At 44.8% G+C, this 70132-nt stretch overlaps 4 protein-coding genes across 16 annotated transcripts in view; 3 read left to right on the forward strand and 1 right to left on the reverse strand.

Annotated features, from left to right (window-relative positions):
* The first annotated feature begins 1494 nt into the window (after nucleotides 1-1494).
* BTK (Bruton tyrosine kinase) lies at nucleotides 1495-36674 on the forward strand. 2 transcript variants are annotated; one of them, XM_027837216.1, is made up of 19 exons: nucleotides 1495-1684; nucleotides 12355-12542; nucleotides 13138-13236; nucleotides 14547-14615; nucleotides 17060-17141; nucleotides 19508-19636; nucleotides 19766-19833; nucleotides 21016-21203; nucleotides 24407-24469; nucleotides 25064-25118; nucleotides 25340-25419; nucleotides 26266-26393; nucleotides 31239-31313; nucleotides 31819-31990; nucleotides 32522-32738; nucleotides 33846-33910; nucleotides 34531-34649; nucleotides 35470-35627; nucleotides 36475-36674. In XM_027837216.1, coding segments are annotated over exons 1-19 (2028 nt in total). In that variant the 5' UTR covers nucleotides 1495-1683; the 3' UTR covers nucleotides 36547-36674. The 2 variants fall into 2 exon arrangements, with proteins under 2 accessions (XP_027693017.1, XP_027693027.1); XM_027837226.1 differs by having other exon boundaries at nucleotides 1495-1640.
* Nucleotides 36675-42194: 5520 nt separating this feature from the next.
* On the forward strand, nucleotides 42195-44657 carry TIMM8A (translocase of inner mitochondrial membrane 8A). The gene is made up of 2 exons (XM_027837268.1): nucleotides 42195-42390; nucleotides 43612-44657. The coding sequence occupies exons 1-2, from the start codon at nucleotides 42265-42267 to the stop codon at nucleotides 43771-43773; spliced, it is 288 nt and encodes a 95-aa protein (XP_027693069.1). The 5' UTR covers nucleotides 42195-42264; the 3' UTR covers nucleotides 43774-44657.
* Nucleotides 44658-46267: 1610 nt separating this feature from the next.
* Nucleotides 46268-58327, reverse strand: LOC114024354 (magnesium transporter NIPA2-like). Its single transcript, XM_027837369.1, has 8 exons — nucleotides 58225-58327; nucleotides 56168-56195; nucleotides 55340-55396; nucleotides 53608-53732; nucleotides 53264-53354; nucleotides 52506-52666; nucleotides 47471-48590; nucleotides 46268-46418 (listed from the first exon to the last, which is right to left on the reverse strand). Exons 1-7 carry the CDS (start codon nucleotides 58325-58327, stop codon nucleotides 48088-48090), a joined length of 1068 nt encoding a protein of 355 aa, XP_027693170.1. The 3' UTR covers nucleotides 46268-46418; nucleotides 47471-48087.
* A 592-nt stretch (nucleotides 58328-58919) lies between these two features.
* Nucleotides 58920-70132, forward strand: part of TAF7L (TATA-box binding protein associated factor 7 like) — a 29285-nt gene continuing 18072 nt past the window's right edge. For 6 of the 12 annotated variants that reach the window (XR_003566869.1, XM_027837028.1, XM_027837072.1 and 3 more), the window contains exons 1-6: nucleotides 58920-59020; nucleotides 61593-61702; nucleotides 62922-62995; nucleotides 64202-64280; nucleotides 65598-65731; nucleotides 69996-70122. Coding sequence is in view for 11 of the 12 variants with exons in the window: in XM_027837028.1 (XP_027692829.1) it covers nucleotides 62930-62995; nucleotides 64202-64280; nucleotides 65598-65731; nucleotides 69996-70122 (406 nt within the window). In the remaining variant the exon portion in view is untranslated. Of the gene's footprint in view, nucleotides 59021-60668; nucleotides 60686-61592; nucleotides 61703-62921; nucleotides 62996-64201; nucleotides 64281-65597; nucleotides 66145-66762; nucleotides 68937-69995; nucleotides 70123-70132 lie in introns of those variants that run through there. The other 6 variants (XM_027837040.1, XM_027837048.1, XM_027837055.1 and 3 more) reach the window with 6 other exon arrangements.

The following is a 70132-nucleotide window of genomic DNA, read 5'->3' on the forward strand; positions in this document are numbered from 1 at the left end:
GCACAACCAAGAGTTAGTTAGTCAGTCAGTAGACATTAGAACTCAGATCAGTCCAGCGACCAGTCTTGGCTCCCAAGGCCTAAGGCTGGCAAAACACTTCACTTCCTTTGATCCTCACAACGGTCCTGAAAGGTAGATGCTATTATCATCCCCATGGTAGATAGAGCTAAGGAAACCAAAGTGACTTGCTAAGGGTCACATGACTGGTAAGTGAGGCAGATTTGGAACCCAGTGAAACAGACTTCTGTCCTCTTAGCAGAGAGGTGGTAGTTTATGGATGTAGAACGAGGCATATGTTGTGAGACATGGTCGATGTCTATTATTTCACTCAGCTATCTGGAGGTCTGGAGAGAAGTTGGGGCATGGGGGAAGGCCATAGGTGACAGCAATGTAAATAAAGGCATCAATGAGACATTTAAACATTTTAAATAATCTTAATAATTTGATAACTTGCAATGGAACCTAGGAAGGTCATCTGCATGAGGCACCTGAGACTGAGTTCGGGCAACTAAGGGTGTGCTGGTGGGGTGAGGATGGCAAGTATTGTAGTGGGACGCCCGAAGCTTGATGTCCTCACCATCTGTGGCCCGGTGCTATAATTCCTGAGATAACATGTGCCAACACAAACTGTATTTCCTGGGAGAATCTGTGGGAGAAATGTGCTTCCTGGACTGACTAAAGGAAGTCATTCCTTTTCACACTGAGTGGGAGAACAGCAGGCCAGCGGTAGCAGTGGGGCTCAGCCCCAGAGCCAGTTGGCAATAACACCCTGGTTTTTTCCTGAGTGGCCCGGAGGAGGCGTGCTTTCCAGGATTAGAGAGTCCCAGATAATTAAAGACATGGTCTCCTAGTAAGGGTCTTAAATGGAAAAAAAAAATCAACATTCCTGGAAAATAGGAAAGAGTACAAGTTTGTGCCTTCGCTCATGTTCTGACATTTTTATCTGCAGAAAAAAAAATTTTTCTTAGAAAATTACTCAACAGAGGAAGTCTTCCTATCTCTAGCTCTGTCATTTTCTGGAAACTGGGGTTCTATGGAGAAACTATCCCCTTTGCCCCACACCTCCCTTTAATTCTAGTTGTCTCACTTCCAAACCCCTGTCCCTTAGAGGGCCAAAGGTTTTCTAATACAACTCTTCTTCATCAAGCGCTTGACCTGTCTGTCTCCCTCTCCCTGCCATGCCCCCCATTTCTGTGTTTCTCTTTCCTCTCTAGCTTTGCTCCCTGTGTCCTGCCCATTCCTGCCACCTTTAAGCCAAGGTTGTCTTCTACCTTTATGACCTGACTGCTTGGGCTAGGCTCCATGGCCTGAGTCTCAGCGCCACCAAAGTAGGTGGAGAGGGCTTTTTCTGAGCCCAACTCATGGTGGCAGTGTTGGGGGTTCCAAGCAGATGGAAGGGGAAATAAGATATCATGCCTCTGAGAAGGGAGAAGAAAAAAAAAGACATTGGTTTAAGTCAGGAAACAAAAAAAGGGGAACTGAGTGGCTGTGAAAGGGTGGGGTTTTGCTCACTCTGTCCTTCCTCTCTGGACTGTAAGAATATGTCTCCAGAGCCGGTGTCTGTGCTGATCGAATCCCACCTTCCACGTCTGGGCAGCTTAATGCATCTGGGAAGCCGCCAGCATTGAGTCAGGACTGAGGTGGGTGGTCAATGAATTGGAGCAACAATGACTGGGTAGTGACAGTGAGTACCTTCCCCGCTCAGGGCCATATGGGAGGGCAGGGAGAAAACATGGCTGGTGTCAGAGATGGCCACAGGAGGTAGATGATGGTGGGGTGGGGGGCTCAAAAGCACCACATTCTGACAGTTAGCGTTAGATGACCAAGAGGGGCCAAGGTTGTGGCCTAAGGAAATAAGGACAATGGAAGGAAGGACTAAAGAGGAGCCCCAGAATTAGGCACAGGTAACTGAGAAGCATGAGCACTGTCTCAAATCAAAGCGTTCCTTCTTCGTAGCCTTTGCGTGTTTGTAGAGTGCACTATGAGGGCCCTTCTGGCCGTGGTGAGACCCCTTTACAAATTTTACTTTCATATTCAACTGAGCCTTAGAAGGCAGCAGCGTGGTGGGGTGATTTGGAGGCAAAAAGCAGAGGCCTGAATCGAAGCTGTGTGATCATGGAATCAGCGAATGGCAGAGTCCGCCTACCACATTTCCTTCAATTAGCTATCCAGCCTTTGTTTCATGGCCTCCAGAAAGGGGCGGCCCGCCACCTTCCAAGGCAGTCACTTCAACTTCCAGCTCTAAATCCACCATTATGGAATCCAAGATTTCAAGCTGAAAGGTACTGGGGAAGTCATCTGGTCCAGATATTGGGCAAGCTAGTTCATCCTTCTGGACCTCAGTTTCCCTCTGTGTAAAATGAGAGGATTCCATTAGGGAACCTTTGGATCTTTCTAGCATTCAATCCTGAGGTCTTGAAGTCCTCTGTAAATGAGCTGAAAGTCCCACCTGAGGATGATCAGGAGACCACAAGTAGCTGAGTAAAGTTAGAAGATGCGGGATACCTACCGAGGGTCCCATGATGCCAAACATTAGGTTCCATTACAATCTCGTATAAGGCATAAGTACATAGAGTCAGAGTCAACCTAATGCTCACATTTGATTTTTTTTAAAAAATCCAATTCTTCGGCTTCAGACGCGTAACACTTAGCTGTGTGACCCTGGGCAAGTCACTTAACCTCATTGCCTAGCCAAAATTTAAAATAAAGAAATAAAGAAATAAGTAAAGAAATCCAATTCTTTAGGTTAAGGAAAGGCAGCCAGTGTCACTAGCAGAGTTGTTAGGTGGGCCCTCTGGGCATCACTAGAAACCTTTTCTCTCCCATTCTTCTTTTTGTGCCTCTTCATTCTCCCCCTCCTTTCCTCATGTTCTACTTCTCTTTCTTCCTCTTTTTCATGCTCTCTCTCCTGTTCCCGCTTCCTTTTCTCCTCCCCTTGGCTCTGACGGGCATTGCTGAGCTAGCGCCACTTATCACTGTTGCTGATCCTAATCAGGGCCCCTCGATCTAGTGAGGAACAGGAAATTTGAATTCTAAGGCCTGAGGCCTGGGATCAAATGTTGGCTCTGCCACTCACTACTTGGCTCACTGTGGCCTCACCTCTGAGGAGACCTGCCTACGTATGCAGCTGTCTCTTTGGTCCATACCCTGCCTCTCCTTCACCCATGGCTGCCTGCCATCTTCCTGGCCTGGTGCCATATACTTGAGAGAATTGGACTTGATGACTGCCAAGATCCCTACCCTCTCTAAACCCAGGTGTGTGTGTGTATGTTTCGGCACACATGTACATGTATGTGCATGTGGCTATGTGTATTTCTATATATATATATATACATGCATGCATTGTGGCTGTGTGTATGTTTCTGTATGTATGTACATGCATACATGTATGGCTATGTGTATTTCTCTGTACATGTGTGGCTGTGTGTTTCTGTGTCTACATGCATACATGTGTGGCTGTGTGTATTTCATTGTGGATGCACATACATTGTGTGGCTGTGTGTGTTTCTGGATGTATGTACATGTGTGGCTATGAGGCGGGGGGTCCGTCATTAGGAGAGAAGCCAGCTCCCTCCAGCCCCTCTCAGGGCTGACAGAGTATGCTAGAATCTCACCACAGGTCTCCAGCCCATGCTGACTCCCCTCCTAGCAGGGCTGCAGCTGGCTGTATCCTGAGGCTTGGGCCCTGCAGGGCAAGGAAGCTTGTCCCAGATGCCTTGTTCTTGCCTACCAGGCCACTCAAGCAAGAGCGAGTGGCCACTCTCTAGATCCCTTTGGAACTCAGAGGGGAGAGGACGAGGGGGAGGGACTGCCCCTGTGCTTTCATTGGTACAGGGAACTCCCTTGGTCAATCCCATCAGCACCTTCTCTACGGCCTGGGTCACTAAGACGGAAAGTGACTTGACCAGACTCACACAGCCAGGATACAGCAGAGGTGGTACTTGAATCTGGGTCATCCTGGCTTGAAGGTGATCTATACCACACTCCCTGTCTTCAGGACTCAGAGGGACTAGAAAAGGAGGATGTGACCATGGAAGGGAAGGAATGGAAAACTGATGTTCCTCCCTAGGGCTGCGACTAGAAAAGCAGAAAAGCAGCGCGAGAAATGCCGGGCCCAGGGCCCAGGCCACATGGTGCCCGGGGCTTTGTTTCCCTACTGTGTTCCTTCACTCTTCTGGGCTCCCGCTTTTCTTTGACCAAAAGGAAGCAGGAAACAAGGGGCAGTTGAGGGAGGAGAAAATGATCACACACCAGGCCCCCTAGGACTCTCTGGCCTCCTGGGCCTTGCTTTGGCTTTGCCAATATGCCTGTAGGTGAGGATCCCACTGCTGCCACCCGTGAGCTATGTAGCCCTGGCCAAATCCCCGGGCCACTCTGAGCCTCAGTTTCCTCAACTGTAAAATAAGAATAATCTTGCCTATGGAACTCTGTTCACTGGGTTGTTGGGAAGATCAAAGGAAAACAATGTCCACTGGATAGCTTAAAGTCAGGCCAAAGAAGCTTAAGGGGGTCAGAGGAGGTGGGAAATGGTTTTCTGCGGTGCCATAGTATCAAGACTGAGCATTATTAGAATGTTCTAAGCGAAATTTGGAAAATGACTTAATTATTCCTGTTCTCTGTGCTGCAGATATGAAGGGAGGAAAGAACTGGGGAGAGAGAGGCTAGGGCACCAGTTAGAAGGTTTGGCAAAATAATATTGACTATCTGACTGACATGTAACCTGGTGAGATGCAGATATGGGGTGTCATGCACAGACTGGCTGTGTGACTGTGTCCAAGTCATTTCACCTCTCAGTTCCCCAAACAACTCTCTTCAGACTAAGTTATAGGTGAGTTGTTGGACTACCAAATAAGGAAAATATTGTGTCTGAAACTGCTTTATTTGGAGGCACAACCCCACCCCCCCACGAGAGAGGGAGATCTGCTTGAAGTTGTCTGACTCTTTCCACTAAGTGTATAGCTTTGCCTCTATTTCCCTTTTGTGGATCCTCTAAGCTCTTAGTGAACATTTGAATCCCATAGAAAGGGTTTGCCTTCTAATCTCCCTGTTATATTTAAAAGTCCTATTTCTGGGTCTTGGAGACTGTCCATGCTGTTCTTTTGTTATTCTTTATAAATTCTTGGTGGCACCAGGCTTATCATTCTGTCCTTCTCCAGGGGTATCAAAGTCCCTTAAAGAATCGTGGGCCTCATTTGGGAGATCCGTAAGAATGTATGTCTTCAAGCAGGTCTTTTTTTAAAAAAATGAAGTCTCCCTATACCAGGAAGAGACTTAGGTGGAAGGGACAATGTTGCTCATACAAGCCAGCGTCTGGGTGGTTCCCCAGAGGATATAGCTCCAAGCTGCTCCCGAGCTCTGAGCTGGGAAGGAGAAGGCCAGAGAATGAAGACTTTCAGTGAGTCATCCCTGAGGGAGAGGTTTCAGGAGATAGCTAACCAACCTGACACATGTCCTGGGGAGGCCTCTCAGTTATGCAAATGAAGTTGCTGAAGGATTCAGCCAGAACCAAGATACCACTGGGCCCCATGGGGCTTTCAGTTTCAGTGAGGCTGAAAATGCAGTGAAGGGGGGAAGAAGGAAGGAAGGCATTCAAAGAGCAGAGCTTGGAGCCTTCAGACCTACGCCTTCCTCCTGGCATGTGCTGTCCCAGATGCCCAGGACCCTGACAGGAGCCAGTGATGGCTCAGCTTGGTCACACTGCATGCTCCCAGAAACAAAGTGAACTATAATGCGTGAGGTCATCCCCAGCCCCGATGCCTAAAATTTTAGCTAGAAAAGAGTATGAGTATCAGGCAAGTTGGAGGTTAGAATGGCTGCAAACCCAGACAAATGGCCCAGTGGAATGAATGGTAGAGAGAGAGAGAGAGAGAGACGTGCCAGACACGGAACAGTCAATTCACAACAACAAGCATGTATTAAGTTCCAGCTGTGTGCAGAGCACCCAGGTGGGAGCTAGGAGCAACACAATGTTTAGATAAGACAAGATCCCTACCCTCTTAGAATTACCAGTTCAGTGGGAAGATACAACCCCAAAGCTAAGAAGAATAGCCTACATTTTATGCTGCCTTGTACTCCACAATGCAAATTAATACAGGACGACAGGGAAAGATCAATGAGATCTCCAGTCCGAAGATCCTAGCTCTACTGCTTACTGACCATGTGACTTTGAGAAGGTCGCTTAAGCTCTTGGAGATTCCATTTCCTCTTCTGAGAGAATCTCTTAGATTTCTCTGGTTCCTTCTCACTTTAAATCCTGAGCCTAGAAATACTTTTCAAGAGGTGGAACAAAGTGCTGTGAGACAGGAGGGGGAGAAAGGCTTCATGGAAATGGCATTTGAACTGAGTGGAGTTGACCAATTCAACAGGTGAAGAGCAGGATGGAAGACATTCCAAAGAACAGCTTAAACAAAGCCAGTGAGGCAAGAAAATACAGGAAGAATTCCAAATAGAATTTAATCCAACAAATCAAGCTCTGATCTAGCTCTTACTCTATGTCAAACAGCATGCGAGACACACCAGGGTACAAAGACAAAAAAAATAATCCCTCCCTTCAAGGAGGTCACATCTCCTGGATAGAGAAGAGTCCAGTTCAGCTGGAGTATAGAGTAGGTGGAGCATGATAGTAGGGTAGAGAGTAGAGTAGGTAGTAATATGAGAAAGCATGAGAAAGGTCCTTGGTACCAGCTGGTCAAGGGCCTTGAATGATGAGCAGAGGAGTTTGAGCTTTATTTGTAGGCCCCACGGAACCAGTGGCCACTTAGGGGTCTTGAACAGAGGATCTATGCTTGAGGAGGCTTATTCAGGCCGTGATATGAAGGATGGATTGGAGCAGGGAAAGAGTAGAAGACCTGGATGTAAGGAGCCTATTGCAGTTGTTTGGGTGAGTGGTAATGAGGGCCTGTACTAAGGTGCAGACAGTGGAAACGAAAGGAGAAGACTGGACCAAAAGACACCGTGGAAATGGGATCTACAGGGATTGTATATGAAAGGTGAGGGACAGAGAAGGGTCAAAGAAGACACCAATGGGAATTGACCAAGTTCAGCACTGGAGATTTCTCAGGAGAATCCCTCTTGTGTCCCCATCCAGTGTTTCCCCTGCATTTTCGAATTTGGCTCAGGGCTTGGAATCCTCCAAAAGGAAAGGGGCCTCAGCTCTTGGGCAAAAGTCAGAGGAGTCCTTCGGTTCTTCTGCCACCACCGTTGTTGCTGTGGCACATGTTCCTCTAGCTCCCCGATGTGTCCACCAAACTGAATGTTGGCCGTGCCGGCAGGACATCCCGCTAGAGATCTCCTGGAGGCAGTGGGAATTGGGACTCTGGAGCTCCAGAAAGAGAGGGTAAGAGCAGGGCTGTGCTCGAGCCAGCTTGAACTGGCTTGTGAGAGCAAATGCCATAAATCAGGGCTTGGTTTATTGTTCTGTTGATTGTCTGGACGTAAAATATGTATGATGCGGATTCAATTTTAAAATGTGCCATGGGTACTTTTTTCAGAGAGCTGGTTGCTAAACATTTATTGGCACTTCCCAGGTTAGAAGTCAGCTATTTAGAGGTGGCAATTGAAGCCATGGGAGTAAATGAGTTTATGAAGAAGCGGAAAGAGAGAGAAAAGAGAAGAAAGAGGGTCAAAGGCAAAATCTTTGAGAACATCCAAATCAAGGTGTTGGAAAAAAGGATGAAGAATCAGGGAAGGAGGCCTAGATGGAATGGTTACAGAGATAGGAAGTAAACCAGAAAAACGTGATCTCTCTGAAGCCAGAAAAGAAAAGCTAGAAAGAGATAGACACGGGGTGGGGTGTTGGGTGGAGAAGTGGCAGGAGGATAAAGGGAACACATTTTTTAGGGCCTGGCAAACCTGAACGTGTTTATAAGCAAATGGGAAGGAGCCAGTGGAGAAAGAGAGACTGAAGAGAAAGAATGAGAGTGAAAACAGTGGAGAAACACCGAGACGTGATGCAAAAGATGGGCAGGTACAAGAGGCCCAGGAGGAAGCCAGGCACACTAAAGTAGAATGAAGAGCCACATGGTCCCACCAAAATGGAGCCAGAAAAACCTAGAGCCTGAGTGCCACACCAGGGCAGAGAGGGGCATACAGTTTTAGGTTCAAGAGTACCTAAACCCCTCTGCTGCCATATGCAAAACTGACAAATTAGCTACCTGGCAGTGCTCTCACCACACTGTAGGAGCCCATCCACCCAAGCAAGGTAGGGGAAAGGAAGCTCCCCAGTGGTCGAGAAGCTACCAAAGCCACAAAAGAAACCTGTGAAACATTGCTAACCATGGAGCAGCAGCCCCAAGACCTTCAGGAATTGGCACTGCATCACATGAGCCCTAACGTGGCCTCTGGAATGCCAGAGAACTGCTCTTGGTCAGAGTCAGACCCCAAATTTGAGGAAGCTTTAGGGGCAGCACTGAGGCCTTCCTTCCATCACTAGCTTTGTCCTTAACTCTTCATCCTGGCTGGGCTTTAGTGGAGCTGTATTTGGCCTTCTTGCAAGCCCACCAAGCCTAGGTGAATTGAGTAGCCACCACAGAGTCCCTGCAGAGCCCCCTGCCTGTTCTCCAGGTTATAAGGTCAAGGAATCCCCAAACTTGATCTCAGGAGTTTCTCCCGGGAGCTGATTGGAAATCATTTCAGACCCACCTTAGTCCATCAGCTACCTTCTCTACCCCTGATCAGGCAGTTCTAGAAATCTATTAATCTTCACAATGGAGCATCAGGAAGGGCAAGACCCTGGAAGAGAACAAAAAAGAACAAGGTTTCCCTTGCTGCAACCTGTGAGCACAGCTAGTGTTGAACATTTTGTCTGCCAACTGAGCATTTATTCTGGGACTGTGGAAATGCATTCAAGCAAAGAGTCGCATTAGGAAGGCACAAAAGACACAGGCTAGAGGGGAGTCGATGTCCCTTTCAAAGCCTCTCCATTCACAATGATGGCAACAGAAGATAGCAACCCCCCTTTGGGGGCTGGGAACAATCTTCAGGTTGGAAAACCCAGGGCAAGCTTCACCTTGATCTGAGAAGCAGCTCGAAGTCAGCACGTATATTGTCGAGCTAAGGAATGATGTTGTAAAAGGGCTACTTTAAAGGAGACGCACAGTGCCATGAAGGATTGTTTGGAAGAGAGACCAGAGGTAGGGAGACCAGTTAAAAGGTTATGTAGGTCATCTAGAGGTCATTAGAACAATTCTCAAGTTTTGACTCAGCATAAAGAAAAACTTAACAATTAGAGCCATCCCCAGAAGGAATTGACTGCTTTTTGACGTACTGAATTCCCAATCACTGGAGCTCTGGCTGAAGGGGCCATTTGTAAGGGACCTTGAAGATGGAATTCCTGCTTCAGGTAGAGGTTGGACTAACTGTCTGAGGTCCCATCCAACCCTGACATGCTGGGTTTCTTTTGCTGAACATGGTTGGATTGCCCATATTTCATGGGTTGCCGTGGTCAGAGAATTTATTTCCAAATTGTCCCTCTCCATTTGGGATGGGCCTTATTGTACTTAGCTTGGCTGGTCCTCAGAAAACAAACATCACCTGTGACCAGGTCCAACATGGTAGAACCTGCCAGAGCTTACCGCTCCACTGACGTTGCTTTTGAGGACCATCCCACTAAGGTCACATCAGTGCCATGAGGCATCGGGATATATCATAGTAAAGCTGAAAAGGAACAGATCATAGGGTCGTAGATTTGGGGCTAGATAGGATCTTAGAGGCCAGTCCCCTTATTTTACAGATGAGGAAACTGAGGTCCAGAGAATGAAGTGTCTTGCCCAAGGTCACCTGGATAAAAAGTGGCAGAACCAGGATTTCAATATATGTCCTTGGACTCTAATTTCAGTGTTCTTTCTACCACCCACACAATCTCAGGGCTGTATTAGAGCCTGCTGTTTTGAACGGTCTCCTTGTCTTTGTTCCCTTAGGTAAATCATAGGTTGCCATGGAGCCCGTAGGTTACTATGTGAGCATCTCAAGGCCTCACCCAGCAGCTATTCCCCTTTGTCTTCCAGGTCTAGCTGTGGCAGGTTCTGCCTACTCATGAGGCCATAGGAAAAATCGAGGTAATCAGCAGAAAGAAGGGAAAAAAGCAGTAAGATTTGTTCCAGAACAACTGTATCTAAAGAGTGCTGATTATTGGATGGATGTCAACCTGGAAAAAAGTCTCTAGCAATGTGCCATAGGACTATGTTCTGGTTAGCCCTGTTCTGTTTGATATTTTTTTTTCTTTTAAAAATATTTTAATGCTTTCATTAATATTTCCCAAATACATTTTTAAAAATTTTAACATTCATTTGTAAACATTTTGATTTCCAAATTCTCTCCCTCTCTGCCACCCCACCCTCACCCCTTGAGAAGGCAAGTAATACACTTGCTATTTTTTAAATCAACAGCTTGATTAAAGATCCAAGTGACCTGCATATGTGATGTGCAGGGACATGAAGCTGGAAGGATAGCTAAATTAATTAGGTGGCTGAATCGGGATCCGAGAAGATCCACACAGGTTGGAATGAGGGGCCAACTCTAATGAGACCAGATGTCGGAGGCAGTGTGGCCCAGTGGGAGGAATCCCAGTGAGTTGGAATCTCAGCTCTACCACCTATTCTATATGCTGTCTTGGGCAACTTACTTGAACTCCTGGGGCCTGTTTCCTCCTCTGTAAAGTGAGAAGATTGGACTAGGTGGTCCTTTCTGCCCCTACAGGGAGAGAGGTGATTAAAAAAGCCAACCAATTTCTAGCACTTATTTACTATTCCCATGATGCTTTTCTCCTTCACCTTTCTAATGGAAACTTTAGTATTTTGGAGTCAATAATAGAGCATTTCTTGTAAGTGCCAATGCGAGTGACAGATAAAAAGTATTGCTTTGTGAAAAGAACAAAAGATATAATGTCTAGTCTTGGCCCCTGAGAAGAACAAATTAAAATACCTCCTTCCTTTTATGGAGAGGTTGGGGCCTATGGATGCATAAGGTTGAATGCACTTTTGCTGTGCTGGTTCTGCTTAAAGGTTTTCCTTTGGTAAGTGGGAAGGCTTAACTGTGAGAGATGGAAAGGGCTACATCTAGAAATGACGGCAATGTAAAAACAAAAGGCATCCTTCAATCTTAAAAAAATACCTTTTGAAAAAGCATTGTTTTGTTCCTGGACCTGAGGGCCAACTCACTTTTCACCTTTTGTCACCTTTCTCTGTCTCAGTTCATTTCTCCAAAAGAGTAGTGAGTAAGATTATCGGCCATGCCTCCCTCACTAGGGTATCACGAGAATCACTAAGTTACTTCCTGGTCATACACGGCTCAGACATCTGAGATGGAAGATAGGATCAGAGCAGAGAGTTACCACCACATTGGGGCAGTCATGTGATCTTACATTTTGGAATCAGCGTGCTATTATTGCTCTTGTTACTGCTAAAATTGGTCACTATGTATAGCTCCAAGAATAAGGATGTCACATCCTGATCCCCAGGAAAATCCCAGAGCTCGCATTTTCTTTCCTTCAGCTCAGGCGGGATCAGTGTGGTGACGTTGTTCAGTCGTTTCGGTCCTGTCCAACTCTCTGTGACCCCATTTGGGATTTGGGGTTTTCTTGGCAAAGATATCAGAGTGGTTTGCCATTTCCTTCTCCAGCTCATTTTACAGATGAGGAAACTGAGGCAAACAGGGTGAAGTGACTTGCCCAGGGTCACACAGCTAGTACGTATCTGAGGTTGAATTTGAACTCAGGTCTTCTTGACTCCAGGCTGGCATTCTATCCAGTATAGCGCCACCTTACTGCCCAGGATCAGTGTGGAGGCAGTTAATTGTACCTCCTATCCATAGGTGTGTTCCCTCACCCTCCCCAGATCCTACTGGGCTATAGACCCCAACAGGATGCCACCACATGAAAACAATTAAATACACTATCCAGGCAATAGAACTTAAATTCCTGTGTTAAATTCCTGATCTCTTGGTGGTGGTGGGAGGGGAGGGGATTGGTGAGAGAGGCGACCATTAGGATCAATAGCTACACACAATTATCTTTGTTCACAGGCTACATATAAAACGAGCCTTGACGGTGTCGATGTAGGTCTGCTTCTCTGGTATCTGGAGAGCAGACAAGTGGATTCAGTATCCAGGATAATCAATCGACTTCTACAATGACCCAGGGTAACAGAGCCTCCTGATGGTAGGGAAGTTTACCCTGAAACTTCCTTTGCCCGGGAGTTGCCCCAGTAGGCGCTATAGCAAGAGAGGAATCAGTGAAAGCACCTGGCTAGCTGCCCATGGTGGTTTTACTGTTGAAAATGGGGCCCCTTGAGGTGGGCCAAGGATGAAGGGAGGCCAGTTGGTAGTCGGCTGGGTGCTTCACCAGTTCTCTGTTTCTAGTGCCCACAGGTGAGGAGTACTGGGGAAAGGAGAGGAGAGGAGAAGACATGGCTGCAGTAATCCTAGAAAGCATCTTCCTGAAGCGATCACAGCAGAAAAAGAAGACCTCCCCTCTGAACTTCAAGAAACGACTCTTTCTCTTGACCGTTCAGAAACTCTCGTATTATGAGTATGACTTTGAGCGTGGGGTGAGTCGGCCAAGGCGGGTCTGTTCAAGTTTGCAAAACACTTTCCATCCATTTAGCTCACTTGAGCCTCCCTTTCACCTGGTGAGAAGAGGCTGCAAGTATTATTGCCTCATTTTACAGAGGAGGAAACCAAGGCTTACAAACATGTGACTTGCCCATAGTCACATACTAACTGTGTATCAGGAGCAGGATTCGAATCCTGTCTTCTAACTGCAGCTTCAGCAATCTGACCACTACTCCCAACTGCCTCTTAGTGGGTGTTTCCTAAGTGTTATTGATGATCCCAATGGCCAGGAGCTGGATCTGCTGTCTTTTCCTGTTAGAGTGAGGGCTGGCTTGCTCTTTTTTCTACAGACCTCTGGCATCTTGCAGATGATTTTGCACATAGTTGGTGCCTTTTCATTCATCCATTCCCAGAATGTAAGCAAGTGCGTTCACTCACAACGATGGCAGGTCAGAGGATCCCCTAGACTTGTGCAAGTTGTCAGATTCTCTGATATTGGTGATGGAATTCAGATGACAAAATCTAGTCATTCCTGTCTCTTCATGACTTTCAGCAACTCCACCTTGCTCACTTCTTTGTTTTCTTTCTCAGAGACGAGGAAGTAAAAAGGGTTCAGTAGACATTGAGAAGATCACCTGTGTTGAAACAGTGGTTCCTGAAAAAAATCCTCCCCCTGAGCGGCAGATCCCGGTGAGAACAGGCCACCTTCGCTGTCCACCCACCCTGTGCTGCTCAAAGGACCCAGAGTATTCCAGCCTAATCCAGTCAATAAGCAAAGCTCATCTTCGCCTCCATGTACAATATGAGTACACTAAAAATAAGTTACTTTGTGATACCACCCCTTTTGGGTGGCATAATGTCCTCTCAAAATATAGAGATGAGTTCAATTCAACAAGCATTTTTAGGATACACAGTATCTCTTTCACTAAAGGATATAAAGTTTTATAACATGGTTGTTATCTTTGTTCCCCAACACCAATGTCATAATTTTTAGATGGTGTATGTAGCCCAGTGGTGTCAGATTCAAATAGGGGTCACTAAACAATAAGTAAGGATCTCTGTGGGAACAGCCTGACTTAGAAAACCACAAATTAACATTATGTATATCCTATTGTATGTTTATTTTGTTGTATATTTCCCAATGACACTTTAATCTGCTTCCAATCCTAGTGGGGATTATTGGGCCTGTGAGCATGTTTGACACCTCTGGAGCACTGGGGAGAGGAGAGGAGAGGAGAAGAGAATATATTATGGGGTAGAGGAAGGGACCTGTGACTTCATCAGTGTAGGGAATTCTTGGTGAAGAAATTCTCTCTACCAACAGATTGACATCTGCTCTGAACTTTCCATTTTGAGAACGTTGCCCTAGGGCACTGAGGGGTGAGGTGACTGGGGGAGGGTCACACAGCCAGTATATGGCCTTCTTGACTCTGAGGTCACTTCTCTGTCTACTATGTCATGTTACCTCTTGCAGTATCTTATGACGTATAGAACAGGATAGCAGTTGGGTCCTAAGCTCTAGCGTGTTGTGGAGCTGGAGGGGACTGACACTGGGACCCCAGGAATTCCACCCCACCTCCCTCCCTGACTCCCAGAACTGAGGAGCTCCAGCTCACTGTCAGCCGGTGTGCAGCAGGAGATCCTCGTCATCCCCCCAGGCGCCTTGCAGAATATGTTCTTCCCTCTATCTCCCAGAGACTGAATTAGAGGCCTAGTCCTTGGATCCCTGGGGGAGGTCATGTGTCCTCATTGCCATCCTCAGCTAGCCTGGATGCAGTTCTCCCTGTGGCTTTGATGACAGCCTTATACATTCCCCTTTCATGTTTCCGAGCCTGGACAGACCAAAGAACCTAAGAAATTGGCTGTGTTGAGCCCTCTGGATTGGTGCCCCTGTGACAAGGTTGTGGGCAGGGCCCGCTAAAGCGTGACTTTACCTGTGAGTCAGAACCTGCTTGGGCTAACAGGTGAGGGCACATGCCCTCAATCTCTTTTTCTTGCAGAGAAAGGGGGAAGAGGCCGGTGAGATGGAGCAGATTTCTATTATTGAGAGATTCCCTTATCCCTTTCAGGTAAGTCCTCCTTCCCCGTCCACACTATGGTCAGCCTGGAAGGGACCCTAGTAGGCAGCTGGGCCAATTTCATCGTTTTACAAATCTCTAGGGAGCAGAGATTGTGGGTGGGCCAAGAAGTCAGGGTGAGAAATGGCACAGGCACAGGCTAAGGATTATTATCTGCATGATTTTACCCTCACTGATGGCAGCACCTTGAGTTTCTGCGTGGCAGTGAGGAAGAGAGCTTTGACCACATCCATTCCAGTGCTCCCTGGCTCCTGTCACTGACATGTGGTGACACTAAGCCCATTTGGTGACTGAAAATTTCACTTCCTTCCAAAGCTGCCTCTCCCTATTGCTGGTCCTGTGAATTGGAAAAATCAGCAAGTGGATTAGGGCTGGGGGCTTCCCATTCAATAAGGGGGTGCTATTGGGTTTACCATTAAACCCTGATTCAGTTTGAGCCTTGACCTGGCAAGCACAGGGAGCACAGACTAAGCTGAGCACAGTGAAAAGTACCCCAAATGATTTGTTTCTGTGTTACTTGGCTTTCCTTTGTTCTACAAGCAGAAACACAGCCGTCTCTAAGGCCCTGAGAGGCAGAGAAGAAACCGGAAGTGCCCCTCAGGAGGAGTGGGGAAGGGGGGCGGGGGACGCAAGGGGGGAAGGGGGGCATAGGGGAAGGGAGAGGGAAGGGGGGGCAAAGAGGGGTGGGGGAAGTTGAAGGGGGAAGGGGGCGGGGAAGGCAGGCAGGGGAAGGCAAAGGGGAAGGGGGGCCTCTCAGTCATGGTTGCAGGAGCACAGCAAAGGTCTAGTAACAAAGCCAGGGTGAATGAGGGCCCCTTGTTCCCTTTCTTGGATGAGAAAGGAGCCGAGGAAGCGGCGGCCTTTTTTAGATAGGGTTTATCCTACTGCTGTCTTTTCCCCTCGGAGTGCTAATGGAGACAGGCAGTTTCAGGGATACAAAGCAGCAGTAACCCCCAAATCATTTCTCTCTGACTTCCCAATTCACCATGTGATGCTCCCCAGCTCCCCAGGGACAGAAAGCAGGTCTTATCTTGGGCTCTTTCTCCCACAGCACCTGGCATTGGGGCCTTACAAGTGTGTGCAGATCTATTTGACAATTGTGATCTTCCCAATTATGATTTACTCTCGTTGTTGTCCAGTCCTGTCCCACTCTTCAGGACCACATTTGGCAAAGATATTTCGGTGGTTTGGTTTTTCCTTCTCCAGCTTGTTTTATAGATGAGGAAACTGAGGCAAGCAGGGTTAAGTGACTTACCCAGGATCACACAGCTAGAAAGTATCTGAGGCCTGATTTTCATTCAGGTCTTCCTGACTGCAGGCCCAGCACTCTATCCACTGTCCCACCTAGTTGCCCCTTTATTTTCATTTCAGTTACAATACATTTCTTGTCCTGAGTATACTCATGCCACTTAGACAGCAATAGGAAGGAATCAGTTTAGGAGTAAATGTTTTCTGTGGATAGTCAAGAGTTGAGTTCCTACTAATCATGACCTCCACCCCCCTCTCCTGAGTTCAGAGTTTAAAAATCAGATGAAGAGAAAGAGGCAGTGTGGGCAGTGAGGAACAGTATGTGCTGGGAAGGAGGAGGTCCTGGGTTTTAATCCTGGCACCACCACTTGGTGAACTTGGGCCAGACACTTAACCTCTAGGGGTCTGTGTTGGAGAGAATTTTCTTATCTCTAAATTGAGGGAGGTGGAAGGTCCCTTTCAGCTTAAAATCTGTGAGCCATGATTATAAAACATTGGGGGTTGGGTAGGGGAGGCTCCTACCCTGACAAGGATAAACATTATGACCCTAAACTACCCTGAAACTAAACAACTTATCTGGAGGCCCTGAGATCATTTGGAAATCTAGAACAGAAATCTGAAATGGAAGCTTCTAGAGAGTATAGATTATTCCCATTTGTATCCCCAGGGCTGGCATGCAGTAGGTCCTTAATAAATGCTTGTTGATTGATGGGCACTTACTAGCTGTGTGACCCTGGGCAAGTCACCTAGTCCCTCCTAGCCTCAGTTTCCTCCTCTGTAAAATGAGGATAATAATAGCATCTCTCAGGGTTATTGTGAAGATCAACTGAGATACACACTCGCGCACGTGCACACACACACACACACAGACATACATGCATACATACACATGCAAATGCACACAAGCACACATATACACACACATACACACATATGCACATTGGTTTGCAAATTGTAAAGCACTGTATAAGTGCTAGCTATTATTGTTGTTGTTATTGATAAGTATAGAACTTGTATGCCTAGAATAATGGCTATTGAGTTCTAACCATTTCCTGGTGATTTGAGCCCATTCCATTGACGGAAGCCCTGCACCCCTCTGATTGTCTCCATGCCTAGATGGAGTGGGAACTGCAGATCGTCCTTCTTTGCCCTGAGGTCTAACTGTCGTGGCTCTGTTCACTCCCCAGGTGGTGTATGACGAGGGTCCCCTCTACGTCTTCTCCCCAACGGAAGAGTTGAGGAAGCGTTGGATTCACCAGCTCAAAAACGGTGAGCCTCAAACTGCTCACATGAGAATGGGCTCATAGTCAAGGCTGACCTCGTGCTCCATTCTGTCCCTCCACTGACACTTCACTCCTGGACACCCAACAAAGACTGGGCCTTCCCCCTTTCTTGGGCGAGTCCTATCACAGCAAGATCACAGGTTATGGAGCTGGAAGAGCCCTTTAAGGTCTTGTCAATTGACAGAAGGAGGAAACCAAGGCCCAGAGAGGGGAAGGGACTCGCCCAAGAACACACAAATAGTATAAAGTGAGGCTGTGAGCCCACGCCATGCTGGATCTAAGCACTATGAAGGGGAGGGGGTGGTTCTTCATCTCGGGAGCTGCTTGAGCCATTCTGGACCTTCCAAGGGTCTAAATTTGATCAGAGCCCATAGTTTCTGCCTTTTGCCCCAGTTTGACCCTGCGCACAGCTTGGATGAAACTTCCACAGGATGCGTGCTCGCACGTATACTTGTGTATATATAGCTACATGGCTGTTAGGGACTGAGAGATTAAGGGGCTGAATTACCATCAGGAAAGGTTGCCTAGAGAAACAGGAAGGATGGCAGGCTGATAATGTACGGTTGGGTTATTGCATGACAGTCACTTGTCCTCATAAACATAACGATTCTCATGCGGAGCCTTCTTGAACCACACCCACTTTGCTCCCTTCTGGGGACCCATTTGCCCAACCCGAGAACTCTAAGTGTGACCTGTGGACCCTACAATCCATGGAGTGGCTTTAAGTGTTTTGCCCAGGGTTACAACATTAGTAAGTGTCTGAGGCTGGATTTGAACTCCAGCCTTCCTGACTCGAGGCCTGAGCTCTATCCACTGAGCCATCTAGCTGTCCCCAAGTATAGTTGGTGCCAATGGTCTAGAGGGCAGGGGCTCCACCTAGGAGAAACACACCCATTTGTTCAGCCCTTCCCTAGTTGATGGGCACCCTCTGACTTTGACCTCCTTAGGGGATCTCTTGGTCAAAGGGAATGAACAATTAAGTCACTTTTATCACATAATTGCAAACTGAATTACAGTATGGTTGGCTGATAGCTCCAAGTGTATGGTATTGTGTCTGTCTTCCTGCAGCCCCTTCCAACACCATTTCCATCTGCTATTATCTTTGCCAGTTTGTTGGGAGTACAATGTTCACAACATTCCATTTAGAACCTCAGGCCTGATTTGATCTAAGGAGCTTCTTTGCAGCTGGCACTCCTCTGCCCTTTTTCTACCTCCTGCTCCCAATTCCTGTGATCTGGAACCACCGACCACCGGGAGACAAACATTTCTTTTCCTTGCCACCTCTTCCTATACTCACCCCCTGTCCAGCTCGGCCTTTCCAATGGCTGCAATTCTGTGTGGTGCCCTCTGGAATACCCACTATATTTGTGCCAGATTTTCCTCCATTTTCAGTGTCTTACATTCCTTCTGTCTTCTGGAGATAAAAGCAACTTGGCTTTCTCCTGCAGACAGCCCATCCCTGGCTGTCCTCTCCAGTGTGGGCCCGTCCTTCTCTCACTGCCCCCAACATGCTGGGCCAGCCGGAGAAACTGGCCTATTCCTTGCACACTACAGTGGGTCACTTTCAGATACTCCCTGTGCTCTCCCCACTCATCAGTGCCTCCTTTGAAAGGCCCTCTAGGTCCTCAAGTGCAGCCCTTTGACTGAGTCCAAGTTTTACAGAACAAAGCCTTTTATTCACGCTCATTATAATTACCCAGGGCTCAGCTTCTGGTTTTGGTTTTTTTTGTTTCCACTGTCATAGTCAGCATGGTCATTCTGGTTGACACTTACAGCCCAGGCTCTACCCCAGAGCTCTCTTCTGCTGAACTATGTGGTAGTTAAGCTGCAACACGCAGACCAGCTCCCACCATCCTTACTAAGGCAAATATCCTTTACAGACAGAATGAGGCTTGACTTTTTGTCTTTGGCTCTCCAGCGCCTAGCACAATAGCTGTCCCATGGTAGGTACTTAACAAATGCTTCTTATATTGCATTTAATGAGAAATGAGAGTGAGAGGATTGGGTTTCTTTTCTGGAAAGTGGAAGCCAAACCAATTCGCACCTGCTTCACAGGATGATTGTAAGAGCAGCCTGAGAAAACCCAGGTCAAATGCTGTTCCTGTGCTCTGTGGACAATATCCAATAGCATTCAGATGTTCATTGAGACATCTTCCAGTACTAAGGCCTACGTGAGGACCAAAGTACACTAGTCATCAGGCCAGTGGAGAGAGAAAGGGGAGAGTTGGTTGAAGCTAAGCTAAGTCTAATCAAAGGGGGAAAAAATGTAAGCCATGGGTCCTCTTACAGAAGTACTGCTGGGGGGCCCCAGCCTGCCAAATGACCTCTTACTCTCTTCTCGCCTCCTCACAGTGATCCGGTACAACAGTGACCTTGTACAGAAATACCACCCTTGCTTCTGGATTGATGGGCAGTACCTCTGCTGCTCTCAGACAGCTAAAAATGCCATGGGCTGTCAAATCCTGGAGAATCGCAATGGAAGTGAGTGGCCTGTCATTAGTTGCTTTGCTGTATCCTATCTCCCTTATTTCTGTGGCTGACCTACCCTTGCTGCCTCTAAGCTCTTCCCCAGAATGCTTGCTTTCTTATCATTGGTTTCTTATTTTTCAGGCTTAAAACCAGGAAGCTCTCACAGGAAGACCAAAAAGCCTCTTCCTCCAACCCCTGAAGAGGACCAGGTATAGGGGAACCCTGGATTTGGATGCTGGTTGAATAGTGAAATAACAGTTTGACTCTGGAGCTGAGTTAGAATCCTAAAGGTTGGGGACCAGAGAACATTCCAGAGATGGCCTTCTTACTGGGCACTTTGAAGCCAAACAATTAGGGGCATCATTTCCAGTGCAGGAAAAAGGTAGAGAGGGGCAGCTAGGTGGCGCAGTGGATAGAGCACTGGTCCTGGATTCAGGAGGACCTGAGTTCAAATCCAGCCTCAGACACATAACACTTACTAGCTGTGTGACCCTGGGCAAGTCACTTAGCCCCATTGCCTGGCCAAAAAAAAAAAAAAAAGAAAAAAGAAAAAGAAAAAGAAAAAGGTAGAGAGCTATAAAGCACTCCAGCTGCCATTGGGTGATGCCACACACTTAAAATCTGAGTAATTCCTACTATTTATACAGTGCTTTGTGGTTAATGAAGCACATACATGCCTTGTCTCATTTGATATTCCCAGTAATATTTTGAGGGGCAATTAGGTGATATAGTGGGTAGAGCACCGGTCCTGGAGGCAGGAAGACTCAACTTCCTGAGTTCAAATCCAGCCTCAGACACTGACTAGCTGTGTGACCCTGGGCAAGTCACTTTACCCTGTTTGCCTCAGTTTCTTCATCTGTAAAATGAGCTGGAGAAGGAAATGGCAAACCACTCTAGTGTTTCTGCCAAGAAAACCCTAAATAGGGTCACAAAGAATTGGAAATAACTGAAAAACGATCAAATAACAATAACAAAAATAATACTGAGGCACATAGGCAGTTATCTCTGTTTTATAGATGAAAAAAGCTGAGTTCCAGAAATGCTAAGCAAATTAGCCAAAGTCAACCCAACTAATAAGTTGCAGAACTGGGACTAAAAGCTAGGCTTCCTGGACTTCTAGCTGAGTGTCTGATTTGGGCTAGGCTAGGGGTGGGGAACCTGCGGCCTCGAGGCCACATGTGGCCCTCTAGGTCACCAAGGGCGGCCCTTTGACCGAGGAACAAATCGGATTTGTTCCTGTAAAACTTGCCACATGTGGCCTTGAGGCTGCAGGTTCCCCACCCCTGGGCTAATACTTGGGCTAACAGTCTTGGGAAACCACTCTAGAAGAGAAGGAGAGGAAGGTGGTCCATTTCTATTTATGTTGCCTATTTTGACTTCCCACCCTATAGATTCTAAACAAACCACTCCCTCCTGAGCCAATAGGAGGTCCCAACCCCACAAATGAGCTCAAGAGGGTTGTTGCCCTTTATGACTATACTCCGATGAATGCAAATGACCTGCAGCTGCAGAAGGGTGAAGAGTATTTTATCCTGGAGGAGAGCACCTTGCCCTGGTGGAGAGCTCGGGACAAAAACGGGTGAGAGGCCATTCCAGCCATTCTACAACCGTACATACCTGCATCCTGGCACAGGCACAGTCACACAATCTGACAGTCTAATCCCACCTCCTTGTTATCATGGATAGAAAGGGTTTTTACCCACTCAACACCAAATACACACAAAGAATCCTATAGCCCCTGGCCCAGGCCTCCACCAAGCATCAGCCAGGTGGTCAGGATCTGCGCCCTACCTGGAAGTTTGGGGTATTTTTTGTTTGTTTTGATTTTTGGTCTGACCCTGCAATTTCATTGGCATAGGGAAATACCAGTGAGTTCCCTGTGCCCTCTACCAATGCAGATCTGCAATTGTTCTGCAATTTGTGATCTCTGACAGTTGAATCAAGTCAAGATAAGTCCACAAACATTTCTTAAAAGTAACTACTATGTGCCAGGCACTGTGCTAAGCTCTGGGGATACAAAGATGGGCAAAAAGAGCCTCTGCCCTCAAGGAGCTCACATTCTAATGAAAGAGACAACATGCAAACAACTATGTACACACAAGATCTAGACAGGGTAAAGTGGAGATGATCTCAGGGGGAAGCACTGGCATTGAGCATTCCACCAGCACAGAAAGAGCACGATCATATAGCATGCAGACAAGAGTAAGGGGTAAGAAGCCTGGAAAGGTAGGAAGGGGCCAGGTTGGAGAGGGCTTATAAAAGCTAAACAGAGGGTTTTCTTTCTGATCCTGGAGGTGATAGGGAGCCCCTCAGGTTTATTAAATAAGGGAGTGACATGGTCAGACCTGTAGCAATAACAGAAGCCTATTGCAATAGTCTAGGCATGAGGTGATAAGGGCCTGCACTAGGGTGGGGGCAGAGAAGGGGGCATATGAGAGAGACGTTGTAAAGACAGAATCGATAGGACTTGGAAGCTGATTGGATGGACATGGGGGAGGGGGATGGTAGAGTGATAGAGTGAGGAGTTGAGGATGATACCAAGATTGTAAGCCTGGGTGAGCAGGATGATAGTGGAACCCTTAATAGCAATAGGGAAGTTAAGAAGCAGGGAGGGCTTGCGGGAAAAGATAATGGGTTCAGTTTAGACAGGATGAGTTTAAGATGTCTGTAGTAGATCAAGTTGGAAATGTCCAATAGGCAGTTGAAGATGCTAGACTGGAGGTCAGCAGAGAGTTTAGGGCTGGAGAAGTGGCTCTGAGAATCATCTGCATAGAGATGATAATTGAATCCATGGGAACTGAAAAGACCAAGTGAGATAGTATAGAGGGAGAAGGGAATTCAGAAGAGAGCCTTGGGGAATGCTTCATGGTTAGTGGGTATTACCTAAATGAATACAACAGCTAGGTGGCTCAGTGCATAGAGTGGATAGAGCGATGGGCCTGGAGTCAGGAAGACCAGACTTCAAATCTGGCCTCGGACACTTACTGGCCGTGTGATCCTGGGCAAGTCACTTCACCCTGTTTGCTTCAGTTTCCTCATCTGTAAAATGAGCTGGAGAAGGAAATGGCAAACCCCTCCAGTATCGCTGCCAAGAAAACCCCAAATGGGGTCACCAAGAGTCAGACATGACTAAGACGACTGGACAACAGTAACAACAGCACCTAGGTGAAGATCCAGTAAAGGAGAAAATGAGCTGGGATCAGACAGGTAGGAGGAGAACTAAGAGAGAGACATGTCATAAAAAAAACTAGGCAGGATAAGATTTTAAGGAGAAAAGGGTGATCACCAGTGCTGCAGGAAGGTCAGAAGGATGAGGATTGAGAAAAGGCCATCAGTTTTGGCAATGAAGAGATGATTGGTAACTTTGGAGAGAGCGGTTTCAGTGGAATAATGAGGTCGGAAGCCAGACTATAGAGGATTTAGAGGAGAGTGAGAGGAAAGGAAATAGAGGCACCCACAAAAGGGAAAAGAGATATGAGACCAGGTAGATGGTACCGTTTTCTAAATATAGCTTCCATAGAGCTCATTTCTAGGTTTTCCTAAATATGGGTTGCAGAGTACTCAAAGTAATAAATGCTTATAGGTTTGGCTTTATTTTACTTCATAGAAAATGCAGAAGATCCAGAAGGACTTACAGGAGTCCAGGAACAGATCCAGAAAACACATAAGGCCCTCAAGTAGCCCCTAAACTTACCCACATAAAGAGCCTCTAATCATTCAGAAGCTCTCCTTGGAAGGCAAAATCATTTTAAGACTGACTGCAGTCACACAAGCAGACCCTTCCCTATCAAATCTACACTGTCCGAATCACTCACTAAAGTACTGGGGGTGGGGGATGGGGTAGTAGAGGTGACATAGTCACTTTCAGCTCTCCTCCAGTCTTGGGGGTCATGTTGGTGATTCTTCTCTTTCTCTAAGAGGCATAGAGGTATGCATGTTTAGAAATTCTCCTCTCTCTAGAAGGTCTGATCCTTGAACTCATGAACTCAGGGTTCCTCATGAGAGAACTCCCAGGTCTGGTGCTGCCTAAGAAATCTCCCCTTCAGTCAGAAGGCTAAATCCTGGGATCATGCCGCCTAGGAAACTGAAATTCTCCCTCTAGACAGAGGTTGGATTTCAGGAACATCGTCCGTGACATACCATCTCAGGCCTTGTGGACAAGCACATGCCTGCCTCTGCCATGTGCTTCTGAAGGAACTCTGTCATAATCCCAGTTGCTGTTATCTCTTGGATTGGAAAAGTTCTTTCTCAGGATTTTTCATGGGCAACGTCACATAACTGCCATGTGCTCATGCCCCAAGCTAGCAATTATTAGTTCCTAGAGGTGGAGGAGATCACATACACAAGCTTCCTGCTCCCCTTCAGAACACCCATTTGATGAAGCGGTGTTCGGACCTGTTCTCTGATCTGGGAAAAGACCCAAAAGACGAGAGCATTGTACTACCCTTTTATGGCCCGCACAGAGGTGTGGCTCCTGTGAGTAAGAGTCTCCCCTTAACCCCCCTGCCAACCAGTCATGTCAGCAACAATCCAGAGTTGTCATCTCTCCTCCGAAGAAGGTGCCATTGGGCGAGGAGCCACAGACCACAAATCCCTCTGCTCTCATTCCCTCTTTTGATGCTCTTATACAGAGCTGAACACACAAGCCTCCAACACAATCCCAAACACATAGAGATTCTGCCATTGGGATGCTCAGCTTCTGAGGCCAGGGCCACACATCTGGCCAACTCCCTCCCTGCAGAGATGGCCCCAGGGTGACTCATGTCTCTGTCCACTTTGCAGACGGGAAGGTTACATCCCTAACAACTATGTCACCGAGGCAGAAGACTCCATTGAGATGTATGAGTAAGTATGCACAAGGCCTTTGGCTACAGTATTTCATAAGGAGGAGACTATTTCTCTTCCTTTCTCAATATGCATTTTAAAATTTCCAATGAGTTGGCAACCATAGCTCATTGCTACAAGAACAGGGGGCCACCATGGCACATGAAACTTTTGTTTGTTCATTTTGTTTTGTTTTTTTGGCTAGGCAATGGGGTCACACAGCTTGTAAGTGTCAAGTGTTTGCTGTGAGGCCGGATTTGAACTCAGGTCCTCGTGACTCCAGGGCTGGTGCTCTATCCACCGTGCCACCTAGCTGCCCCATGAGACATGAGACTTTTGAAAGGCTGCCAAGCCCAGACTGAATTCTTTCTGCTTTCCTTCCTAGTCACAGGAGTGGGTTGTTCCCAAGCCCTTCCTTTCCTGATCTCTTTCCCTCCATGTCCCTCTGATCCCAGCCAAGGTCTGAGAAAGGAGTGGATGATGCCTTCTGTGCACATCATAAGCACTCCAGTAGCAACGTCTGTGTTGTGTATATGAATGACAGCCAGAGGAAGCACAGGTGGGCCTGTGGTGGCTGGGTTCAGACGTGGACCCTTGGGCTGTTTCCTGTTTCAGGTGGTATTCCAAGCATATGACCCGGAGCCAAGCAGAGCAATTGCTAAAGCAAGAGGTGAGTGCAGTCTGACGTCCGAAGCTCGGAACTCCAAGCAGGCTCCTAAGCCATGGACTGCTGTCGCCTCCAAGCTGGAGATGAGGTTGCCATCATGCAATGTTTGACTATACTTAAGCTCAGCAGTTGCTATGGCAACTAGCAACAGGGAACTGAAGTTCAGGATGGATGTAGGTAGTACTTGTTCCTCAGTCATCTTGGCTTCTTTCTCTCCATTCCAGGGTAAAGAAGGTGGTTTCATTGTCAGAGATTCCAGCAAAGCAGGAAAATACACTGTGTCTGTGTTTACCAAATCAGCTGGGTAAGTGACAAGTCCCGAGAATCAGTCAGTCAACAAGCATTTATTAAAGACTTCCAATGTGCCAAGCACTGTACTAGGCTCTGAGGATACAAAGATCTGAGAATCATCTGCATAAGAATGATAACTGAGCCCACGGGAGCTGATGAGATCACCAAGTGAGATAGTATAGAGTGAAAAAGATCAGGGGGCCAAGGACAAAGCCTTGGGGAACACCCATAGTTAGTAAGCCTACCTAGAGAGAAATCCAGTAAAGGAGACAGAGAAGGAATGGTCAGAGAGGAGGGAGAAGAACCAGGAGAGAGTGGCCACCACCAGAAAACCTAGAGAGGAGGATATCAAGAAGAAGAGAGTGATCACCAGTGTCAAAGGCGACAGAGAGGTCAAGAAGGATGAAGATCGAGAAAGGGCCATTCGATTTGGCAACAAAGAGCTCACTGGTAACTTTGGAGAGCAGTTTCAGTGGAATGAAGGAGGTTGGCTGGGAAGGGGAAATGAAATATAAGATGATAGCTAGCAGGGATAGAGGGATCAAGTGAGGGTTTTGTGAGGATCAGGGAGATGTGGGCCTGTCTGTAGGCTGCAGGGAACATGCCTACAGACAGGGAGACGGTGAAGATACGTGGGAAAGTGGGGGTGATGGAGAGGGCAATCTGCTTGAGAAGATGGGCTGGAATGCGATCGAGGGCGTTTGCCTTGGCAAGAAGAAGGGCCACTTGGTCGTGTGAGAGGGGTGGGCTCCTCCCACCATTTGCATTCTGATCATCCCGTCAGGCCACTTTTTCTCTGGAGTCTGTAGCTCCTCACTGTGTGTGTCCCAAGTTCCTGACTGTGTGTTCACTTCCCCAGAGATCCTCAAGGGGTGATCCGCCATTACGTCGTGTGTTCCACCCCTCAGAGCCAATATTATCTGGCCGAGAGGCACCTCTTCAGCACCATTCCGGAACTCATCAACTACCACCAGCACAACTCTGCCGGTGAGTACCAGGGTCTGCACAGGAAAGGGCTACAAGCAGCCGGGGGCACACGGGCAGCTGAAATGCTCATCATTCTGAGCAGAGTTCCCTCATGGAGGCTGAGGGAGGCACACAGCAGCAGCTTGCACACAATTGATCCTCAAGGAAGATTTGTGGCTGATTAATTTTTTTTTTAATTTTTCCTCATTTTGAACTTAAACACAGTAAGACAAAAAAAGAGAACCTTTCCATGTACACAGCACAACATAAAAAGAGGATTCAATAACACTAGCTGTGTGACCCTGAGCAAGTCACTTAACCCCATTGCCTAGACAAAAAAAAAAGAGGATTCAATATAAAAACATGAATTTGCATTTCATACTGTTTACTTTTTTGGGGGGAAAAACTATATACTACACATAATTTTCAAAGACACCCTGCTTTTCTATGCTTCTTCTAAGTTTTTTTTTTGTTCTTTGCTGTGCACTTTAAAATTTTTTTCTCCCTTCCTCTGCCCTAGAGAAAGCTACCATTAGACACAAATATGTATATATATGTAAAACCATACTATACATCTATTTATCAGTTCTTTCTCTGGATGTGGATAGCATCTTCCTTCATAGGTCCTTTATAGTTGATTTGAGTATTTATAACACTCAAAATGACTTAGTCGTTCAAAGTTGTTCTTAGAGCAATATTGCTATTACTGTATACAATGTTCTCCTGGTTCTGTTCATTTCACTTTTCATTATTTCATGCAAGTCTTTCCATGTTTTTCTAACATCAACCAGTTCATCATTTCCTATAGCACAGTAGTATTCTATCACGATCATATACCACAACTTGTTTAACCATTCCCCAATGGATGGGCATCCCCTCAATTTCCAGTTCTTTGCCATCACAAAAAGAGCTGCTATAAATATTTTAAAACATACAAATTCTTTTCTTTTTTCCCTAATCACCTTGGGAAACAGACCTAATTGTGGCATTGCTGGGTCAAAGGGTATACACAGTTTCATAACTCTTTGCGCATAATTCCAGATTGCTCCCCAAAATGGTTGGATCAGTTCACAATTCCACCAACAGTGTGAATTAGTGTCCCAATTTTTCCACATCCCCTCCACATTTGTTGCTTTCCCCTTCTATCATTTTAGCTAATCTGATAGATGTAAGATGATATCTCAAAGTTGTTTTAATCTGCATTTCTCTAATCAATAGTGTTTTAGAGCATTTTTTCATATGACTATATATGGTTTTGATTTCTTCATCTGAAAACTGTCTGTTCATATCCTTTGGCCGTTTATCAATTAGAGAATGACTCATTATCTTATGAGATATGAGACCTTTATCTGAAAAACTGACTATAAAAATTTTCTCACAACTTTCTGTTCTCCTTCTAATCTTGGCTACATTGGTTTTATTTGCACAAAATCTTTTTCATTTAATGTAACTAAATTATCCATTTCGTACTTCACAATGCTCTCTATCTCTTGTTTTCGTTTCCATAAGTCTGATAGGTAATACATTCTGTGTTCTTCTAATTTTCCTGTGATATCTCCCTTTCTATCTAGGTCATGTATCCATTTTGACCATACCTCGGTAAATGGTGTAAGATATTGGTCTATACCCAGTTTCTACCAGACTGCTTTCTACCTTTCCCAGCAATTTTTACCAAATAATGAATTCTTATCCCCAAAACTTAAATCTTTACATTTGTTAAACACAAGGTTACTAAAGGCCTGATTCATTTCAAAGCATGATGCTAAGGAAGTGCATCCATGAGGTTGGGAAGTGGTGAAGGTCCCTGAATTACCTAATATGGCCCCAGTAGAGCAAATAAGATGATGAATTCAAAAGGCTTTAGTCTCTTTAAAACCTGATATCAATGCCCATTTCTTCCTGTTATTAGCATACTAGATGCCTGCAGGAGAGGTAATATATGAAAATAATTATAGTTATAGCTGGTGACATTGATAAAGCACTTTTTTTATTATGAACTTAACAAATGTGAATGTTTCCATATGCAAAGAAAAATTTAAAAAGATTATATATTAAATGATGGATCTATCATAATGTTGGCTTTTTCATAAAAAAGCATATGTTAAATTTAACTGATCTATTTATTCAATGCCATCCCAATTAAATTACTAAAAAATTATTTTACTGAGAAAAAACAACAGAATTCATTTGGAAGAATGAAAAGTCAAGAATTTCAAAGAAACTAATAAAAAATATGTAAAGGAAGGAGAATCAGCAGTACCAGACCTCAAACTATTATAAAGCAGTAAATATCAAAACTATCTGGTACTGGCTAAGAAACAGAAAGGTAGATCAGTGGAACAGAGTAGATACACATTTCACAGTAGTAAGGACTATAGTAACCTTGTGTTTGACAAATGCAACGATTTAAGTTTTGGGGATAAGAATTCACTATTTGGTAAAAATTGTTGGGAAAGCTGGAAAGCAGTCTGGCAGAAATTGGATTTAGACCAATATTTTAAGCCATGTATCAAGATAAAGTCAAAATGGATACATGACCTACATAGAAAGGGAGATATCACAAGAAAATTAGAACATGGAACATATTACCTATCAGACTCATGGATAGGAGAATAATATACAAAGAAACAAAAGATAGCATTTGAAGTATAAAATGAATAATTTCAATTATATTAAATTAAAAAGTTCTTGTACAGATAAAACCAATGTAGCCAAGATTAGAAGGAAAGCAGAAAATTGGGGGAAATTTTTCATAGACAATCTCTCAGATAAAGGCTTCATTTCTCAATATATAAAGAACTTTGTCAAATTTATAAGAATATGAGTCATTCCCCAACTGATAAATGATAAAAGGATATGAATAGGCAGTTTTTGATGAAAAAATCAAAACTTTATATGGGCATCTAAAAATGATCTAAATCCTTATTGATTAGAGAAATGCAAATGAAAACAACTTCGAGATAGCATCTTGCATCTATTAGATTGGCTAAAATGATAGATGCCCTTCAATTGGGGAATGGTTAAACAAGTTGAGGTATGTGATTGTGATGGAATAATACTGTGATATAAGAAATAACGAGCTGGTTGATTTTAGAAAAACATGGAAAGACTTGGACTTGTGAAGGAAGATGCTATCTATCTCCAGAGAAAGAACTGCCAAATAGAAATATGTATAGTATGGTTTTATATACATATATACGTGTGTGTGTGTGTCTATACATATATATATATATATATATAGATGTATATAGTCTTGTTTCATTGTAGTCTTCTCTAGGGCGGGGTGGGGAAGGAGGGAGAAAAAAGTACACAGCAGAGAACAAAAGAAAACTTAGAAGGAAACACAGAAAGCAGGGTAGCTTTGAAAACAATGTATAGTATTTATTATATAGGTTTTCAAACAAATGTAAACAGTTTGAAATGGAAATTTATTGTTTTGTATTGAATCCTCTCTTTATGTTCTGCTGTGTATGTGAAAATGTTTTTTCTTTTCTCATTTTGTATTTAAGTTTAAAATGAATAAAAAAAATTTAAAGTATATTTTAAATTTAACAAAACTGGGGGTCTGTGGAATAGAAGTCTGTGAACTTGGATGGGGAAAGAAACAAAATCTTGATTTTTACTAGCTTCTGCCTGAGATTTAACATATCTCTCAATTATGAATGTCGGCAACAAGCATGATTATGAGCAGGGGTCCCAAGCTTCACCAGCCTACCAGAGGGGAAGGCATGACACAGAGAAGTCTTAAGAGCTCCCCTGCCATAGATTGTCTCTGTGAGAGAAGTACTAGAAGAAGTGTAATTATCCTCAGTTTACAGAAGAGAAAACTGAGGCTCAGAGCAGTTAACTGTGATTTGCCCATAGTCACACAGCTAGTAAGCATCAGAAAGAGACTTTAGCGAACCAGGTCTGCCTGGCTCCAGCTCAGACCCTCTACCCACAATACCAATGTTGCTACTCAGTGTGAGCCATCACTCCTCCCTTCATGAAGCTTGTAGTCCAAAAGGAAAAAAAAAAGAAAACAGTATGTAATTAAGCACTAGCTTGTGTGGCCAGGAAGTTTGCCGAAGGGGGAAATCAATCATTTGGAGTTGGAGCAGGCAGAAAAAAATAGCCTTGAGTAATAGTTATAATAATGGTTAATATGTATATAGCACTACTATGTGCCACGCACTGTGCTAAGTACTTTATAAATAGTATCTCATTTGATGACTGATGTGAAAATATGTTTAATAGGAATGTATATGTAGAGCCTATATCAGATTGCGAGCCGTCTTGGGGAGGGAGGTGGGGAGGGAGGGGCAGAAATTTTAAAACTCAAAAGCTTATGGAAGTGAATGTTAAAAACTGAAAATCAATTAATAAAACAAACTTTATTAGAGCAAGAAAAAAATAGTATCTCCTTTGATCCTCACAACTCTGGGAGGTAGGTGCTGTTATTATCTCCATTTCACAGATAAGTAAACTAAGGTAAACAAAGGCTAAATGACTTGCCCGTGTTCACACAGCTAGTAAATGTCCAGGGCTGGATTTGAACTCAGATCTTCCTGAACACAGGCCTACCTTGCTGTCTAAGAATGTCAGACTTGACCTGGGTTTGTATTCTAGGAGTATATTAATAATGAGGACTATATTTTCTCTCTTCCATGAAAATATCTTTTGAGAGGAGGAGGAGGGAAAAGCTGGGGGGGAGAACAGACATCAATCCCATGATGTTGCAGGAAATGGGGGATTAAGGAAGTCAACCGGAACAAGGCAGTTCTGTGTATAAGGCCTTCAGCTTCTCCTGCCCACCTGTGGCCACCTGGGCACTGGCACAATGAGATGCCAAGTTGGGCAGGTGTAACCCACCGTTGTGTATTTCAGGACTCATCTCCAGACTCAAGTATCCAGTGTCTCACCAGAACAAGAATGCTCCCTCCACGGCGGGGCTGGGCTATGGTAACTGCTTCTTTCTCGACCTGAATCCAGTGCCTTTCACCCCCCACCCTCACCTCCCAACTCTCAGTGACTGCAGGATCGAGCTGGAAGTGGGCCAGTCTTGACTTTCCCCATAGTGAGCCTTTTTGCAGCATTGCCATGCAATGCCTCTTCCAGGAGAACTGAGCTGGCTCCAAGCAGTTCTTTCTTTCTGTTCTCTGCATGATTCCCTGGGGCTTTGGTCCCTACCAGGAGAAACAGGGGCTGCAGAACTGTAGGCTGTCAGGGCTCAAAAGGCCCCTGAAAGGCTCATCTCTACTATCTCTTTATCTTATTTCCAAAGTTCCAAGATCCCAGAACCCCAGGCGAGGAACCCCAGAGTGGCCCTATGAGGAAAGATGCGCTGCTGCTCTGCTCCTGAGACTTTCCCTGGAGCCCATATCCCATTCCTCCCCTGAGCAGAGACCCTCCCCTACAGTGTGATTCCTATGCCATAGAATTACACAGAGGCTGCTATTTGTTATAGGGTCATGGGAGATTGATCCAAGGGACCTGACATTCTTGAAGGAGCTGGGGACTGGCCAGTTTGGGGTGGTGAAGTATGGGAAATGGAGAGGCCAATATGACGTAGCCATCAAGATGATCAGAGAAGGCTCCATGTCAGAGGATGAGTTCATTGAGGAGGCCAAAGTCATGATGTGAGTTACTGCCTAAACTCTCCATCCAACCTTTGGTGTCTATATCAGCAGGCACGCTACACTGTGATGTGAGTGTGCCGTACATTACGTGCAACTTCAGGGGTCCGGGACTAGGACCTGGGGTCACACTGTGACAAGGGGGAGGCTCTGTCTCTGGTTAGATGTCCCTTGAGAACAGTGTTGGTCCTGGGGGTGTCGTACCTCCAGCAGCATTAAGGGGGTGGGAGTGGAAAATGATGTTGCCACAGCCAGTCTGCAATGGACTAAAGCCAGTTCTCCCAAGTAGGTGGTCTCCATGACTGTCCTGTGTTGGATTTACTCCTTTGCTCTATTAAGGAATTGCAAGTCTCCACTTGGTGCCAGTCTCAAAGTGTTGGGGCACAGCCGGGGGCCGGAGGGAGGAGGGGATGGAGAAAGGCACTTGCTCTGGTGCCACTTCTCGGCTCCTTCATCAGACCTTGTCTTCCCCAGCCTTTCCTTGACTGCTCTGTGGAGCAACAGGGGAGGCTGGATCTATTAACTATCCTGTAGGAACCTGTCACATGAGAAACTGGTCCAGTTATATGGGGTCTGCACCAAGCAGCGTCCCATCTTCATCATCACCGAATACATGGCCAATGGCTGCCTCCTGAACTACCTGAGGGAAATGCGGCACCGCTTCCAGACCCAACAGTTGCTGGAGATGTGCAGGGACGTCTGTGAGGCCATGGACTACCTGGAGTCTAAGCAGTTCCTTCACCGAGATCTAGTAGGACCTTGGGGGATTGTGTGACTGCAAAGGAGGCAGGGTGGGGGAGAGTGTGAGGAGAGCTGTGGTTAAGGTGGATGAGTCACGACTGGGTTTGAGGAGAGGCAGGGTGGAGCTCTGTCCTTTCACTCGAGCCTTCCACTGAAGCCTACGTGGAGCAGCACAGATGCATGGCAAACTACACCTCCTCTGCCTCAGTTATAATGGGGAAAAACCTTAGGGTAAGCCCCCAGTGCAGTACAGACGGCACAGGACAGGTGAGAGGTTCTATAGAGCATGGAGAGAGCCAGAAGAAACAGTGGGGTCTATGCTAAGAGGAGATGGCTGATAGCAAAGGGGGACAGAACACGGGTGGCAGAAGACACCCCAGGCGGGGATTTAGGGGATGGGAATGAGCTGGGTTAGCCCGTGCCATTTTCTCAGTTTCACTGTGAGTGGGAGAACGGCTCGTTTTGCCTTGGCCTCGGTGGCAAAGATTCATGGGTTTGGCATCAGTTGTCCACATTTGTGTCTCCCCCCTTCCTTCCACCAGTGGTAGTGGCAGTGGGGGCTGGAGGGATGGAACCTTTGAGGTCAGCAGTATTTTCATGTTCCTAGTGTTTAGGAAAGCATGAAGACTCCGGGAGTACCTCCAAATGGTGCAGCTGCTCAGCCCTGCCCAGACCAACTCCCAAATTACCTTGAGCCCCCAAACTGGCCCCTATTTAGTTCTAGTTTAACATCTCCCTAGAAGAATGGATTCCATAACTATGTGTGTGTGAAGGAAATCCAGCTGCATTTGTATGCCCACTGATTTCATTCATTATCTACGTATTCAGGCATTTCTGTGAAGCAGAATCAGAGCTAGGCTCGCAGTCAGTCAACAAGCATTTTTGAAATACCTACTGTGTGCCAAGCACTGTGCTAAGTGCCGGGGATACAGAAAAAGTTCAAAGACAATCCCATTGGGTTTCAAGAGGTTTCTCACACAGAAGAAACAAAACCTGTCTCATATATATGTAACAATAACTTAACAAACACTTCTGAAGTGCCCCCAATGATTCCACTGGTGGGATTCCAGTGCATTTTCAGGGAAATGCGGTCTCACTGGCATCTCTTCCTCCACAGGCTGCTCGAAACTGTTTGGTCAACGACCGAGGGGTTGTCAAAGTGTCTGACTTCGGTCTCTCCAGGTCAGTGTGCCTCTTCATCCTCATCCCTTTGGTCTCCTTGAAAAATGGAAATGTTCTATGGCTTTTTCATCTTCTCTCCTTGCTGCTCAGTCTGGTATTTCTCACTAGCTTCCGGATTTTCCCTTCGCAGTACTTTAAGCACTCTCTCCAGCCTCTCTTTCCACCTTTTCCTCTCCTTGCCCATGTCTCTGTCTCTGGCCCTGCCTCCTCTCTACCTCATTTCTTTTATTCACCTTCTCTTCTCTCATACCCTTGCTGTCTTTACTACCTGACTTTTTCCGAGTCACTCTAGTAATTCTCACCACCAACTGGAGAAGGTAGTCCTGGGGATTCCCAACACAATGTGGCAATTAAGCCAACTCAGAAAGCCTCATCAGCTATGGAAAGAAAGAAGAAAGCAGACAGTTGTGCACAGCATTGTCCAGTGACATTGGGCCTCAGTTTCTGTCCTGATGTGAAAAGAACCGGAATATCTTTTGCCCAATTTCTTCCAGAAGAGATTGGTTGGACAACATGAGACATGTGGCTGATCCTACACTTGTCTGGTTTTTTTGCCTCTGTTCAGAGGTCCAGGCACATCCCAAGATGGGCATCAACAGTTTGACCTAAATCTCTTGTAGATATGTCTTGGATGATGAATATACCAGCTCGGCAGGATCCAAATTTCCAGTTCGGTGGTCTCCACCAGAAGTCCTCATGTATAGCAAGTTCAGTAGCAAATCTGACATCTGGGCTTTTGGTGAGTAGATAAGGTAGTACAGAGAAGAAACAGTTTAGAGGAAGAAATGGGAAAAGCTCAAATAATCATCCCAGCTGCCATTTCTAAAGTACTTTAAGGGTCCACAGTTCTTTCCCTACATTCCCACTCTATGACTCTCCCAATAGCCCTGTAAGTAAGGTGAGTATTGTAGGTATTGTGAGCTCCATTTTATAAATGAGGAAACTGAGGCTCAGAGAGACTAAGTGATTTTTTCCATGAACACACAGCCAGTAAGCGCCAAAGGACAGATTCAAACCCAGGTCTCTCCTTCAGTAAGTCAGCTCTCCTGTGCCACATCACCATGAAAGGTATCACTTACTTTATGCTACACTCCAAGGGCCTATTGTCTAGACTATCGGGAACTACATTAAGGGGTTTGTGAGGCACATATGTATCAAGTATGGTATCATCCTTAGAGACTAGAGACTAAGTGTAAGTATACATGTTGTTCAGGTGTTTCAGTCGTATCCAACTCTTTGTGACCCCATTGGGGTTTTCTTGGCAAAGATCCAGGAGTCATTTGCCATATCCTTCCCCAGCTCATTTTACAGATGAGGAAACTGAGGCAAACAGGGTGAAGTGATTTGCCCAGGGTCACATAGCTAGGAAGTGTCTGGGGCCAGATTTGAACTCAGGAAGATGAGCCTTTCTGACTCCAATCATGGCACTCTATCTACTTTGCCTCCTAGCTGCCCATATTATATATACATGTGTGTGTGTGTGTGTGTGTGTGTGTGTATGCATACACACACATAATTAATTTTGGTTTTGTTTTGGGGTTTTTTTTTTTGCCTCATAGGGGTTTTGATGTGGGAAATTTACTCTCTGGGGAAGATGCCGTATGAGAGATTTAGTAACAGCGAAACAGCAGAACACATTGCCAAAGGCCTCAGGCTCTATCGGCCTCAGCTGGCTTCAGAACGAGTGTATACCATCATGTACAGCTGCTGGCACGAGGTGAGCCTTCTTCTCACTAGCACAAATAGTCTTCCCAGGCCACTGACAAGGTTCCCATTTCACACTTTCCAGGACACATCAGACCTGGCCTCAGACTGCCCGCTACACAGATCCCTTTTTCCCCTTAGTAATTCCTAGAGAACCTAGGGCTACCTCACCATTTGTGAAGTGGGTTGAAATGTCCTACCACAAGTTACTGCCAGGCAGCCAAATGCACACAAGCAGGCCTAAGCCATGTCTCATCTCATTTGTAGAAAGCAGTGGAAAGTTCAGTGCCCACTCCTGGGTGTGCCATTGGGCCTTTCCCAACCTTTCTTTTCTGTGATCCTAAATGAAGGCTATGGGACCCTAAGGCCTAAAAGCAAATTATTTTCAAATGGCCTAATTCTTAAAAAACAAAACAAAACAAAATGGTGTTTAGTTCAAGCAGGGAACCTTCCTACTTCCCATTAAGTCCTCCCCTACTCCCTTCTAGAGGCACCTTCATAACCACTTTTCAACCCTTGGCAACCCAAACTGAGGTCTTGGGCTGGGCTTAGGCCTTCCTGCCCTTGGCACTTCACCTTTCCCCAGTAGAATGTGGGCACAGAAGTGTGTAATTGTGGGGGATGGAGCGGAGAGCTGGTGTCAGAACAGAGGTTCCATGCTGTTCTGTTTCCCCTTGACCTTGACCAGATGGCATGGGGCACAATGAAGGCAAAGAAGGAGTCACCCCAATTCCTGGGGACTTGTGGCTTACACACTACTCTAATGCACTTGCATAGAATACAAATAAAACTGTGTTTCCTGGCCAGGAGGTCCATGATTTCTGCCCCCTCCCGACAATATTCTTTCTCTTTGAGTCCAGAAAGCAGATGAACGCCCCACTTTCAAACTTCTTCTGAGCAACATTCTGGATGTGATGGATGAAGACTCCTGAGCTGTTCAGCCCACCTCTCAGTTCCTTTCATCTCCCCTCCCTGCTCCATTTGCTCACTCAGTTTTCTCTGAAGAAATTCCAGGCTTCCAGGGCCTGGGTGGGAAGGGGAAGGGGAAGGGGGAGGGGAAAGAGAAGGGAAGGGGGAGAGGGAGGGGGTGGGGGTAGGGAGAAAAGCCTTTATGCTCCACCAACAGCACTATACACCTGAGAATGGCTCACACCTTTGATCCCCAGGGACTTTCTCTGGCCTGGGCAAAAGCTGAGGAATAGTAGCTCCATTCTTCAGAATATGCTGTTGCTCCAGGAGAGAAAAATCCCCACTAGCAATAAGACCAGATTTGTAATGAATGTGTGTGTGGATGTGTGTGCATATGCGCAAATAAACCCTTTGGGTGGCCTTAAGCTGGTTGTAATAAGAGGTGGTCATAATGACAGCGTGGGTAAGGGACTGTTTCTGACAAAACTGCTTGGGAAAAAATCGGCCAGTTCTCCGTCATCTTTCGTCACCACACAGCCCTCCTAGAGCTGTCACTGTCTTCACAAAAGCAGGGCTTTCTTTGCATCAGGTTCCATTGCACTTAATCCAACAAGTTCACACTACCGGGTGTGCAAAGCACTGGGCTAATAGAAAAACAGGGCAGCTAGGTGGCGCCACAGTGCAGAGTCCGGACCTGGAGTTGAAGGCTCATCTTCCTTCATTCAAATCTGGCCTCAGACACTTCCTAGCCTTGTGACCCTGGGCAAGTCACTTCACCCTGTTTGCCTCAGTTTCCTCCTCCGTCAGATGAGCTGGAGAAGGAAATGGCAAACCACTCCAGTATCTCTGCCAAGACACGACTGGAAAACAACAACAGGAGAAAAACAAAACAGGCCTAACTGGGAGAAAGGTGAGTCCATACAAAGTATTTTGGTCAGGACCTGTGATTTCTGTTGGTAGAGAGAACTGGTTTGTCAGCTCTCTCCACTGATAGAGCCTGCTCAAATGTTTCTAACTTTTGGCTTAGAGAGAGGCCCGGGGCCTTAAAAGTGACTAAGTAATGACTTGTCCATGGTCCTGCTGCAAGAAAGTATAAACTGCAACATCTGAACCCAGGTCAGGCTCACGCCAAGGCCAGCCCTCTAACAGACACACCACACTGCCTCCCACATGCAAAACAGATACACAGCAAATACAAAGCAGTCCCAACTAGCATGCCACAGCCCTGATGGTTAAATCTGCCTCTGCATAATTTAAAGCTATCATTCCTAGTTTCATTCTAATCCAACAAACATTCATTAAGTCCCTACTCTTAGCTAAGCACTTTGCTAAATGCTGGCAACAGAGACAAAATTAAAAAAAAAAAAAGGCCCTGCCCTCGAGTAGCTTACATTCCACTGAGTTCAGAACCGCAGAAAAGTTCTGCTACGCTAATAAAACTATGGCATCAGCCTCCTTCTTGCTGCTTTGAAGAGCTCAAGGTTGACTGGATTCATTCAACAAGCAGGACCTGAAGGCTGATTGAGAGTCAAAGCATCCCCAGAGGTTCTGATTCCCACGGCACTGAGCAACACAAGCAAGGCACACGTGCCTGCCTCACAGGATTACTGCGAGCAAGCTGTTTTTTTCGGCCTTAATGTGAATGCCTGTGATCAGGGAGTTAAGACTTAAGATTCCCAGGGTGTGGGTCCTCGGAGGTTACAGGGAATAGGGGGGAGGGAAATGGATAACTTCCACTGGATCATCAATTCAGACAAACTGAATGGCCAGAACCTTAGAGGCCAATGAATCTAATCTTCTCATCATACAAATGAGGAAACTGAGACACAGAGAGACTAAGTAAATTGCCCAGGCTCAATCAGTCAGCATTCCAGCATGTACAGATGGGGAGCACTGTGCTAAGCAATGGGAATATACAGAGGCAAAAACACATTCCACTCTACCTTCCAGGAGATCCCATTCTAATGGAGGATACAACATATCAGTAACTATGTATTTGTAAGATATATACTGGAGAAATAGAAGGTAACAGGCCTCGAGGCCGCAGGTTTCACACTCCTGCACTAAACTATGAAGCCTCTTAGCCAGCTCTTTTTTCCATCTGACCCCTAATTCATCTGATTTTCAGCCAAAGCCTCCTAGAAAACCAGAGAATATTTCTCAGTGTAGGCCAGGATGCACACAATATGAATCACTGGCATTGGGGTATGGCGACCTGGTAATGTGATCCTGGGATGCACTGAGAGACATAATTGCGAGGAATGGGGTGCCTTGAGAAAACCATATTCGACCTGTACCTCTTTGTCCTTTTCTCTCACTTTCTTCTAAGCCCTCTACAATCTGGCTTCTGACCTCATCATTCCACTGAAAGCACTCTCCAAAATGACCAATGATCTCTTCATGCCAAACGTAATTACGGCTTCTTCTCAATGATCCTTCTTCACTTCCTCTGTAGCCCTTGACAGTGGATCACTCTCCTCTCTTGGGGACTCTCTCCCCTCTAGGCTTTCGTGACCTTGCTCTTTCCTGGTTCTCCGAGCTATCAAACCACTCTTTTTTCAGTCTCCTTTGCTGAATCTTCATCTAATGCCAATTCCTGCACACTAACCTAGGGGGTCTCCCAAGGTTCTGTCCCGATCCATCTTCTCTTCTCTGTATACTTTTTCACTTGTGAGCTTGCCAGTTCCCAGGGGAAAACATGAGTGTCTCTAAGAAAATGATGCTCAGATCTATCTATCCAGTCCTAACCTGTCTCCCAGCCTCCTCCAGTCATGCATCACCAACTGCCTTTTGGCCATCTCACACTCAGAATGTCCAAAACAAACTCATCCTCTCTTCCCAGCATCCCTATTACTGTCAAGGGCACCACCATTGTCCCACTAATCCAGGCTTGCAACTTCACTGTCTTCATCCATTGACATTCACCACTACATGACTCCCTTCCTTCCCCTCCCCACAATCCCCATCCAATGGGCTGCTAAATCTTGTACTTTCTAACTTCACAACATCTTTGTTCATCTCTGGTATGCCTGTCTTTCTCTCCCCTGACACTGTCCCCACCCTGGTGCAAGCCCTCATCACCTCATGCCTGGGTTACTGCAGTAGCTGCTGGGGGCGTCTGCCTGCCTCCAGGCTCTCCCCACTCCAATCCATCCTCTGCTCAGTCGGCAAAGTGATCTTCCTAAAGCCCAGGTCTTACCATGTCACCTCCCCACCCTCTCCTCCACATACTCAATAAACTCCCGTGGTTCCTTATTACCTCCAAAATTAAATGTAAAATCCTTCGATTGTCTTTGAAAGCCTTTCACAACCTGGCCCCTTCCTACCTTTCCAGTCTTTCTACACCTAGCTCCCTTCCCCATACTCTACAATGCAACCACACTATCCTATTTGTAAGTCCTGGCACAGAAACTCCCATCTCTGTGCTTTTACACTGCCTGTTTCCTATGCCCGGAATGCCCTCCCCTCTCACCTCTGCCTGCTGGCTCCCTTCAAGTCTCTGCTCAAATGTCCCCTTCGTGGAGAGGCCTCTTCCAGCCCACCCCACTGATAGGCCTTCCCTCTGAGATCACCTCCCATTTTCATCATACATATTTGTAGTGAAGGCTGTCCCCTACAGGTAGCAGAAAGGTGCCAGTGTGGGATTCAAAGGAAAGCTGAACAGATCTCTCTGGTGTCTGCTCCCCCTACCCTTCTCCAAGGGAGACTTGAATTCCTGCCAGAAGAGTAAGCTGGAGGCTGGAGCCAGAAGCTTGGCCACTCTGCTCTCCTCAGAGGGAGGGGCTACGGGGCTAGAATTAGATCTACCTGCTTCCTTAAATAGTGTCATTCTAGGGATATGGCTTTCAGGTTCAAGCTGAAGTTTTGATGGCTCTCCATTAACGGGGCAAAGAGAACCCCAGCTTCACATGAAAGGCTTCCCACCTTTCCCATCACTTCTACAACACAAATGCATTGTAAATAGCGAAGAAACCCATTTATCCAATGATAGCCAAACAGAAATCAGATAAAGTATGCATAGGAGAATATATATCAAACAATGCAGAGTGAAGGAGCTCTACCACTGAGAGCCAGGTAACTCACTGAGAGAGACACACAAACACCAGATCTCACCCAACCCGAAGTTCCCTGAAGTCTCTAGCAAGTTGGGGATAGAGACCAGGTGGAGGCTGCTGGCTCCTCTTACCTCATCTTCCCAGAGTTTTATTTTTCCTTCAGCAACCTGAAGTGGGATTGGCACCTTCCGTCTTCTCTCTCGAAGCTGGAAGCCAGAAGTGCCAGAAGCTACTGCAGAATCTGAAGAGGCTTGAAAAGACTTTTAGAAAGAGTTTGGCAAAGAACCTCTCCCTTGTGCTCTCTCTCACCAATGCTTCCCTGCCCTTTACACAGGTGCAGGGCATTGATCTCCACCCATGTCCCATACCAAGGGGCTTGGGGACCCGTGTTACATATTAGATATGTGTATTTATTATACATAATGACATAAATAGTATTTGTGCTTAGTTGTTGGCATGTTGTCACCCCCAATAGAATGTAAGGTCCCTGAGGGCAGGGCTATTTTTTTCTTTCTTTCTATCCCCAGCAGTTAGCACAATGCCTGGTATATAGGAAGCACTTAATAAATGCTTGTTGACTGACTGACAGTTCCTAGGTCCTTTGCCTTAGGCAGACCACATTCTCAGCACTGTGTTCAATTCTGGGTACCACCTTTTAAGGACTTTTAAGCCGAATAGTTCAGAGGATAGCGAGTCTGGAATTCACATCATCTGAAGATTGTTTGAAGGAACTTAGAGGGGACTGTGGAACATGAGAGCTGTCTGCAAGTATTTGAAGGGTTGTCACAGGCAGGAGGGATTAGATTTGCTCTGCTTGGCCCCGGGGAGAAGCAAGAACAACGAAGGGGGGAAATTTAGGCTTGATGTCAGGAAAAGACTTTCTAACCATTGCAGTTATCCTAAAGTAGGGTAATAGGTGGCTAGCGGGCCTTCCAACGTCAAATTCTGTGATCTGCTATGATACAATTAAAGGTGGAAGGGCCCTTGAAAGGCATCTTAGTGCAAGCCCCTCATTTTACAAGAAACTGAGGCCCAGTGAGGGGAAGGCCTACTTAATGTTGGCCTGTGGTCTTTAGGACTCTGGCCCTTCAAGGAGCGCTTCAAGGAGGTTTCTTGGGTTTCATGCAGCATAAGCCGGAGTCTTAGAGACCGCCATGTTCAGCACAACCCAATTTTACAGAAGAAAAAACTGAGGCCCTAGGTAGTAGCGAAAAGACCGAGAAGCGGCTAACATGTTCGGAGACCGCCCCCTTGGGCCGACTCCGCCCCGCCCAAGCAGCCAGTCCTAACGCGGGAAGTTCGCAGGTTGGGCGGTGCGGGCCCGGCTCGCTGCAGTTTACGGGCCAGCCAGTGGCCCAGGCCACGCGCAGGCGCAGCGCGCTTGTGCACTCGCTACAGTTTACCACCCAGCCATTGGCCCAGGCCATGCGCAGGCGCAGCGAGCTTGTGCGCTCGCTACAATTTTACCGCCCAGCCATTGGCCCAGACCATGCGCAGGCGCGACACGCACGAGGCAAGGGCAAGGGGAGGGGAGGGGGAAAGGGAGGAGTTAGTGAGGGGACTCGGAGAAGGCGGGGCGGTCCCGGAGCCGGTGGGTTCTGCTTCCGTTTCCGCCCTGAAGACACGTGAAGGTCGGTGGGTTCTTGCGGCTGGCGGGCTCGCGGTTGTGCGCGGGTCCAGGTCAGCATGGATTCCTCATCGTCAGTTGCGGGGCTGGGCTCCGTGGACCCGCAGCTGCAGCATTTCATCGAGGTGGAAACTCAAAAGCAGCGATTTCAGCAGTTGGTGCACCAAATGACTGAACTGTGCTGGGTGAGAAGCTAGGGGCCTGGGACCCTCCACCTATTCCGCGTCCTGCCCCGCTCTGCTCTCTGCCTGACCGCAGGGACACGGGGAGGTAGGGAGGGAGGTCCCCCACCTCGAACACTAAAGTGACCCCTCCTTTCTCTGGGAAACGGGGATCCTCACGCAGCTCTAAGGGGGCTAGATTGGTGGTGCAAACGGAAACCCGATCTCCCCGAGACGCCTCGCCCCCCGCCCCTCCCCTTGGTAGTGCTCAGCTGGGTAAAGAGTGTAATTGGAGCCCATCTCTGCACTGGGATCTTCTTTTTTGGAAGCCCAAATCCCATGGAGTGGGAGAACTTTTACACTTCTGGACCTCCACTTCAGGGTGTCTCTTGATCATACACGACTACCAGCCCAGGAGGTGGAGTCCTCCATCTCTCACATCACTGATGAGTCGTTTGGGGAACAAAGTGTACCAGCCCAAAGGTTAGGTGAAACTTGGCCAGCTTATGTCACTACCTTTGGTGTCCATTGTTTCCGTATGCAAAAAATTCCATAGAACTAAGAGGTGGTGCTGGGATAGGTTTTGTTTTGGGATAATGGCTGGGAGGCAAGTGTATTCCTATGTAGGTCTGTGCAACTGAAAGTACAGACTTTTATCAAGTATGGGACTTGAGCCCCATGCATTGAACTACAGGTAGTAATTTGTTTCCAAAGCATTTCCCGGCTGTGGCCAAGAAAAATGCCTCTTGAGATCTTTGATCTAATTAAATTCAGAACAAAGAGAATTTGCAAGTTTTGGAAACCTTGCCTCATCCCCCTTTACCCTTTGCAATGTTCAGTTAATTCAGAAGCAGTGTGGCACTATGAACTTTGTTGGGCTAGAACTGAGTTCAGCAGCAAAAAGGCCAAATTGGGCCATTTTGCATTTTTCACAATTGTTGTATTCTTGTGTATTCAGAATCAGGTTTCTTGTTCCCTGTCATAAATGTGTGTGTGTGTGTGTGTGTGTGTGTGTATGTGTATTTTTTGGCAAGGCAGTTGGGGTTAAGTGACTTGCCCAGGGTCACACAGCTAGAAAATGTCATGTCTTGGACTGAGACTGGATTTGAACTCAGGTCTTTCTAACACCAGGGCCAGTACTCTGTCCACTGCACCACCTAGCTGTGCCCTCATAGATTCTTTTTATACTATGCTTTTTCTCCTCTGGAATTTGGTATATGTAAAACCAGATCTTTTCTTGTGCAGGAAAAGTGCATGGACAAGCCTGGGCCCAAATTGGACAGTCGAGCTGAAACGTGTTTTGTGAACTGCGTGGAGCGATTTATTGACACAAGCCAGTTCATCCTGAACCGATTGGAGCAGACACAGAAGTCCCGGCCAGCCTTCTCAGAAAGCCTGTCTGACTGATTTCAGAACAGCTCTCTGTTCTGTTTTTCCAAAAGAACTTTAGAGTTCAAGAAAAGAAGAACTAGTGATGGGATGGTTGTAAAAGAAAAGGCTGTGGGGAGATTGGCTTCCATCTTTTATCCCAGCCTTTGGGATATTCTGTTATCTGAATGAGCAGAGAACAGTTTTGTGAGTCTGGGGGTTGTGTTTTGTTTTGAAATGCCAGTTTTATGAAAATTTTGGACAGTGGAATGGAAGACTACTAGATACATTTAAACTGTACACAGGGCTGTGTTCTTAATGTTCCATTGGCTTCTTTGTAGGTATTCAAACTGGGACCATATAGATAGACTCCCTCATCTGTACATGTTAATTTCAAACCTGTGGGAGGGTGGGGTTGAGATAATACATCTTTGCATCTAGCAACAGGAGGAGAGAAGCCGTTTGGTACTGCAGTTTCAGGCCTCCTTATCCATCTTGTGACTTAATCAGGGCTGGGCAGATCTGTAATACAGTGCCCAGACTAGACACCTCACTTACAATGGTATCCATCTTCCTCCTTTACTGTGACTTATTTTAAATACCTGTATACAGTACATCTCAGTAGACAATGCTGAGAGGCTAAGAGGGCTTTGGATACAGAGAAATCTAGCTTAATTATCTAGTGAACATAACTTTTGCCTCCCTCTTGGCAGTCTCAAAATGAGAATAATTTGCCCTGAGTTTCAGGGTATTAAGTGACTGAAAGATGTGCCTGAATTTATTGTAAAGGTTTAAACCAGCCACCACCCCAGCTAGCCATAGTTTCAGGCAGAGGGGCATACTTAATGTGTTGATTCATTGTTCCATTTATTGCAAATCTTCTGATCATGATCACTGAAATAAAACCCTTTGCCTCAGATTGACATGGTTTTGGGAAAACTTTTCTTTCCTTGGTTCTCACCACTCAACACCTGTGTACCTGTTTTTGTAGTACTTCAGGCATCCGTCATAACTTACAGGATACTTGTAGGTACTGTACTCCCATTTCACTGATCAGACAACTCGGAGTAATCCTGAGCTGGCCAAAGATCCCAGTCGACAGAGCTGGGGCTTCGAGGCCTCGTCCTTTACCTCCAGTGCCAGGTCTATTTTAAGTACATCACTGCCTCTACTAGCTAGATGTCTTGACAGTTAAAACTTAGACCGGGGCTAGTGCCAGGACTTAACATTGTCACCCAATGAGGATTTGCTGAGGGACTGTTGTAAGGCACAAGTCCTGGAAGAACCTCCAACCTGTGGGGATATGAGCTTTGCTTTACATTTCCCCAAGATAATCAAAGCAGAACAAAGTAATGACTGCCAGCCACACTCCTCCCTAGACAGATCTCAAAGCATGAGGCCACTGGCTTAGAAATACTCGAGTTGTTACACATCTTAGCTGTGTATCCCCAACTACTTACTAGAGGGGAGGTAGTAGTATAGTGGAAGAGCAGGGTTTGGAATCAGGGCCCAAGCTAAGAAGAGACTTTGGGCAAGTCAGCTTCTCCGGGCCTCAGCTTTCTCAGCCATGGAGTCGAGATTAGACTCAATGATTTTAAAGGTCCCTTCCAAGTTTGGAGGCATTGCTGCTTGGGGGTGGGAAATTGGACTTCTCTCTTCATTCAAACTTCTTCTCTAGCTGGTGGACAAAATATGAAAATAATTTAATAATTTAACCCATGAAAATTACTTCAGAATATGTAGAATCCTAGATAACATGCAAAACAAAGGGCAAACTAAGTATGCAAATGCTGGGGTTACTCCAGTAAAGGAGTGATTAAAACCAGACTGTACTGATAAAGGTTTTAGAGAGGTAAGCTGAACCATCCTGAGTTGGAGGGAGGGGCATTGGGTGACAAAGGATTTGATTTGATTTTATTTATTTTTAAGGCCTTAATTTTAATAAGTGACCTTACTAGCCTGGTCCTGTTCTTAAATCCTGGAATAGCTAGGCTGCCCAAGTCATTCCAAGTGTGATGATTTGACACTGCACTAAGGCAGCCTCTGCTCCCAACTCAGCCTTGAATCTGACCTTCCCCTCCGAACCTGCCACTCTCTTTAGTTTTTCTTGTTCTATATATGGTGATTCATGGACACAGTGACGTTGCCAAATAATTCCTTGTCTTTGTATGCCAGCACCATGCCTTACACATTGAAGCCACTTCACAGGTGCTGCTTACCAATAACAACAAAATTTAGGCAACATCAGTATGTAAATTTGAAATTAGTTTATTACTCAGTTCAGTCACCAAAACCCACTGTATCACTAAATTTTCTTTCCCCTAGAGAACAGTTTTTGTTCAGTCTTTCAGTCATGTTCAACTCTCTGCAAGCCTCATTTAGAGTTTTCTTGGCAGAGATACTGGAGTGGTTTGCCATTTCCTTCTCCAGCTCATTTTACAGATGAGGAAACTGAGGCAAACAGGGTGAAGTGACTTGCCCAGGGTCACACTGCTAGGCAGTGTCTTGAGGCTGTATTTGAATTCAGAAAGATGAGTATTCCAGACTCTAGCCCCATCCACTCTATCCACTTCAGTGTCACCTTGCTGCCCTTCTTGAGAAACGGAATCATCAAAGGCTGCATCTGTGTGACCTTAGTGTCTGTGTGACCCTGGATTCATCAATCTCAGTCTCAGCTTTCTTACCTGTAAAATGAAGGAAGTGGACCAGCTCTCACTCCTATGATGCTTTACAAATAGAACAATTCTAGGTTCTTTCAGCTATACATAATAACTTAAGTCATATCCTTTGCAGGGATCATGGATTAACCAATAGTTGTCTAATACAGATGATGAAGCAGCTGGCTTGGTAGAGAGGGCTGGGCTTGGCTCTTATCTGTTAAACTGGCTGTGTGACCCTGGCCAAGCCAATTCATTTTGGTCTCCTCCAGGCAACTCTCCAAAACTAAGATTTTGGAGAAATGAAATCCTATGTCCTCAATGGGTGACAAAGAGATGGTTCGTGGACGTTTTCTGTAAGGCTGTTTATGGAGTCTATCACTAGCTAGAGGAAACAGCTCAAAGTCGCAGGCACACACTGCTGTTTCAATTTCCCCCAGACTGGAACTGGAATTGGAAAGGAGGCTGAAGCTATCCCGAGAAGAACAGGAACAGAAATGCCTATGTTGCTCATCAAGAGTCAACATTTATTAAGCATCAAATATGGATACAAAAATAAAAACCAGAGTGTCCCCTGCCCTCAAGGAGCTTACATTCTAGCGATTGCTTATTTCTTTCAAACACACCATGAGCCTCCTATAGACTCAGTACATCACTACTATTCTAGGCAAGAGCACTCCAAACTCCAAGATGATTTGCAGACAGGAAGTATAATCCCTGTAACTGCTGTTTGTCCTCGTGTGGAGGCTGCCACTGAATTTGGAAGTCTTCAGTGAAATGGTCAAGGACAAGGGAACTCTTTGCTCTAAGCCAAGCCAAAAACACACACTGGAGGCCATTTAAGCCGCTACTCTCCTTGGTCTCGAACACTTTACATTTACAAGCAACTCGGAATGTACTTTAACGGTATTGTTTACAGGAATCGGGCAGAACCAGCTCTCTAAGCATATAACCAGGTCAGCTAGGACTGCAACAGACATTCTGGGTAGCTAAATAATCTACTGGGGGTGGGGTGGGGTGGGATGGGGGTGGGGGTTAATAATCTCTGGAATGTGGTTTTTAGAATTAAATCCTCTTACCAGGCAGGTGGTAGCAGCCAGCAGTTATCAGTAATTATACTCAAGTCCTAGATACAAATTTCAGGATGGTCAGGATTCAGTTAGCACTAAAAGTGACACAAAAAACACCTTTAAAAACATTTTTAAAAACCCTAGCATTCACTGAACACTTAAAACATTCGAATTCTCAAACTGTAACAAGTAAATCAGACTAACATCAGTGCTTTTGGGTTTCTGTATGAACTAGTGATGAGAGACAGATGGTTCTTTTCACAAATACTTCACCAGCGTACATATACATCCACATATACATCTAGCAGCATGTCTTAGTGAAGCAAATGAGACTTTAGCAACAACATGGCAGTTGGGAAGGTTCTGCTGTCCCACTGCTTACTAGTTAGGTATTAATTTGCTCCTGATCTGCTCTGGCTGGATGTCAGGGGCCCGGGCAGATCTTAAGTAAAAGTACAAAGGCCACCTTACCCAACAGAAACAGAGAGTGTTCTGCCCAAGATCATTCACAGATTTTCAACCTCTTCGACCTCAATGTTGTGGAACTCTTTGTTGGGATCACGTCCATCTAGAAGAGGCTGATTTTGCCTTTTGTTTTTCCTCCAGGGAGGAGCATGGGAATTACCTCAACTTGACCTCAGAGAAGAATATATCAGGTCAGGAGAAAAAGGGATATCCCGAAAGGCATGAAGAGGGAAAATGCCAAAAACTATGGTTAGGAAACCGCTGACTGTGCCAATGATACTGTCTAGGACCATATGTTGCCATTCCTTAAAAAGAATGGCAGAGCAAGTCATGACAGCTGTGCTGAAAAGGACATAATAGATGGGAGTGACTAGCGAGGCATTGAAAATGTCCAAAGCCCGGTTCAGATAGTTGATCTGAATGCTTATACAAACCACCAGACAAAACAGCAGCACCCAACCAAGGGGTTCCTTCAGGACAGACTTCCCTGAAAACAGCTCCTTCAGGGAGATGCCCAAACCCTTGCCGCAGGACACAGAAAGGGAACCAATTGAGGAGCAGATCAGAACGTACACCAGGACGTTACTATGGCCATATTGAGGTCCTACCACAAAGATGAGGGCAGTGGAACTGGCCAGCACACATATGGCAAATCCAATGAATCCTGAGAAAAAAGACAATTCAGTCAATAAAAATTTGAAATCTATTATTACACATTTTTATTGTTGACCTTCAGTCATCTCAGTCATGTCTGACATGCATAAGAAATGCCAAATCATTAAAACATATACATCTCAGGGAGAGTAACAGTGAATCAATTTGTCTGTCCTTTAATCATATTAACCAGTAAGATTTTAGTTCTAGATTTTCTCCTTCTACCTGTCCCCATCAAAAAAGGTTTAATGTGAAGAGAGGGATAGTTTCTGCGTCAGAGGTACCTATTAGGAAACTGGGGGATGGGGACACACACAACAGATCAGGGTTTAGGTACATTAGTAGAGAATTCATTATGGAGAAAATGGCCAACAGGATTTTGAGCTATCAAATTAATAGATTCTCCAACTGGAAGTAGTGCTCCTGCTAAGGGTTACATTAGGGTGTCCAAAACATTATAAAAAGGTTAGAAATTATATGAATTATTAAATCTGAGTAATTATATGAAATGCACCTTGAACTCTGAGAAATGTGATAAAATAATGGAGAAACAGAGCTAGCAGGTATTTGTTTAATTTGCTTAATCCTCCACAGAAGAGAGAAAACAACTGTAGAGTTGAGATCAGACTCAATGATCTTAAAAGTCCCCTTCCAAGTTTGGAGGCATTGCTACTTTTTGGGAGGGGGAGGGGGGGAAATTGGATTCTTCCCTACATTTAAACTTCCTTTCTAGCTGGTAGACAAAATGTGAAAATAATTTCACACCTAAAAATTACTTCAGAACATTTAGGAACCTAGACAACAAACGCAAAACAAAAGGTAAACAAAGGGGGAGGGGAAAGAAAGTGTTGTCCTTGGTGGTGCTATAATCTTACATAATAGGTGCTTTGCTGAGAACCAATAAGCAAAAAGGAACCCAAGGTTTCAGTCTCCAGTGACAAGAAAGTAGTATTATCAACAGAAACAAGGAGGTTAGGATGGAGGGCAAAGTTAAGTGGGTAATGAGTTTGTTTTGTTTGTTGTTTTTTTTTTTTTTTTTGGCTAGGCAATAGGGTTAAGTGACCCGCCCAGGGTCACAAAGCTAAATGAGTGTTATGTGTCTGAGGCTGGATTTGAATGCAGGTCCTCCTGACTCCAGGGCTGGTGCTCTATCCACTTCACCACCTAGCTGCCCCCATGAGTTTGGTTTGGAACATCCAGAATGAGATGTCCATAAGCCCTATCTCAATGCACTGAACATTATTTAACCAATGACTTGGATAAAGGCTTATCAACTTGCTGATGATGACAGAATTAGGAATCTAAAGGACCTCACCAGGCGAGACCACTGGGGTAAACTATATTGAATTGGGAAAGATGTGTTGGGTTAAAACTGTACCTTATTCTGGTTCCTCTGGCCACCTCTCCCTCCTTTCTACATAGCATGGTAAGTATGTTTATAAGGAGCCAGTTTAAAGTGGCAATAGCAGGAAACAAGATTGCAAAGGGGAACCTAGAAGTTGTGAACAAGCTGTTCCAAAGATAAAAGGAGCACAATTTACAAACTGTATCGTATTGTAACCAAAAATCACATCCTGGTAATATGTGCTGACTCAGGGGAAGTCATCTGGGCTTTCTTGTCAGGCCTTTGGCTCCTATGATATAGAAATCTTAGAGAAGTTCCCGACATCTCCAGTAAGTCCAGCAGAACACCAAATGCTGCTGATAACTTTGAGATGACATGAATATGTTAAGGAACTAATTCCAAAGTGGCACAGATTAAGAGTAAGTCTGTTCCCCTCAAAAAGCTATAAAGACGAGACCTCGAATTCTTTGCCCTCCATCTGGGTCCATGCTGCCAAGGGTTCCCAACTCTAATCCACGGTTACTCAAGTGATTCTCCGTACCTGTCTCCCTCCCCCTCCTCCGATGCCGACCTTCCTCTGCCACCCTATCCCCCATTCCCACTGTCAGCCTTTGTATCCCTCTTCGCTGATTGTCTCTGTACTTTCTGTGCCTGTTCTTCCCTCCACCCTCTGTGCCTTATTAAGGTTTAATCACTTCCCACTGCCATCATGGTCTCACCTGGCAAGTATCTAAAGAACCAGGCATGCCTACCCCATTTCATGTTTCCATAAAATATTAATTCATGTGGCCTCATACTTGGATTAAGAGAAATCAACTTTGCAAGTACAAGATGGCTAGTCAACAGTCCCTCTGAAAGAGCCTGGGGTGTAGCGATTACGACAAGCCCAATGAACAACTATGAAATGGCAGCCAAAAAAGCTAAGGCAACATTGAAGCACGTTAAGAGAGACACTGTGTCCAAGACTAGGGAAGTAAGCATTGCTGCCTCACTTTGCCCTGGTCACCTTCACTGTGGACACTGTGTTCATTTAGCTGTGGATACTACATTCTAGGAAGGACAGTGATAAGCCTGAGAACATTCAGAGGAGGCTAACCAGGATAGTGCTAGAAAGATTAGCTGAAAGAACGGGGTGGGTGGGTGGGTGGGGAGACGGGACAGCATAGCCGTGTCAAGATGATTATAAACAAAAGGAATGCCACTGGTTCAGCTTGGCCCCAGACACAACTAGGAGCAGTGGGGAGATGCTGCAAAGGGGCAAATTTCAGTTTGATGATGGGAAAAACTTCCTACCAACTACCTTTAGCCATGAGGGTAGGCCTGCATCAGAACACAGTGAGTTTCACCTATCAGACTGGCCAACATGAGAAAACAGGAAAATGATAAATGTTGGAGAAAATGTGGGAAAATTGGAACACTAATGCATTATTGGTGGAGTTGTGAAATGATCCAACCATTTTGGAGAACAATTTGAAACTATGCCCAAAGGGCTATAAAAATGTGCATACCCTTTGACCTAGCAATAGCACTTCTAGGGCTGTATCCCAAAGAGATCAGAAAAATGAGAAAAGGACCCACACGTACAAAAATATTTATAGCAACTCTTTTTGTGGTGGCAAAGAATTGGAAATTGAGAGGATGCCCATCCATTGGGGAATGGCTGAACAAGTTGTGGTATATGAATGTCATGGAATACTATTGAACTATAAGAAATGATGAACAGGCAGACTTCAGAAAAACCTGGAAAGACTTGGTCTGATGCTTAGTGAAGTAAGCAGAACCAGGAGAATGCCGTACACACTAACAGCCACGTTGTTCGATGGCTAATATTGATAGACTTAACCTTCTCAGCAATACAAGGATCTACGACATTTCCAAAGGCCCCATGATGGAAAATGCTATCCACATACAAAGAAAGAACTATGGAGTTTGAATGCAGATTGAAGCATACTATTTGGAAAAAAAAAAAAAAGAACATCATGAATTATCTCTGTCTGAAAGGATTCAGGGAAGGGCTGCAACTGCCACCTGCCTGGGTGTTCTTATTCAGGTTCTTGTTCAGTATCCTAGAGAGAGATGGTGATTTCCTCTCATCTCCTGTCTTCCAAGGCAGTATTTTCTAAGAAGTTGCCATGGAATTTGATTTTCTGCCAGATGTACTCAAATTAGTGTAATCAGAAACAGAGGCAGGTACTGAGAGTCTGGAGTTTGGTGAATTAGAAAAACAAAGAATCAAAAGTAGAAGATGGACTACATTGGTTGCTTTGACCAAAGCCTTTATTGGCTAGTGACCAACCAACTGATGAGTTGCTGCGCTACATTTAGGAAGGCGGACACTGTCAGCAGAACCATATTCGAAGCCTTTTCAGCCGAGAACTTATACATACCAGAGCCTGCACAAGTCTAGAGAAACCACAGCCACCTCCATATCACAATGAGACACCAGAGTAGGATTGGAAGAGCGTTGAAAGCAGGAGCTACCAAAACCATCTACCTTCTCCCAACTAAAATTCCAACCAAGGCCTTTGTCATACTAAGGTATTTCAAATCAAAATCATGTTAGAATTTCCCTTCTGCTACCTGGACTTCTCAGCTTCTCAGACATCTCTGCCAAGGTGAAGATCATCTGCTCCTGGGGGCCATGGATCACCATCATGGTTGAGGCCAGAATACTTAGTACACAACCAATCTTCCCATGAATGTTCAACTTTTCATTCAAGAAGTAAGAGGACAAAATGGAACTGCGGGTAAACATAAAACATGTCAATACACCCAGGCAGAGATTCTTTCATCAATAACACTCAGCTATAAATCAATACCATACTGCCTCAGCACAGGGAGGATTCTAAGTGCCAGGGAAAACAGCCAGGTTCACAAGAGTGAACTATATTCACTATATTACATAAAACCTCAACAGGAGTGAGATAGCCAAGCATTTAATTGGACCAAGCTGATCCTGGGAAGAAAGAAAGAAGGGGAGAAAAAGCAGAGGACACAGGAAGATAAATAAAACCAAAAGAAAAGTGAATGCATAAACAGTCACTTAAGTTGGGCCAGGGTTGGTGGGCAGGAAGAAAACAATCTGCTCTATTCATGAAAAAGGATTCATAGCAATAGGAGACTCATGAAGTTCCAAAAGGAAACTTTCTCCCCAAAACAGATAGAGTTAAGGGAAAGAAAAGCTTTTTTCTCCTAGGAAGTAAAACACTTCCAGTAAGTAAACTTAGGAAAAGAATGCAAGAAAACAAGGATATTGGGGAAATATTTTCACCAATAATACATCATCACTTCAGGTTGCTAGGACATAGACTCAAATAAAGCACCTGAACATCGCTTACCTCACTAACACACTTAGTGCACACAGGGGTGTTACTAGTGTGGCTGGGGCAAAAGCATAGGCAGCAAAGTTGGCAGCTTCTCCGACTCCCACTGCAAAGGAGAAACAACTTTCTTGGTTAGGAAAGTGATCTTCATTACAAGCTAAACTTGGCATGAGTACAACATTATCAATAGCAACTACAGGTTGACCACCATCTCTCATCAGATCTTGATGGAGACAGTCTAGGACCCTGAACCCAAGAGCTTTGGGAATAACAATGTCCCCCAAACCACCAGATCTGTTTCCAGCCCAGCCCCCACAGCCATCATTGAGGGGAGAAATCATTGTGGAGAAGGAGCCCACCTTCCTCATTACCACCAGCAACAAATGCTGACCAATGGCCACCAACAGGCGGATGGGCACGGGAGCCCTGGGAGTGGCAGCACTTCCCAGACCACCGGTCCTGCCATCGTCTGGGGAAGCAACTCCTGTGGAGAAGGGGCCAGCCAGCCCCACCAACTGTCACACACAGGGCAGGTAAGCCAGCCTAGATGAAGCAGTCAGGCACCCTGAGGGAAAAACAGGAGGCAGCATGTGCCAGACAAGTGAAACCACCACCATCACCACCTTGACCACCATCTCCCCTCAGATCCCAATGGTGAGAGGCCAGAACCCTGAACCCAAAGGCCTTGGGAATAGCATTTCTTCCAGTCCAGTGCCCTCAGCTATAAACCCTGGGCAGTAACTCATTCGGAGGGGCAGCCTGGCCACTGCTCCAGCAGGTGCTGTAGACACAGTTACTGAAGACCTAGAAAAGAAAGTTCTTGCACCAAAGTCCTTGACCCTGTCCAATGGTTCAACACCAGAAACTGATATGATTTTTAACACTGGAAATACCATTAAAGAGGAGGCCTGACCATCTGCTTGGCCACTGTACCTTGGGACCTTGCCATCCCACTTGCAGTAGAAACCTCCCAAATGGGTTGTTCCCTCTCCCCCCAACAGAATGTGAGCTCCCTAAGAGCATGGAATGTCTGACTTTTCTATCTGTACCCCCCAGGGCTTGGTTTAGTGTTTTGTACATGATAAATACTTCATTTATTCATTCATTCATTCATCTGTACAGTTTTTAAAGTCAAACCTACCTAACACAAAGTCTTGGGTTCTTATATGTACTTGCTTAATAAACTCTTCTGTACCTAGCTCTTCTATGCAACTTCTTCCTTGCTGACATAAATCCTTGAGCAGGAGTGAAATTAGGATCCTGTACCAGCAACTGATTGCTGCCCTGGCAGGTTGAGAGTATAACCTCAGTAAGTAAGGGTTGCTTATTACACCCTAATTCCTACTGCACAATGCATCAACAAATGTGGACTGTGTGATGAAAAGTTAAATAAGTTTAGCAGAGCTAACAGGAGGTGATGGAGCATTTCATTTTGAGATGATGACGAGACCATTCTACTCGAGCAAAAGCCCGAGTAGTCAGGATTTGCATTCAAGGCCCCTGGGCACCTCCAAGTGTTAGACACTAAGGTAATCCTCGTCTCATGCTAGCACTTGTGCCCTGAACGTCACCCTGATTTGTACAGAACTAGGAAGACATCTGTGAGCAGTGAGAGGCCCAAGTTTTGTGACTTTAAGCCAACGCCTCAGAAGCCGCGTTGTAACTGCTATTAATTTGTCTACTTGGAAAATGGACTAGGAGCTAGAAAGATATTAAAGAGGCTTTTCATAAGGGAACAGGGAGCGAATATGGGTCTCTACCTATGTGACCACACGTGAGTATACTTACACATTTTCGTGTTCATGATATCGGAAAAGAAACATTCGTTTGGGAGCAAAAGGAAATCACGAGTGCTTGTTGGTCTGTATCAGAGCAGGTTATAATCAATGTGATTAAAGATCTGTTATGCATATTTAGGTGTATCTTTGCCAGAATACAATTGGTTAGATAGAACTACAGTACAAAAAAAACTGTTTTGCATGCCTAATGTGGAATGGTCATCTCTCCAGCTTATTCTAAAATAACTCGTTGCCTTATTTTGATATTTATCTTTCAGGCTGCAATTTCATGAACAAACCAAAAAAAACTTACTGGATAGTAGTCCAGCCCACCAGAGCCACTCCTTTAGGTATGCATGGCCGCCATGACCTAATAGAAGGAAGAGAAGTTACACACCTACCAGGCCTTAAGGACTGGAATCAAGGAGAACAACAACTGGGACGTTTTTCTTTATACGAAAAGACAATTTTCTTGTTCCTCCTGACCTGCTATAACTTGGAGGGTCCTTGGATTCCTCCTGCCAACTTCCTAAAGATTTTTCATTTTCTTTCTCTTTTTTAGCCCCCAAAAGACCTAGCATTTTGACCAGAACTTGTGAATCTCCAAATGCAGAAGATTCATCACAGCACCCAGTACCCATGGCAGTCACTTCAATATATCCAGGGAAGGGAAATTTTGCCCCAGGCAGTGGGCTTTGGGTCTCGGCACAGCACACACCAAAGGGCAAGAGTTCAGGTAAATAAAGCCTAATTCTGGTCTATACTATGCAACTTCTGACCTCAAACTCAGAATAAAAGAATTTGAATGCCACAAGCTTTTAAAAATCTGAACCCGACAACTGTCCTCCTTAAATCACTTACCCTTACAGGTTTAGTGAATAACTACTATGTCTTCAGCACAGCGCCTTCAAAATCCTGGGATAATGAGAAATCAAATTCAGAAACAATCCTAAAAACTACCCTTGAACTCATCTCAATCTTTTCTAAGAGCCAATTAACAAGTATGCTAATAACAATACCTACAGATTCCCATTTAGCCTCCTTTCCATCTTAGACCACCTATCTTTTCAGCTCAAAGGTGAGAAGCAAGAGGAAAGAAAAATTCTGACAAACCAACCCAGGAATAAAGAGTCTGCTATACCTGCTTTCACAGAGCCTCTGCTGGCAATCTTAAGAAGTCCTTTCTTCTTCAGGATGAAGCTTGTACCAATGAAAATGCTGGAGCTGACAGCCAAGCTCAGACCAATATAGAAGCTATTGTGGCCAGCCATCATCTCTGGCCAGCACTGGTCCTGTTGGGATTTTTAAAAAGCAGATTTGAGGACACTTGCCGTTTGACAAAGTTCAACATCTACACTGTGGATTCGTGAAGATCAGATGGTAAAGATTCCTTTTGAGGACAGCACTAAGTGGGCAAACCAGCTGGCTAAAGAAGGTCTTGGCAACTTACTGAGACAACTGATCAAATTGAATAATTTTATTTTTCAGTATTTTGAGGAATTTTATTTTTGACTGTGACCATTGACTTTTTATAAAGACAATTAAACTGCTTCAACTTTAATCCTAGCTCTTGTGCATATCACCTCATTAGTCCATCCCTAGCAAATGGACAGGTGGGTTGGCTTTTTCCTTGAAGCTGCTTAAATGTTTTAGGTTTAGATGCGTTTTTAAAGTTGATTTTTCAAAGGCAAGCAAACTATCACATCTTCTTCCTCCTCCTCATCCATGAACATTCGTCAACTAAGGCACTGAGTAGGCAATTTAAATACAGAATTGGTGCCACACGTGTGCTGTCTGCTTGCTACCATGAAACAGACTGAGATTTTGGAGACAAAAAAAAAAAAAAAAAAAAAAAAGGCCAAAGGGCCTTGTTTAAGGAGCAGCAGGAGTACCGAATCAAAGAATACTGAAGAGATGCTACACGTGTCTAATGTGCATGTACATAGATGGAAATCTATATATTAGTCTTGCTTTTGGACTCAGCTTCTAGTCATTTAGAGTAACTCTCCAGTGATATGGTTTGATACTCTATAATTCTCCTCCAGTTTACAGGACAAATCCAGCATTCAGTGTTCCTAAAAATGGCTGTCTTGCAATGGTTCCAATCTTCCAATTTCAAATTATTGTTTCTGATCTCTATTGCTAATCCAATTCAACCAGTCCTAATCCCTAATCCCCTAACTCCCTTCTCTCAATTTCTCTACTCTTAGTCCCACCCCTATGTTCAGATTTATATTCTTTCACCCATTTTCTCACCTATATTAATTCAGCCCATTCCTCAAACTCCAATTTAGCTATAAATAATTTCTTTCGCTGATTTCCTACCGCATGAAGCCTCTTTATCATTCACTTAATACCACAGGCTTGTACAACACATTTTGTTGATGAAAGTCCAGGCAATTTTTAAAAAAATGGTAAACATTTATTGAATACAAAATCACAGACTTCCCCCCCCAGACTAAAAATATCCCAAATGTAACTATTGTTAATTTTTAAAATTAAAAAACTAAATTTTAGTTGCAAAATTATAAAGAACAGGCATGACTCCAAAGGAAAAAAAAAATACGAGAAGACACCCTACTCCTTTGCAGAGGTGGGAAGTCCACAAATGTTGTACATTGCCTATATTTTCAAGCTGTTTTTGACGTATTGATCAGTTATGCTGATTATTTCCTCTTTTTCTTTTTTTGTCTTAAAATACTATTTATTATATGGGATGGTTCTCTGGGAGGGGGAAGGATACTGAGGTAAATTATGGTGATATAAAAAAAAAGACAGCAATAAAAACTTACTTAAAACAAAAAAAAAAATTTCATTGATTAAGCTTTACCCTAAAAATACAAATTTAAAAAATGAAACACAAAAAAGCCCCACATTTGCTTTAGCCATATTATCCACTCTTATTTTTAGCATTTCCCGTTATCATTTCCCGCCATCATGTTTTAGTTTCCCAACTAGACTGCAAGGGTTGCTCTCATTTTTGCATCCTAACTGTGCTTAGAACATCAAATCCAACCCACAGCCCGTTTGGTGAGAAGGCGGGAAGACATTCTGTTTCGAGGATGGGAAAGGGTGCCTGCTCTGAGAGGTGTGAAACTGAGTCCTGGGAGAAGACTCTTCGAGTCTTTTATGAAGGGGATTTGTTCTGTGAAGTTTGGATTGAGTTGGAGGGCCACACTTGTGGACCTAGAGGGCCACCCGTGGCCTCGAGGCTGCTCAAGAGGTGTTCCCCACCCCTGCTAGCATCTTCCCACATTCCCCCGCCCGATTCTGCCATTCTCAGGGCAGGCTGCTGGAGCATTAAGGCAGGGCCCAGTGTGAGGAGGGGCAGTGTATGATTTTTCTTTTCTTGGAAAAAAAAAAAATTTGGAATCTTTTTTTCCTAAGATATCCCTCCCCAAAACCATCCCTGGTAAGAAAATTTTTAAACATGAAGGGGAGGATACAAAATTTTAAAAATTTGCATGACGAGGGGGAAAGCTGTTGGGGATGCTCAAAAAGGTCAGGGCCCTCGCCTGGCTCACTTCCGGCCCCGCTCAGCTGGCCACATCTGGCATCCCCCTATCTCCCCCCAGCGCCGCCCCCCCTACCTTTCTCCTGAAGCCGAGCGCGTGCTCCCCAAGCCCCGACCTCGCCTCGCGCACACGACGAGGGAAGGAGGGAAGGGAGAGAGGCAGGAGGGCAGGAGGGCAGGAGGGCAGGAGGGAACGAGGCAGGCCCGCGAACCGCCCTCCCGCTGCACCTGCGAAAATCCCGCCTTCCCGCAGCCTCCCCGCCCCCGCCCCCGCCCCACTTCCGCTGCCTCGCTCGGAGCGGCCCTCCACCCGGAACCCCTCCCGGAGAGCGCGAGGCGAGGAGGCGGGGCCGCCAAGCGCTTCCGGTGCCCGCCCAGATCCTCAGGCGTTGCGCCTCCCGCCGTCGTCAAGTCGTCGTCGTCTGGAGGTCGTTCTCGTCGGACGGGGAGGCGGCGCTCGTCTTCGTCGATTTGGGGTCGGTGAGTGTGCCGGGACCCTTGAGGAGAGGGCCGGCTCCGACCCGTCGGCTGCGGGAGTTGGAGCCATTACTCTTCTGTGGGGAGAAACGGGGGAGGAGGCGGGAGGAGGCGGGAGGGGGGCGGGGCTGGGAGCCGTGAAGAAAATCCGAGCCGCCTAGGAGCAGAAGGAGCCCCCGGAGGCCGTCCTCTCCAGTCCCCTGTCTTTACACTTGGAGAAAGTGAGGCGAAGGGAAGGGACCGTCCTCAAATAGGGAGGCATTGTGGTTCAGTGGAAAGCGTTGAACTTGGCGTCTCAGGACCTGAGTTCGATTTCCGCCTCAGCCCCTTAATAGCTAGTGTCACCGTGGGCTGGTCACTTAACTGTCTGGGGCCTCAGTACCCTCCTCAGCAAAATGAGGAGGTAGGAAGTAACCCAGAGCTGCTAAGCCTTTTTGTTTTTGTTTTTGGTTTTTTTTTTTTTTTTTTTTTTTTGCACCATCGGCCCCCTTGGGCTGTGTGGTGAAGCGAATGGATCCCTTCTCAGAATCATGTCTTTGAGTGCCATAATTACAATAGGAAACCAATTATGTGAAAATACCCTTATCAAAATAATTTGAAGACGAATTCCCAGACCCCGGACTAGATGGACTCTTCAGAATAGTAAAAGTGGTAAAGGGCCGAACCGGGATTTGAACCTCTGGCTCCGGAGCTAGCCCTCTTGCCACTGAATCACATCGAGGCGGTGACTGGGGGAGTCATGTGTGAGATCCTCTTGCTTAAGGTTCAGTATTACCAGAGCCAATCCTTTTTTAGCCCTGACAGGAAAAAATGGTGAGAAATAAAGCTCCCTGGTTCCTCACCTTTTACCACCATCCTTAGGGAATTTAGAGGTCTAGTACCTTATTTTACAAATTAGTAAACTAAGGCTTAGAGAGTTTAAAGTAACTTCCCCAGCTCACACGAGTAAGTGGCAGAGCTAGGGATAAAACACAGGGCTACTGGGCCTAACACACTACACCTCTTTTCATCACACAAGGGGCTTCTAACCTTTTGCAGTCCTGTGCCCGTTGGCTTTCAGGAAACCTTATTTAATGTGAAGGGACTAAATTGTGGACTTTACCATGCATATGCACTTAAAAAACAGATTAATTTAGAAATATAATTTATTAAAATATTCATAGATTTATATAATTTATACATTTAAAACCTCATGGGTATGTTCAGTAAGAATGGGATATACTTTTCCAAGGGTACTCCAGAAAGTTTGTAGCTTCATTGATTGGAAGTCATTTTTTTTAAAAATCCAATCAAAATATTCCCCATATTCCTTTGACAAGCTTCTCTTGCCCACTCCCCTCCAGGTATGGGTATCCTTCTGTTGGAAAACCCCTACTAAACCATTTTGCCCCCGGAGGAGAACCAGAAATAAATCTGGACCCAAAGTATTTTATAGAAGTAGCTCTACTGGGAAGTCTTCAGTTTAAATTGCTGTGGCCGAAGTTTGCATAGCAGTAGAAGGTTGGAGTAGTGTTAAAGGGTGGTTGATATAATCCCCAGACTCTGGTTTTTATTTTATTTGCTTTATTTTAATGGACCTTCCCCCTTCCATTTATATTTAGTTTTTGAATGATACGAAAATGTATAAATATTTGTATGAAGCAAGAAGAGAAGAAATGGTGATCACACGTAATACATTTGTGGTTTTTTTCCTCCCCTCTCTCATGCTGGGTGGCTCTGGGCTTCTGTGGTGAAAAAGGATACTATGAAATGCTAAATTCTCTTTGCATTCTGTGCCTTTCCAAAAATTTCTTAAGTCACCTTTAGGGTTGAACATGGAATAATAGCTGGGTGGCATAGTGGATAAAGTGCCAGTGCCAGACTTAGTGGTTAGTTAGGAAGACCTAATTTTAAGGCCTTGCTAATTGTATGACCCTGGGTTAAGTTACAGTAACCTCTCTCATCCTCAGTTTCCTCATTGTAAAATGGGGATAATAATAGCATCTTCATCACAGAGCTGTTGTGAGGATCAAATGAGATAATATGGCAATTGTTCTGTAAACCTTAAATACTGTATAAATGCTACTTGCAATTATTATCGTAACTTTCAGTTACGTACCACTATAACCACAGACCTACATACACATGGCTTCTTTAGCTCCATATGTGTTAAGAGACCTAGAGATAGCTGGGGTTTGTGAATTAGTAATAATGCTATTCTCACATGTGTGTGCCTTTGTTTATGTATACACACATGTGCCAGCTTTAAAGTTTTGTAATATGCTGATATGTAGTTTGTCATTTGGCCCCCACAACCCCAAGCCCTGGGAGGTTGATACTACAAGTATTAGCCCCTTTTTACAGATGATGAAACAAGGCTTGACCCTGTTAAAGGATTTGACCCTGTTTGTAGGGCTGGTAAGCATCAGATCTAGATTTCTTTAATGCCAGGGCCAATACTTTATCCACTGTGATGCACTGCCTTTCTTATCTTGTCTAATCTAAGGTGAAGGGTTTTTTGGCTTGTTTTATGGCACAGCACAAAATCTTTTTACTTTTATCCTTGATGACATCTAACTGTGAACCTAATTGTCAGGTCAAAAATATATCCATTGCATTCTCACCACCCCTGAGGTGTCCTCTCAACTGAAGAACTCGGGGACACCGGCATCCAGGAAGCTGTTTATGAAAGCTAAGCTGTTCCAGGTATAAATAACACCCCTACTTAAATCCAATAAGTGAATGTTAGAAATGACAAAAAAAGAGTAGGAAGATGATTATTCACTTTACAGAAAGAGTTTTTGCTATCAAAAGGATTTGCTGTAGAATTCCTTGTAGAAAGTTTCTCAAATTCATTTCAGATATGCTTTGATTTGCTGAAGTTGAAATTATTGTAAACATATCACAGGAAGCTAAACCCATCTTTTTTTTTTTTTAAGGAGTATTGATGTGTAATAAGTTATTATTAGCTTAGAAGGCAGAGAGACTGATGCTGCTTCTTTACAAGAACTGACTCACAATCTTCAGCATCTCTACAAGGTGAAATAGACCTGGTAGACACAGACTAGTTGTAGAGTTACAGTCACAAGAAGCTACCTTTCCTCCAAATAGATGCTTACCTCGTTTTAACTCAAGTGAACAGATAATGGGAGATTTAGCTATATTTTCCTCAAAACGTCATAGACCACTAACTACTCCAAAGGGTTTTGGAGGACTTCAGTCCTCAGTTTCTTTCCCTTTTTGTCTGCAATTCTTGCAGAAGATATGTAGTTTTCTTAGAGAGATAGAGTCCTCTCTTGCGTTGTTGTACGATTCTTTGCACTAGAATGTAGAATGTCATTGTTGGTAGTTTCTACTTTATGAAATATATATACATATATATATATATATATATATATATATATATATATAGTTGATTTCAAGAGAATTTGTGTTGTGTAACTTAAATTCTCCTTGGAAGTATAAATAGTTTTCATTTAGAGAGGAGTTGTTCACTTCTTTCAGTCGTATCCAACTCTTTGTGACCCCATTTGGGGTTTTCTTGGCAAGGGTACTAGAGTGGTTTGCCATTTCCTTTTCCAGCTCATTTGACAGATGAGGAAACTGAGGCAAACAGGGTTCAGTGACTTGCCAGGGTCACACAGCTAAGAAGTATTTGAGACCAGATTTGAACTAGGGAAGATGAGTCTTCCTGACTCCAGGCCCAGCACTCTGGGTCACTTAGCTGCTCTGCTTAGAGAGGAGAGGTGGAGATGAAATGAAGTGTTTCTGGGCTGTATACATTTCATACTGGCATTGGTACTCGTTAGAGTGCATATAAAACAACTTATATTTGGAGATACCATCTTTAGTGAACAATTGAAGGAAACGAAAGGGGTTTTCACTGACTATTTGTGATTTTGTTTTTCCTCTCTCTGAACTCAAGAACAAAAAATGAGCAAGAATAAAGAGGATCCTCCTCCTGAACTGGAGAACCAATTTATATTACGTCTACCTCCGGTAAGGAGCCCCAGGAGATTAGAACAAATGACTGGAGGCTGAGTTTGAGTGGCTTTTACTCACACTGTGTTAATTTAGACAAACTCTCACACGTAAGGATTCCATTTGGTTGTCAGTTGATAAGTATAAAAACATGATTTAAGAGGATATTGGTCATTAAGAACCCGAATGTAGTCATATTTCACTATGTATCCACTTCATTGAAGTTGTCTTTTCCTTTGTTCATGACTATTTACTTTTGAGAGCTATTTTTTCAAATAATATTAACCTTGAATAGACTTCATCAACTCTCATAGGGTCTTTGTGTCTTCCCTGGCTATCACAGTACCTGGTACATTATAGGAAATAAATCTCGATTGAATTGAATCATAAGTTTAGAGCTAAAAGTACTCTCTAGTACTAAAGACCTTCTAGTTCAACTCTACCATTTTACAGGTGAGTGAACTGAGGTCCAGAGAATTGAAGTGAGTTGCTCAAGGTTACACAGTTATTAAATGGTTAGTACTATGACTCAAACCCAGGTCCTGTGACTCTTTCTATATCACCCTATCATGCTACATTGGTAGGCCCTTTTTCAGTTAGACACCAAGCTTGTTTTGTTTTAGAGTGCTCGTGTACTTATAAAGAGTTTGAGAGTTGAATTACACTCCTCCATGAACATTAAAGTATGTTGTGCTATTGAAGCCTGGATGCCCTCTGGGATTAGAAAGAACAGTCCTTTTGAATACTGTTTTAGAGCCTCTTTACCCCTTGATATCTGGATTTGAACTTTTAAATGGACCAAAAAAGGGCATTTAATGGGAAATGGCACATATTACAACTCTTGGGTGTAAATTGCCCTTCAGTGGGATAAACAAAGTCTTCTCCCAGATAGGGGTCAATTTGTATACCTAGAATATTTGCAGATCAGACCCTCTCCTGACTTTTAACAGTTACTTGAGAGTCTGTGGGGAAGGCCTAGAACCTAGGGGAGGGAGGAGTCCTTTATTGGGAGCTCCAGGAATAATGGTCAACCTGTGTGCTGGGTTGACTTAGATATCCTGATAAATGGTAAAAATGGCTCCATGGAATGCCAAGTAGTTGCTGTCTCTGTGTTTCATCCAGAAACTGGTTGAAGGTTAGATTTAAGAGCAGGATTTCCCTGGCCCATCTCTTCTGCCATCTGGTATGCGTGTGACCAGTCTTATAAATTTTTCTTCTTTTCAGGAATATGCTTCTACTGTGAGAAGGGCAGTACAGTCTGGAAGTGTCAGCCTGAAAGACAAATTAACCATCGAATTGCATCGTAAGTAGTCTATATCGTCTTTATGGTCCCTTTTCTCTCTTCTTATAAGTGAGTGGGAAATGTCTTTCTTCTTTTTTTTTTTAAACTCGGTATTTTATTTTCAGGTTAGCATTTTTTCCCTTCTCCTCCTACGCCACCATTGGGAAAGCAAGAAAAAACAAAATGTTACAAACATTTAAGTCAGACAAAGCAAATTCCCACGTTGGCCTTGGACAGAACTTCACTCTGTGCTCTTAAGTTTATCAGCTCTCTCTCTGTCTCTGGAGATGGAGATGGCAGCACGTTGAAACTGCACTTGGTCATTGTGTTCATCACAATTCCTATGTCCTTCAAAGTTGTTGTCTTTATAGTGTTGCTCTTGCCGGGTTCATTCATTGTTCTCCTGGATCCGCTCATTTCACTCATATGAGTTTTCCCAGGTTTCTCTGAAACCATCCAAAGAGCAACACAGCTAGAAACTATGGGCATGTACCTATGTACACTCTACCTATGGAAGTGCCCGGAGATTGGCCTCCAGAGATCAGACATAATGCTCCCTGGCTCCTATCGGATATAGTCAGCCTTACTGGTTCCTTACCATCCAAGGGAATAACAAATGCTGGCCTTTGTTTATAAAGATAACATTTCAGACCCCCCCCCCCCCCAATTGGAAGGAAGCGTGCTTTCCATAATGTGTGATGTTTCACTGAGCTGTTCGCACAGTCTGGACAAAAGTTTCCCTTCCGATTTGCATGCTTTTGTGAAATAACGGTTCTGGACTATGGGTGAGTATTCTCTGTGAAGAACTGGAGATCAAACCCACAGCTGTGGGCTCTAACACCATTCTAGAAGCACATCTTTTTTTTCCTTCCTACAAAGTACACATCTGCGATGGCCTCCCCTGCAGTGATGAATATTCTAATTTCAGCAAACTCTCTGATAGTCTATATCTAGAATGTGAATGTTTCTGAAGGCTAGTTTGAATGAGTGGAATAGACTGCTTAGAATAACACAAAGCACAGCATTTACATTAATTTAAAATTTCCTACAGAAAACTACAGCTTCACCAAACTGTCCAGTCCTCAAACATTAATGAGGAAATTCACAAGTCCTGGAAGAGTTGGGAGTTGTGAACACCTTTCCATCTGGCATTTTCCCTCTGGAGGTTACACATAACACAATTCTTAACAGCTTTACTGTTAAAAGAAATGGTAGATTTCCCAATAAAATACAATGCATGTACCTTGTTAATATGCAGGTCCTCATTATTGTGGCCCTAGGAGGCTTCCAGTTCATTGAAAAGATGTCAGAATTAAGCTTTTGTTTATTATTCCTTAGCTGATGGACGTCATGGCACTGTCCATGTGGATCGTGTCCCATTAGCCTGTAAGCTGGTTGACCTGCCCTGCGTTATTGAAAGCTTGAAAACCATCGATAAGAAAACCTTTTACAAGACTGCAGATATTTGCCAGGTATGGGTAGACCGGTCTTTTCCTAATATCCACTAGTTTTCACATCTTCCAGGTATTCCATTGTATTTGGGGGATGACTGCTTGCTATCACTGATTTCTAGGCTAAAGACACAAGGATGAAATTTCATGCTTCATTTTTGGTGTTTTGAGACTTAACTGTTCCTTACCATTACCTCTTGTCATGTAACCAGCGTGTGGAGTGTTGAACCTCCTGTTTGTCATTTGTAGTGATTCATTAATTGAAAAATAGGAGCAGCTGGGATCTTCTCTGGCATCTTCTGCTGAAGCAACCTGCATTTGGCCATAGAGGTATAGACTGGTTCTCATTCATCATCTCTGCTGTTGATTTCTTGTTTTCTTTGTAAATCAAAATGCTGGGATCTGTTTTCCAACATACTTCCTCCTCTGCAGTGGTAAGTACTCTAGCTCCAAAAAGCCTTTGGCTAGATTCTACATTTGTAGTACTGCTTCGTGGGCAAAGTGACTCCAGTAAAATGCCAAGTGAATTACCCTCTGACCTTTTATAAAGTGTCACTGATGCCTTTTGTCTACATCCGAGTCATTTCTGGATACACGCTCCCAACCCCTACACCTTCTGGTGAGCTTTTCCTTGCAACAGAAAAACAGTTAAACAAGCTCAGTTGCCATGGCCACATCTGCCAGCATGTACAGCGTTCCACCCCAGCTGTCCCCGTTTCCCCCACTCCCTTGTAAGGGGGACTTGACATTTCATCTTTTCTCGGGGGCCAGAATTTGTCATTATAACCACAAAAGGTTAGCTTTGTTTTGTTGGTTTTCTTTGTTTACATTATTGTAGTCTTTGTGTTTATTGTTTTCCTGGTTCTGGTTGCTTCAGTTCATAAGTCTCTCTGAAATCTTTATCATTTCTTACAGCACAGTAATATTTCTTTACATTCAGATACCACAGTTTGTCCAGCTATTCCCTAGCCAGTGGGCACTCACTTTGTTTCTAGCACTTAGCACCACACCTGGCACATAGATGTTTAATAAATGCTTGTTGCGTCCATTTCTTTGCTATTTCAAAAAATGCCACTATGAATATTTTGGCATGTATTACACCTTTGTTTCTTGTTGTTGTTTTTTTACACCCTTGGGGGTGTGACCAGTAGGGGGTTTCTAGGTCAAAGCGTATATAACCATTGTTCTTCTGTAATTCTGAGTTGATATCTACAGTGGTTGGAGTAATTCACAATTCCACCAAGGTGTGTTTATGAGTGTGCCTGTCTTACTGCAGTCTCTCGAACATTGATTATTTAGGTCTTTTGGAATCTTTTCAGTTCGCTAGGTACAAGGTGAACCTTCAGAGTTGTTTCATTTTCATTTCTCTTGTTCTCTTATCCCCTTGCTCCAAATCATCTCAGCAGCATCCTCCACTCACTCCTCCTTTGCTCTAGTCTTGAGGAAGATGCAATCTCTGCTATCTGCTGATTCCTTCCTCATTGCTTACAAACATTTCCAGATCTCTCCCTATCTTAAAAACTGTCACTTGGCCTCCCATCCCCTTAAGCTGTCATCCTTTTCAGATTCCTAGAAAAAGCCGTTTGCACTCATTGCCTCCGCTCTCTTACTGCCATCTCATCTCCTTGCCACCTGGCTTCCAATCTCATTGGTCAGCTGAAACTTCTCTCCAAGGTTACCATGCTCTGTTAATTGCCAAAGCTAATTGCTTTTTCTCCTCTTTGACCTCCCTGCAGCATTTGACATTATCGGGCCATGCTGTCCTCCTACACATACTTTCTTCCCTCGGTTTTCATGACGCTGCTTTCTCCTGGCTCTTCTCCTGGCCATTCCTTCTCAGTTTCCTTTGTTTTGAGCCATGTCCTTGTCTCACCCCTTATGTGGGTGGTCTCCTGGGCCGCCTTCTCTCTGTACAGTATGCTCTCTCTAACTCTGTCAGCTCCTGACATTAGTTGGAGTGTTCCAGTTGACATCTGGGAAGTGCTTTGAGAACCTTAAATGCTAGCTATTATTGTTAGTCCACACCCATAGTCCCCCTCACCTCTCTGCAAAGAAGAAAGAGAAAGAGAGAGAGGGAGATGTGTTTTCTCATATCTCTTTGGGGCCAAGCTTGGACATTTCAGTTTTATAGCATTATTTCACAAATTGAGATTCCTAAAGCACATTGTTGTGCTTCAAGAAATTTTAGTGGCTCCCTCTTGCTTCTAGGATAAAGTACAAAGCTGGCTTTTGAAACCCTTCACAGCCTGCCTCCAAACTACCCTTCCAAGCTTATTTAACTTTCTTTTCCTTCACATGCTTTGCATCCCAAATCGACTGGCCTTGCTATTCCCCAGGCGCCTAGAATGTGCGCCCTTCCCACCTCTACCATACAGAATCCATAGCTGCCTTCAGAACTCAATTAGAATCACTCACTGCAGTCATTTGAAAAAACGGCAGCCTTTCGTGAGTTGAAGAAATTTTAAAATGAGGGGGCTTAATCAGTTTCTCCCATTCATTTCAGGTTCTACGTGGGCCTCAAAGGCTCATTCCAAATGAATGGTTTTGTGACGACTCAACATCCAAACTAGGGAAAGGAAAGGAGAAACCCCACATACTAGACTTAGATGTCCGACTTCTATTTTTTAGAGATTGGGGTGGGGTGTTATCCATCAAATCTTCATCCAGTTTGGGAGGGTAGGAAGGCAACTCCCATGATGGCTTTCTATTTTTCCTTTTTTTGTATAGGAAAAGATTTCTCTTTGGACATATGTATTAGAGCTGCTTCCCCCTTTTGGGGGGTTCTAGGATGGTGATTGGCAGGGAGTGAGGTGTTATCTGCTATCTCCATTTCCAGATCTGTGGTTTGGGATCTTTGTTTGATAAGGTGACAATGTAGGGTCCAAATGTTCCCTCGTTTACTTGAGTTCAGCTAATAAGAGATGTGGAGAATCTTATCTGTGATCCTAAGTACTGTGGGTCTCTGTGGGCCCAGGTGATATTTACCTCTGAAGCCATAAGGGAAGACTGGGAGATTTTCTCTTCTGGTTTTGGTGGTGAAAGAAGAGAGATCAGAAAGCAACTAAAGCTACATTGGGACTCTGGAAAATAGCCAATTGATTTGGATGTGAGTGTTTCACAGGAGTTCTGGCCATTGCCAGGAGGATGGCCTTGGATCTTTCCCTCAAGTGAGAGCCAAAGACCTCTGCTGGGGATGCTCGTCATTTTCTCCTTTGGGATTCTGCAGGTGAATGTTAACCTGTATTCTGTAGAGGAGTGGTAAATAAGCTTCTAATACACAAAGATCCTACCATTGGGGAAAAAAAGACCCTAACTATTAATAGAGCTACGTAAAAATGTGTGCATACCTGTATGTTTGTTTTATGGCAAGCAATAGCAATTCATTTACGTTCCTCAGAGGCAGGATGGCAGAGTTAGAAAATGTTGAAAAACATATTCTAACAAACATCATGAAAAGGTCATAGGAAGCACAAACGAGACACTAAGAAATGAATCACTGTAGTTATAGTTGATGGGGCCCCCCCCCCCCAGCAAAAGCAGAACTCTCAAGTGCCATCTCCTGTAGGAAATCTGTCTGTTGTCTGCCAGTTGTTAATGTCCTCTCCTTAGAAATTATTTTGAATATGTTTTGTATTTAGTTTTCTTATTACGTGTTGCTTCCTTCCCAAAGAATATAACTTCCTTTTAGGTCACGGGTGGTTTAATTTTTGTCTTTTGTGTCTGTTGTTTAGTACGGTGCCTGGCACATAGTAGGTACTTGATAAATGTTCATTGAATCGAATTATTAATGATTTGGAGCAATCTTACATGTGGTTTTTAATATTTTGTGATTTTTTTGATAAATGTTTATATCCTTTGATCACTATTTGAGCGATCAAAGTGATCTTTGTCTATGTTAATTCCATATATAACTTGGACATCAGATTTTTATCAGTGATATTTGATTCCATTGGTTTTCCCTAATTGACCATTTTTCTTCTTATGCTAGTTGTATTGATTTTGTTCACAAAAAAGCTTTCAGAATTCTACATAATAGAAATTTTCTATTTCATCTTTTATGATCACCTCTACCTTGCTTGTTTAAGAATTCTTCCCCTAGCTGCAGTTGTGAAAGGTACCTCTTTTCATTTTCCTCTTAAGTTTTTTTTTCTATGTAACCTTTTACATTGCCTTTTTGGTGTTAAGGGTGGTGGTCCATTATTAAAATCAACACCTAACATATAAGTCATAGAGCCCCAAAACAGCTTTTCTGATTTTTTTTTTGGGGGGGGGGTGCTGTTTATAGATGCTTGTGAGTACTGTGGATGGTGATCTTTGTCCACCTCTGGAAGAACCAGTTGCCACTAATGACCCAAAAGTAAATAAGAAAAAAGATAAGGACAGAGAGAAGAAATTCATCTGGAACCATGGCAGTAAGTGAGA

Source organism: Vombatus ursinus, unplaced genomic scaffold, assembly GCF_900497805.2.
Source record: "Vombatus ursinus unplaced genomic scaffold, bare-nosed wombat genome assembly UNPS02004533.1, whole genome shotgun sequence".
Lineage (NCBI taxonomy): Eukaryota > Metazoa > Chordata > Mammalia > Diprotodontia > Vombatidae > Vombatus > Vombatus ursinus.

Excerpts from the sequence above, each read along its gene's own strand:
- BTK (XM_027837216.1), top strand. Across the intron at positions 17,142-19,507 it reads GATTCACCAGCTCAAAAACG|TGATCCGGTACAACAGTGAC; the intron begins GTGAGCCTCAAA and ends GCCTCCTCACAG. Across the intron at positions 25,119-25,339 it reads AGCAATTGCTAAAGCAAGAG|GGTAAAGAAGGTGGTTTCAT; the intron begins GTGAGTGCAGTC and ends TCTCCATTCCAG.
- TIMM8A (XM_027837268.1), top strand. The coding sequence starts at position 42,265 with ATGGATTCCTCATCGTCAGTTGCGGGGCTGGGCTCCGTGGACCCGCAG. Across the intron at positions 42,391-43,611 it reads AAATGACTGAACTGTGCTGG|GAAAAGTGCATGGACAAGCC; the intron begins GTGAGAAGCTAG and ends TTTCTTGTGCAG.
- LOC114024354 (XM_027837369.1), bottom strand. The coding sequence starts at position 58,327 with ATGCTCCAGCAGCCTGCCCTGAGAATGGCAGAATCGGGCGGGGGAATG. Across the intron at positions 56,196-58,224 it reads GAGCAGCCTCGAGGCCACGG|ATTGCCAGCAGAGGCTCTGT; the intron begins GTGGCCCTCTAG and ends GGACTTCTTAAG. Across the intron at positions 53,355-53,607 it reads TGCTGGTGGTAATGAGGAAG|TGGGAGTCGGAGAAGCTGCC; the intron begins GTGGGCTCCTTC and ends TCTCCTTTGCAG.